At 34.7% G+C, this 72,089-nt stretch overlaps 2 protein-coding genes and 1 long non-coding RNA gene across 3 annotated transcripts; 1 reads left to right on the forward strand and 2 right to left on the reverse strand.

Annotated features, from left to right (window-relative positions):
* The first annotated feature begins 4,744 nt into the window (after window positions 1-4,744).
* Window positions 4,745-12,231, forward strand: LOC127844243 (uncharacterized). Its single transcript, XM_052374307.1, has 7 exons — window positions 4,745-4,786; window positions 5,176-5,262; window positions 5,759-5,872; window positions 6,253-6,321; window positions 8,087-8,212; window positions 8,905-9,105; window positions 9,903-12,231. Exons 1-6 carry the CDS (start codon window positions 4,751-4,753, stop codon window positions 8,956-8,958), a joined length of 486 nt encoding a protein of 161 aa, XP_052230267.1. The 5' UTR covers window positions 4,745-4,750; the 3' UTR covers window positions 8,959-9,105; window positions 9,903-12,231.
* A 350-nt stretch (window positions 12,232-12,581) lies between these two features.
* LOC127844244 (uncharacterized) lies at window positions 12,582-15,621 on the reverse strand. Its single transcript, XR_008032640.1, has 3 exons — window positions 15,433-15,621; window positions 14,401-14,496; window positions 12,582-13,761 (listed from the first exon to the last, which is right to left on the reverse strand). It is a non-coding gene; the product is annotated as an uncharacterized LOC127844244 (long non-coding RNA).
* Window positions 15,622-19,519: 3,898 nt separating this feature from the next.
* On the reverse strand, window positions 19,520-32,244 carry LOC127846029 (low-density lipoprotein receptor-related protein 4-like). The gene is made up of 14 exons (XM_052377207.1): window positions 31,785-32,244; window positions 31,138-31,390; window positions 30,777-30,936; window positions 30,301-30,411; window positions 29,657-29,812; window positions 29,388-29,498; window positions 26,137-26,256; window positions 25,581-25,811; window positions 24,188-24,380; window positions 23,017-23,144; window positions 22,178-22,334; window positions 20,774-20,892; window positions 20,189-20,314; window positions 19,520-19,794 (listed from the first exon to the last, which is right to left on the reverse strand). The coding sequence occupies exons 1-14, from the start codon at window positions 32,210-32,212 to the stop codon at window positions 19,520-19,522; spliced, it is 2,568 nt and encodes an 855-aa protein (XP_052233167.1). The 5' UTR covers window positions 32,213-32,244.
* Between the last annotated feature and the right edge of the window lie 39,845 nt (window positions 32,245-72,089).

Genomic DNA, 72,089 nt, shown 5'->3' on the forward strand with positions numbered 1-72,089 from the left:
CGCAGTGTTCATCAGCATTATCAACTACATTGTCAAAATCTGCCATTTTACTTATCAGTCCCTCGCGAAACGTATTTTTTTCTTCATCACTCCACTTTAAACGTTCAATTGTATAAGGATCTTCTTTAACAACATGCCTATTACAAACAATATCAAATGACAATGGGGCATGATCACTGAAGTTCATGAAGTCATTAACAGAGAAATTTTGAACAACCTTAAAACTAGTCTCACTAAGAATTAAGTAGTCGATCACGCTAGATCCATTCCTATTAAAACATGTATATTTACCTAGTCCGAAGTCTGATCCTAATCGGCCATTTGCAATCCTTAAACCGGTACCTTTACACATATTTAACAACTTATTCCCGTAAGAGTTATTACCGCTGTCCATCGAATATCTTTGTAATGGGGTGTCAATTATATAGTCTTCAGAATCAATATCAGGTATATATAAATCACAAATGATACCGTCTGATTTACAAGCAGTTCTAGCATTAAAATCTCCAGCTATCATGACTATGCCTAATGATTGATAATGGTTAATATCCTCTTCAAGAATCGTAAATAAGTCTGCATCAAACAAATTAGCAATAGGTGAATTGTCACTCCACATATAAACTGCAGAAAAATATATGTCGTTGTCATTATTAAAGAAGTGCTTATCCAACTTAAACCATATAATTGTGTCATGTGTATTTTTTACAATCGATATTCCGTCCTTGATGCTATCACGCACATAAATTACAATTCCACCACTGTTTCGTTTAGCATTCCTGTGTCTATATTTTCTATACAAATTATGACAGTGATATCCTGAAAGATCGATTTTGCTATTTTTACCAGTCCAAGCTTCAGTTAAAACTATTACATCATACTTTGTTATAAATGAAATAAAATGTGGGTCCTCTCTCTTGGAAGTACTTAAACCATTGCAATTCCAAACTAAACAATTTAGCCCATCCGGCCCGCCCTACGCGTCTTTTACTGGTCTACCCTCAACGTACAGAGTGTCGTAAGATGGTAGATGCAATATCATAGTGTAGCTATCAGATATGTTATATAAGTAAAAATATTTACTACATAGAAGCTGCTCTACTATTTAGTGTTTTTTTTTTCATTTTGTACTCGCGGTAAGATGCAATATAAAGCCTACATACAGAACCTTGCACAACATACTTCTTGGAGCCTATTGTAAAGTTAACTAATGAAGATGAACGTGAAAGCTTCGGTAGTTTAATTACAAAACATGCTATGGGTGTCCGTGACTTAAAGGCCCTTGTCCTAAAGCCAGGGTCGCATAGTCGCTAAAATCGTAATCGCATTTTCTTATCCGTCTAAAATGACATGTAACGACAATCGCAGTAATATTCTAACTAAAGGTCACAGTAAGTTTGCAACTAAAACACTCTTCACACGGCCGTTAAAGTCCCCGTAACATTGTCGCTAAAGTCCCAGTCACACTGTTGATAAGGTGCCAGTCACACTGTCGCTTACGTCCCAGTTATCTCGACAACATCCATGTGATGCTAAACATAGTAGTCATTTTTATTTACTTGATACTGAAACGCGGATAAAACAATATGACTGTGGTTAAACTATCAAACCATTATGATTCATTAAAATTAATACACAAGATAGTTTTGCGGTATACATTTGGTTTTGTGTTGAACCATGTCATTATTATGCGAAGAGCGAAAGTGAAAACTAATACCATAACCTTACATCCGATTGGTTGTAGTTATCAAGCCTCACCAATCAGTTGCACTCAGTGTACTGGAATGTTGTTTTTATTATAAAATACATGCTTCGGTAGTGCACTACCTTACACGATCTATGTCTATACACACAAATATGTAATTATGGGTACACAATCTGTTTCTTGTTCATGTACGCCATTACCCTATCATGTATTTCCATTTACGTGGATATACACCCCACAATTCTTATCAGTTGCACTCAGTGTCCTGAAATGTTGTTTATATTGTAAAATGCATTCTTAGGTAGTGCACTAGCTTACAAAACTAGTTTTGACAAAAAGAAAACGCCAAATGTAGTACAAAAAGGTCACATCTTTAACGCAATGCACGTAATCATTTATGATTGGGAGGCAGTGCATTTACAAAATAGTAATTACAGAGAGAGAAGCATATAAATGTCGGGTATTATTTAATACAGAACAGATTCTGTCGAAGATTTGGTTCGAACACGCACGTACAGAATGGAACGATTTGTGATGGTCTGTTTGTTAATCGCATGCCTTCACGGAATAATAGGCTTTACGAGTAAGTGATTTTGCGTATATAATGATGCAAATGTAATGCAAAACATCGACGACATTACAATCATAAATAGCATTGTACATTATGTAAGATAATTAAAGTAAGCATATTTCATTTGTATTTATTTACCTGTTGTAAATGTTTCCTTAAACACGATTGTGGTAGTTGGTTAGGTTCGATATTTCAGAACGCTCTACTAATTGATCGATTGATTATATGAAAATGCGACATGAACATATGAACAGAATTCTATCAAATATTTTCTTTCATTACTTTCAATTGTACATTTTATTCTACTGGTCGTTTAAGGCAAAATATGAAAGCATAATATAAAATGTTCATACCGGTACGATGATTTCCTACTTATTTTTAACTTATTTTTTTCCTATTAAAGATTCGCTCTGAAATTGTCATCAAATAATAACGACAGTGAATGATTGCCACATCTTCCCGAACTAAATACAAGCCAGATAATTCCCCAATCATATCATTCTGATTCATTTTATAGACAGATGCTGTTTTAATTCAAGTGACGGTTGCTATGGTATGGGATTTGAAAGGGCTTTAAATGTATCTGCATTGTCGTCTACATTTTGTTAAAAAATCAAGATCAATCCAAAACTACCCATGTATGTTTAGTGTACATTTTTTAGATCTTTACAAAACTTTCCTTGTATGAAAGATGTTATTTTGGAGGTCTTTTCGTAATGATCACACACAATAATATGAACTATTTTAAAATTAAAGCCCCGTACATATGTAAAATATTTGGTACAAAATTGACAACCATTTGTTTGTGTGTACATGTATACTGTATAGAATTCTAACATGTTTTTTTTCATTTACGATCGAAATACAAATATTTATTTATATTGTGTTTTTGAACGATGAAAAAAAGAAGAAAACAAAAGAAGAAAACAATTTATGGTTCTTTCATTTCCATGAGAAAGGCAAAAGGACCTATAACTCATCGAATCACTCATTTACTTTCTACAAGTTCATTACAAATAACTCCTCTAAATTGTTTTTAGAACATCAAAACATTTTATTAGACAGTTTTAATTATGTATATTAAAATGAAAACGAAAGGGCCGAAAACGCAATAATGTTTCATCTGATTTATCATTCTTAAACGTACACCTTTTTGTGAGCAAAATGAACTTTGCGCAAGGGTCTGTAGAAAATACTCTTTATAATGTCAGCGTGTAGTATTGTCTGCCACAAACGTTTGACCCAGTCCGCATAGCTCCTTCCATCAATACTGGAGCGTAAGTATCCGACAATGATATGAGGATATGCAAACCGAAATGACTTCCTCACTTAGTTCTTCTTTATGTTACCATGTTTAAGTCCAATTAATGTGTTTGTTTGATACATTTATGTTCTTGTGTAAATCTAGATATCAGGCCGATAAATGATGCGCTGGTCAACAATGATATTAGCAGCAATTCAGTGGACCTTAAGTATCTCGTTGAAAGGTTAGTGTTCCTTGACATGTACAACGTGTACTCGTGCCATGTATTGACAATAACTAGTGTATTGTTATAAAACGCCCGAAAATGTAGCAATTCGTTCGATGAAAAACATATTCGATGTAATAAAATACAAGTTTGAAACAGTTAAGTTTCAATATTTAAAACTCAACAGCGGAAGTCTGTTATAAGCAGATTAAGCATGCACGGCAACGCCATTTACTCGTGTAATATTTAATATGGTAATAGTATTGTTTTACCACGATAGAATCGCGTTCATTATAATTCATCGTAATAGCGTTTGCATTTTATAAATGCAAGATATTAGTCTGCTTCATTACAATAAATACCAATTGTTGTTTCATGTATGAAGTTCATAAATGAAACAAAAAGTTAGTGTTCGTAATACCCCATTAATTAAATCATGTAAAATTATGATGCTACTAATAAACGGATCTGTTTTTGTAAAACATAACACCATTAATACATCTATACAATTCTTACTTATATTTTGTTAAAGTATCGACGATATACCAACATCTAACAATTATTCTTTCGGTGTGTCAGTAACGGGTACCAGTGTGCACAATGATATTTGTATAATGCTTTTTTAGTGCCAGAACATTAAACAGATTGAAACGGCAGCTTACGCCATGTCCAACTGCATTTCCCAACTGCTGCATTTTCTGTGACACAAATGGGAAGCAAGAACACGACGGGAACGATAAAGAAGCTTAAATGGATTTCATTGTAATGTTGCTTCCATTAAAGGGACTGTCCAATGGATTAGTTTACTGAATTTAGAAGGCTATTATTTTGAGATTAATTAATAACATTCGTTAATGTGAACCATATCCAACTCAACCTTTTGCTTAAAACTACAAAACTAAAGAGCAACAGCCAAATTGTATTACGACGTTTGCGTCTACCTTGGGAAATCCCTTTCTATTTGTATTTCGCGCTTCGTGTCACGTGATTCAGACACAAACAAACAAAATGGCGGAGGCTTCGAAATCTACAACGAGCGAACCAGTAAGAAAATATTGTTTTATTGATTTAATAAAATATAATTTATTAAGATTCCGATCTGATTTTATTTAATTCAACAAGATGAGTTTATCTGCCGTTGAATGGTAGCGAATTGTTGGTCTTTACCTTGCAATTCGATGCTAAATGTCGCTGGTTTACAAATTAGACGATAGCAGACGACTCCAATGCATGAACATGAGAATCAATTTAACGTATTTTGATTTTATGATTTTCTCGTTTTGACTTTCGAATTTTGTGTAGTTTATTTTGCAATGTGCGTTTTTCATTAACTTTTAAATTTTGCTAATAGAAGCCAGTGGATTCTTCCACAGTAAATTCGTACCCAGATCCTAAATAAGTCAGTGTATTTGTGTTTATGTTTTTTTATTTAGGCCAAAACAGAGGGAGAGATGAGAAGAAGTAAACGCGTGAGTCAGCCATCTAAGAGAATGTTGTTGTATTTTCAGGACACAGATTCAGTAAGTTCATTTTAATGCTGTTGTGTGTACACATTTTAATTATATGCCAGCTATTTGATATATTCTCCCACCTGGTCAACCGGAGGGGTATAGTGAATTATGTATATCTATTTGTGACCAGCCGAACTAAGAAGAAATAATAATATCACCCTTGTCCGCTCTGTGTTGATAAATGCAGGTTTGACTATAACCCATTATGATTTACAAGTTAGAACTATTATTGTAAAGGCCTGAGAGTTGAACAGCAACCTTGGCTTAGTATAGTAGGACTTTTTGCTTTTCTTCACAATATTTAGGTCCGAAATCTGTGGATGTAGGCTGTGGTTGCAAATAACATGTAGTAAATCAAGAAATGCACTATAACTCATGTGGTTAGGTCATGACATTGACATCATGTTTTTGTCATTTTAGGGTTACTCTTTTTGCTCTTATTTATTAGATTTTCTGCATTACTTGGTTTTTATCAAATGCATGATGTTTTATTCGTTACACTCAGGATTCAAGTCTACAGAAGGGTAAAGGAAAACGTCCTGCCAGAAAGATCCAGAAAGTTGATACATTAGCAACAACAACTAAGGGGACACTCGAACACCATAGCACGTCTGACGATGTAAGACTTGCTTTTATTTGATGATTAAGTGCAGTTAGTGAGTTATATTTTATACTTCTTATTCTAACATTTAACCTCATCTTTTAAGTGATTCACCTGGAACTAAGTGGGTGCTTAGATCAATTTTTTGTTTATTTCAACATAACACTTTTATAAATGATCACAGCAGAATATTTGCACTAATTATACTTCATATCTTTATAAGGTTTTCTTGGAAATATAAACTTGTAACAAACTTTCACTACCTGATAAAGTTGGAAGTCCAAACCTCTACATCTTTTTCTGATGAGGTGTTATTTATTTATATCTGATTACTTACTATTACTATTTATATTTGTTGCATTGCAATATGTAACTCCTGGATGTTTATTTATATTTAGGAACCTGTACTGGCTTTTGTTCCTTCAAGTTCTGATGAGTCTGAAGGAGAACCACTCAGTGAGAGAGAGGTAACTTAAATTATTTGAATTACAATTATTTATAAAATCATAATTTTACTGTTTCCTCTCTGTGTTTTAGAGAGACATATATGCATAGTACTGAAAATGTTTCTTGTTGAATAATCAATAGAGTGGTATGGCTGTTTTAAATCCTAAAAAGTCAGTTCATGCATAATCATAAGTGTCAGTGCTGTTTAAAATGCATCTTTCATTTGCTTCGCTCCTTCGTTTGTCCGTTCATTCATTCACAGTATTATATGAAAACACATTCTATGCAGTCCATATGATATGAAGTTACTCGTAAAATAAACTTGAAACAACAACATACCTGAAACGCATACCTTACATCTTTGTATATGTTTGGACATGCTTATTATGCCCCCCTTCGAAGAAGAGGGGTATATTGCTTTGCTCATGTCGGTCGGTCGGTCGGTCCGTCCACCAGGTGGTTGTCGTATGATAACTCAAGAACGCATATGCCTAGGATCATGAAACTTCATAGGTAGATTGATCATGTAAATACTATGTTTATGGAAATGACGTGAGAATTCAACATTTAAAAAACCAATGTAATATGATATGTAATATTATATGGCAACAGGATAGTTGTGATTTGCTGGGTCAATTCTATTTAGCTTGACCATCCAAGCGGTTGATAGCTTTGACAAACTGGTGGTCTGAAACATTGAGAAAATGTCACGATTCACTGACAATAAATCAAACATGTAATTCTTGCTACGCAACTTGCATTTAATTTTGTCAATTCAAATTATACATAAAAATATAATTATATTTTAATACGCTTGTTAATTGAAAAACAGCAACACAGTTTGTATGTATAAAACAATGTTTATACATAAATAGGATCAAGCATATTAAAATATCAACTTAGATTTAGTTTCTTTACTGTGCAGGATTTGTAAAGTTATGTTAATATTTGTGTATTGAACAAAAATAACAACGGTGTAAAGAAAAGTTAATTTGGGGATGTTCTATCCAAACCCTGAGAGTTCAGATTTCCTCAAATGCCAAGTAAAGATTGTAAATTTCAACCCACTCCTCTGGTTAGTTTTCAGAGGCACATATAATTAACTTTTGAGCTTAGTGTCTCATTTGTACATGCATTACTGTATTAACTCCAAATCAACTAGTACAAGTGGTAAGCCAGTATTACATGGACTGGTGTTCACTGTTTACACAGTTTCACAACCCCATCTGATACTGGTCAGTATCTTGGCAAGTGGCCAAAGTTGGGAGTGGAATTAATGGTCTATTACATAACTGACTTCTGTGTGTGGTAAACACATGATACTGGTCATGTGGTCAAGTTGCACTTGTATACATTTGCCCAATACACAACACTAGCCTTGGCTATTTTTAATCAGATTGCATTGCTATCTATGGTTGTCATTGACTAGGGGAGTTAACTGCTATAAATAACATGTTTCATTACCATTAATAAATAAAACATTACAAATTGTGTGCACGTTTCACATATTGTCAAATAAGTCAAAATGTGTGAAAGGAATCCAAAAAATCAAAGACTCAATCATATAATGGATATAATTGATTAGTATAGGTCCTGATTGGTTTTTGCACTATTAATTGGATACATTTCACAGGCCATTGACATACAGTGACAAAAAACATATTCACACAATGGCTGTCACTACAACGGAGAGCCCATATAGGGGGCATGCATGTTTTACAAACAGCCCTTGTTGAAATTTAATCATGTATTTTTTTCAAACATGTCATGTTAAATCTTTTTTAGGATGATTTAAGAACCAAACGAAAGGGAAGGAAAAGAGGAAGTAAGAAAGTGAAAGGGCGCTGTTATGACCATGAAGAACAAGAAAGAATTCTTGAATATAGAAAAGAACAAGAACGAAAATCTAAGGTTTGTTTTTCGTGTTTGTTGAAAATATAGACAGAAGAATTCTATTTTAAAGCTTTTAACAGATTAATAAGCATGCATGTAGATTGGAATAATAACAATACATAATTAAACAATCAGTTGATCATTATGTCTCCCCCATTCTTGCCCTCAAGTAAGTGCTACTTTGATAATTTCAGTTCCAATAATGTTATATGCCTAATAGTTATTTGTTCACCATAAATTCTGCTCCTTACACCTAGTTTGTTTGAGACTCTAATAGAAAACTGGCCATTTTGCTCATGAAGAACTTTGTGAGGGAGACTTATTTTTTCACAAAAAAAACTGCAAGTTATTGTTGTGTTCAGTTCCCTAAAATTTTCTGTGGCAATGTAGATTTTTATTTAAACATTGTCAAAAACAAAGCTTTTTTGCACCGACTCACTAGAATTTGCTTAAATATCATTTAGTGCTGTTTTTTTTTATTTTGATATTAAGTCAATACTTAATTGAGGGTAAATTCTGAAATAATCATAAGTTTATTTCATGTGGTCATATTTTTGCCCTGAGGATTTTATAATTGAATTTCAGTGACAGTTATGCACTAGTTATAAATATCCAATCTCTCAAGATCAGTTAATGTTTAGAGTTAATTGATTACTTTTGTGTTATACTGATTCTTGAATTTGGTACTGAGTTTAACTGTGTAATTTCAGGAAATAATTGAAAGTCTTACAGTCACCGAAAGGAAAGAATTTAGATATTGCTAGAATTTTATCAAAAAGGAAAGAGAAAAAGGAACAAGATCTGTGTCCAGTCCGTAGTGGTGCTCTTGTCACAGATGCCCACAATACGAGAGAGTGGAAGATCGAGTTTGCTGTGGGATGGTCCCAGAATTATGCTCAAGTCAAAGATCTGTGAGTAAGATTCATGTATTATGAGTTTCTTTAACTGAATATCTGAAGTTTTGCAGCGTCATATTGATTTATAACAAGGGCTAAGTAATGGGTCAATAATGTTTCACCATGCAAACCTATTAAATATCCCATCTTAAAAATTAATCCTGCTATAAAGGCAATTTTGTCATGTGGGAAAATCATTTACTGAATCATTATTGGCTTATTAAAATGAATTTCAGGTAATGCCAACAAAGATGCTAAGTTCTAAGACATTGTGTAGTTGTTTCTCATCTTGCTATTTTATTCAATACAATTTATGTTTTTACATGAGTAAAGAAAGGAACTCTTTTTTTTGCTTAAAAAATGTTAAGTTTGCATACCATTTCAATATTTTGTACTCCATTGATTCATTGCATTGATACCATCAACACCTTTCCACCCCTTTATATGAGTCGCGTTCTTAGAAAACTGGGCATAATGCATGTGCGTAAAGTGTCGTCCCAGCTTAGCCTGTGCAGTCTGTACAGGCTAATCAGGGACGACACTTTCCGCCTAAATTGGATTTTTGCTAAGAAGAGACATTTTAACGAAAAATGTCATAAAAGTGGAATTTTAACGAAAAATGTCATAAAAGTGGAAGGTGTTGCCCCTGATGAGCCTGTGTGGACTGCACAGGCTACTCTGGGACGCTCATGCATTATGTCCAGTTTTCTCAGAACAAGGCTCATAAAGTCTAGTGTGCTGTCTCACTGACTGCTGATTGGAGTTACATTTGCAAGAAATTTATAGTAAAATCTGCAATAATTTCTTTGTAGGAGATGCTGGATAGGATGACCCTCTACAGTCAGCAGCAGTATCGACAAGATGTGTTTTCCTTTTCTGCAGAGACACTAGAAGATGTCAATAAATCTTTCAGACATGCTGCATACAGACAATTTACCATCTTAATGCATGGGAAACTGACTGCTGGAGACAGAAGAACTGTCTAAGCATGTTGTGTTAAATTAATAAGGGAGAAGTTTCCTAGTCTTTCAGGCCAGTATACAGGCTTCATACCAGGTGAAGGCCCAGTGTTCTAACAATTTTGCATATTTATGCCCCTTTCGAAGAAGAGGGGGTTTATTGTTTTGCACATGTCGGTCCGTCCACCAGATGGTTTCCAGATGATAACTTAGGAACGTTAAGACCTAGGATCATGAAACTTCATTGATCATTACTGGTGATCATGACTGGCAAATGACCCTTATTGATTTTCAGGTCACTAGGTCAAAGGTCAGTGACTAGAAACAGTAAAACGGTTTCCGGATGATTACTCAAGAATGCTTACGCCTAGGATCTTGAAACTTAATAAGTAAATTGATCATGACTGGCAGATGACCTCTTTAAATTTTCAGGTCACCAGGTCAAGGTCGCAGTGACTCGAAACAATAAAATGGTTTCCGGATGCTATCTCTAGAATGCTTACGCCTAGGATCATGCAACTTCATAGGTACATTGATAATGACTGTCAGATGACCCTTATTGATTTTCAGGTCACTAGGTCAAGCTCACAGTAACTCGAAACAGTAAAATGGTTTCCTGATGATAACTCAAGAATAATAAGGCCTAGGATCATGAAACTTCATGGGTACATTGATCATGACTGACAGATGAACCCTATCAATTTTCAGGTCACTATGTCAAAGGTCAAGGTCACAGTGACAAAAAACGTATTCACATAATGGCTGCAACTACAACTGACAGCCCATATAAGGGGCATGCATGTTTTACAAACAGCCTAGTTGCTATTCTTTTTCATTTATCAGACATAGAACTTTCTTAGTTTTGATTATTTTTTGTTCTGGCTCCTTTTTTGAAACATTTATATTTATGCAAATCATTTGAATTATGCTTAATCATTTGAATATTTCAGTTCTATGCATTTTGTTTTGAAATACCAATTTGTGTGAAATGTGCTAGTTTATTATTAAAACTTGCACAGCAGTTTTTACATTTGTATGCTTACTTTGGTGTCATTTGAATGAAATGCCATGAGTACTCTGGATTGTAAGATGAAAGAAATAAAAGAAGCAATGCCATATTTCTTAAGAATACTATGTAAATAAACTAATTGAATATCAAAATTCATTTCTTGTATACTTATTTTATTTTCTTGTTTGAACTTAATAGTTTGATTTTTACACTTTTTAGCTCACCTGAGCACAATGTGCTCATGGTGAGCGTTTGTGATCGCCTTTTGTCCATCGTGCAGCGTCTACATTTGCCTTGTTAAAACTCTACGGGCCTCATTTATTGTCCAATCTTCATGAAATTTGGTCAAAAGATTGGTCTCAATGATATTTTTGATGAGTTCGAAAATGGAAACGTTTGCTTGAAAAGACCGTCCATAAAAAACAGTCAATAGTGTATTACCTGTTTGTATTCTGATTTTTTATATCTTTTGCTTGTATTCAATTTTAAGTTTGCATTTTGATTTTTTTATTTTGCCCCCCTTCGAAGAAGAGGGGGTATGTTATTTTGCTTATGTTGGTCCGTCCGTCCACTGAATGGTTTCCGGATGATAACTCAAGAACGCTTACGCCTAGGATCATAAAACTTCATAGGTACATTAATCATGACTCGCAGATGACCCCTATTGATTTTCAGGTCACTTGGTCAAAGGTCAAGGTGACTAGAACCAGTAAAATGGTTTCCGATGATAACTCAAGAGCTTACGCCTAGGATCATGAAACTTCATAGGTACATTGATAATGACTGGCAGATGACCCCTATTGATATTCAGGTCACTAGGTCAAGGTCAGTGACAAAAAAAATATTCACACAATGGCTGCCACTACAACTGACAGCCCATATGGGGGGCATGCAAGTTTTACAAACAGCCCTTGTTTATTCTTATTTCGAGTCATTATGTTTCACACTTGATATTTTGTTAGATTAGGTTTCTTAAATAACATTTCAAACTATGACATATGCTAATGCATGATTAAACATTTCGAAATCAATAAAAAAGCAACATGTTGCTGTTGAAAATTTGAAAAATAGTATCTTATTATTGTTCAACCATGTTTTGTATCTTGTGTGCTTTCGTTATGTAGTAACCTGTGCAGACCGTCTACATTTTAGCTCGGCCGAGTCTTTCATATCTATTAAATTGATATACAATTGAGGTATTTTATTCAGTGTGATAAGAACTTGTTGGCCCATGCATGGAAGTTTGATTTTTTTTACAAATGTTGTATTATATTCATCTGGTGTCAGAAAATGGATCGAACTCAATACATACATATAGAAATGTGACAGGAGTTGGTTCGAGTGTATGATGCTGGCATTTAATTATTGAGGTGATTTGCCTTTCAAATGAGTATGGCCATTAAAAAGTATTAAATGTTAATGTGTAAATAGAACACTGAGGCATATCTGGATACACTATCATATTCATAGTATCGATAATTAAAGAAGAAACTACTCTCGAGGTCAATTATAAGAGGCTTAGAGACATTGACTACAATGGTTTATTAAATACGGGCTATAAAGAAGACAATGAAAAACACATTTCAATAATCAAATAAAAAATGAAACTTTTTGTAAGAAAAATTGTGTTCTTTATATGTGTAAAATTGTATAGATAAAAATCGCACAAAATATATTAAAAATAAACAAGATGTGTTTGTGAAACACAATGTCCCCCCTTTTATGACGTTTGACCTTGAAGGATGACCTTGACCTTTACCCTTCACCACTCAGAATGTGCATCTCCTTGAGATACACATGCATTTCAAATATAAAATTGCTAGCTTCGATATTGCAGAAGTGACATTACATGAGCAATTTTGACCCATATATTTTACCTTGAAGAATGACCTTGACCTTTCACCACTTAAAATGTGCAGCTCCATGAGATACACATGCATGCCAAATATCAAGTTGCTATCTTCAATATTGAAAAAGTATTAATAAAATAAGCGATTTGGGCCACAAATATTTGACCTCTGACCTTGAAGGATGACCTTGACCTTTCACCACTCAAAATGTGCAGCTTCATGAGATACACATGCATGCCAAATATGAAGTTGCTATCTTCAATATAGCAAAAGATATTGCAAAATGTTAAAGTTGGCGCAAACCAACCAACAGACCAACCAACCAACCAACAGACCAACCAACAGACATGGCAAAAACAATATGTCCCCCACTACTATAGTGGGGGACATAAAAAAACATTTTATGCTAAATTCAATATTAAATCTTCCGGAAAATGTCATTGCATTGTACAACCAAGAGCATTCATTATTTATACCATAATGTAAGATTGTACATTTTCAAAACACTTCTAAAATTATATTAACACTAAAGATGTGAAACTTAATAGTTATCTAACTTCAAATGAATATCAAACACGTCTTGTGCAACTATTCATTTTTTTCGCTTTTCTCAATCTAGAGACATGCTGATCACTAAGTATCGATGTAGGTGGAGGGGTGACAGGGGCTATAGTTGACCTAATTCTTTCGGGGTCTTCAGACAGCTGTTCACATTTGCCACTTATTCTTTTCTTGCCTATGGTGAATTCATTTGTAACTTCAGTGATCAAACCCGTTATGTATGTATACTCCTTGGGTTTTTTCATAGGTCTTGTGCTCCAATTACCAGCAGCTTGTGAGTGCACTCTTTCCCCTGAAAGATTGTTTTATAACTGACATGATATTTGGAAAAATGAAATGACAATTGCTCAATCAAAACCGAGAATTAAGATCTATAGACAATATATATGCCATAATATAAATTTACTGATTCAATGCATACTACAGTAGTTATTTTATGCCAGGAGCATTGTTTGCAAAATGTATACTTATTATTCATATCACATGAATGTATCAAATTTGAGCTTTAAACATCATGTTTGTAAATTCAGTTGAATTGTTAACTATAAAAACTTTCAATAAGTAAACATAAATCTGTAAATTGATCCTTACAATTCAAAATTTAATAAAAACAGGAAATGTGTTTCTGACAAAAACTATCTCCCCTACTGCGCCACTTTGATTTTTTTTATCATTTGACAGGTTCAGATGAGCTCTTTAAAGCTTATTACTTCTCTTAATTTTTTTTTTTACCTTTGACCTTGAAGGTTGATCTTGACCTTGACCTTTCACCACTCAAAATGTGCAGCTCCATGAGATACACATGCATGCCAAATATGAAGTTACTATCTTCAATATTGCAAAAGTTATGGCAAAATGTTAAAGTTTGACGCAAAAAAAACAAACAAACAAATAAACCAACATACAGGGCAAAAAACAATAATATAAATACCTCTAATTTCCTTCTTTGTCCAACAAAACAGGACGATTCAAGTGTTTTGAATAATCTATTGCTGCTAACTGACACCTGCATCTATAAACAGCATAGCTGAAAACAAATAATTTTAGAAATGAAACTCAGAAAATATCACGCAACTCGTGTGAAAATCTGCCTTTAGGACTTTGATGATGTTACACTAGATATGAATTAATTCAACACCAATGACTTGAAATATTAATAATCAGAATTCATTTCTTGATTTACTACTAGTTGTTTAAACATCCTGTGAACAAATACAAAAATCCTGTTCACAAATAATTTTACTATCACATGATGAAACAAGAGCACCGCATAATGGGTGCCATGCTCGGCTTTGAAAGCTTGTCAGATTTTTTTTTTCTTCGAAAGCTTGTCAGATTTTTTTTTTAGAGGCCACAGTAACATTAACCTAGTGACCCAAAAATGGGTGTGGCATGTAGAACTCATCAAGGTGCATCTACATATGAAGTTTCAAAGTTGTAAGTGGAAGCACTTTGATTGTAGAGCAAAATGTCAAAGTTTTAGCACTAAGTAGGCGGACGACACGACGACGACGAGCTGGCTATGACAATACCTCAGGTTTTCTCCGAAAACAGCCGAGCTAAAATAATTCATATTTTAGTCATTCAGGCAGTTTATTACGAGACTTGTCACAAAGGGTACATCATTTTTATTATTAAAATGTAAATTCTCAAAAAGAAAGAGCATAAATTCCTTTGTTCAATGAGCATGTGTTCATTAAATAAAAAAAGAAACACTTTAAACATAGAACTTTTTATTTACCTGAAAGCATTTCGCTTTGGAGCATACATCAAAAGATGATTGTTGAAGCTCTCTAGTTCAGAAGTAATTTAAAAGCATATTACATTTCTAAAACAAATCTTTTATACTTAAAGGGTTTGTGTGTGTGTTTAAGTCAAATCGTGTTCATTATGTGGCAAAATAATTACGGGAATTTATAGAAAAGTTGCTATGACACACAAACTGAAAATGAAGAAGACTTACGCATCGATCAATATTTCCATTATTTTCTCGTCCTTTTCAATCCCAGTAGCTTCTTTAACTCTTCTCCATCGATCACACTGAATACCAATGTCTAGTATCCTTTCCCTTTTATTACACCTGTACCTTGTATCTCTTGTTTTTTTAGTCTTTTCTTAGCGCAAGCACTTGTTTATGTCTGAACCATCTTGAATTCTAATCGCTTTCAGTTTTCGACCGCATATTCGTATTTGTGAAAAGTGATTTTCCAATAAAAATATTGATTTAAATATGAAGTATATTTTATTGGTTGATCAAAAATGTTCAATGAAAATTAATTATTTGCTCAACAAGCTAAATCTCTTTCTTTAGAAATAATGTAATTTCTATGCCAAAAATAAATGACGGTACCATGTACCACCTGACTTGTCAGCTGATTTTTCAGCTACATTTATTTTTAGGTCAAAAACGTCGAGCGGCGTTAGTGAAATATAATATGGAATTCCCAGCCGCTTGGGCTTATGTGTTGGTTTGTGTTATACTTTCTTTAGTCTGCTTTGAGCTTTTATATCCTTAAATCAAAGGCGATAATCGTTTTTAATATCTAAAACAATAATTTTATGTTTTGTTCAAACCATAATCCATTGGACAGTCCCTTTAAATTGTTATCTCCAACAATTATATTTTTGAAATTTTTATTTTACATTCTTATGAATATGCTTAAAATGGACAAAAGCTTATATTAATGAGTCAGTACCGAATTTCTGAGTCCTTGTATTTAATTTACTTACCGATAAACATTTGTGTATGTCTTTATATTGTTTGGGCGCAAGTATACAATTCCTTAACAGGAAATAAAACTTTATTTTATATTGCCGTGGTGTGTCTATGTTGTTTTAACCCTTAATATAACACCGAAATAACATTTTGAACAGGCGTATTCTGTAATACCATAACTCTGTAAAGGAATTTTATGCCAAATAATTGAGTTTGTTTCTTGTATTATTACCCAAATATCATTTAAATTCGTATTTCAGATTATTGAATGGTGATGATAACTAAAATACATATAGAAATCCGAGCACTCTTCAGCTACGACGGTTTGATGTCTTTTTTATCGATAGCCATTTTATACGAAATGTAAAAAATATTTTACATAAAAGCAAGCTGTGAATAAACGTATTATTATATAGCTTTATAATGTAATTATGTGTGTAGTAATCAATGATTACTTTGCAAAGGTGTCAGTGCACAACAATTTAATAGAATAAATTAATAAACAGAATTTCTCACCTGTATAAAACAATGATTTATTGAAAACCATACACATTAATTCAAGAAACATTATTTATCGAATTAAAGGTGACATAATATCGTTTACCTCTTCCAAATAAAGGATTCACATGTGATGTACTTATTAAAATAAGACTTTTTTGCTAACAATAAAACAAAACGAATAATGAATCATTTAGGAAACAAACATGAATATTTGATTTCATTTAAGCGAGAAATATTTAAAATTGCTAATAAAATGAAGAATCAGTTATCAGATTAAGAGCAAAATCGATCGATGAATGAATTAAAAGATAATAATGAATAAGAACATTTTCAAGCAATTTCATGAAAAATGACACATAATTATATTGCATGGTTATATAACGGTAGCATAAAATAAATGCTCATTTTAATTTTCTATTTTAAATTAAAGAATCATTTAAGCAATGCATCAATTGTGATTTCCGTCGACGAAAGTGTGTCTTGACAGAATTTTCTCATGTGCTCAAACTTAACTTAAATCCAGATAATATTTTCTCTAGTTTCAAACAAAATTTAAGCCTCAAGTAGGTTAAATATCAAAACGTAATACGGTATTAATACTTGTAAAAATGTATTTAAAATTCGTATATATATATATTTAGATGATTTCTAACATGTGTGTGCCATTGATCATTCTAGTTTCTCTATGCCCTATTGATAACTCCCTATATTTCTATAAAGGAAATAACATCTGTCAAAATTTGAGAAGATATAAATAAAATGGCAACATATATAACACAATGTTAAGGCATGTATACAGACTATTTTGCCGGTCAGAAAACAAACATAATTTCCGAGATATATATCATATTTTATATATTACTGCTGTAAACTATAAGTGTATGCAATTTATAGACTAAATATTAATACACCATAAATCATAATTTAAACATACAAATTGAACATATACGATAAGTACTCATAGTGATATACGATAAAGTACTTTTATATTTATTGCAAAGTATAATAATTTGAATGTTAGGATACATGAACTCACATTTGAGGCTAATTGTCGTAATTTTAAATGTGCATTTCTGTGCTGAATACATATCATAAATATGTGCAGTAAGTGTCATTCATCTATAAAAAAAGACCATGAAAAGTCTAATATATTAAATAAGGAAACGTTTAATAGTCCACTATGTAGATTTCTTTGTCATCGATGAAACGGTAAATATTCAGACCTATACATCAACGGGACGTCTACAACATGTTTATTAAATTGTTGTAATAAATTCATTGATTTGTAATGTCGATTGTTTAAATGTTAATATCTCTTTATTAATTATAATATATCAATGTTAACAACATGTTCATATATTGATTATATGAAAAATATGTTCGTTTCATCAGAAACAAAAAAACATAAATATGTTCAACGAATCCTTATTAACGGTTCAAATAGGGTACGTCGAAAACAAAGTCCTATACTTTGTGTATCATGTATATAAAACGAGTGTTCGTTATCTATGTAATAATTTGCCAATAACACAAACTTCTAAGACTTCATATTAAGTTGAAAAACATACACAAATAGTGTTTTAATTTACAAATTATAACTAAAATAAAGTTTAAAGATATTTTTTAATTAATTTGATTTGTCTTGTTTTTGTTTAATAAACAATTATTTAAATATTTGATTATCTTATGGTCTCAAACTACGGTTGTTAAGTACAGGTAGCACAAAAATTATTTTTGCAAAAAATGAATGAACATGGCGTCCATTTCAACAACTTAAATAGATGTAAATTCAAGCCTTGACCGTCTTAAGTACCAACTCTGCCAGTTAAAATGCCACTGTCGAATTCATAACTGATCTTCTTTCCTTGTATGGCGTTAAATACACACCAGAGAGCTCGTTGCTTCGAGGCATGTGTCTTTAATCAGACGATGGAGAAGGTGCATCAGTGGTTGGGCAGTCACTTATACGATTGATCGTGTCGTATGCGTGCATGTTTGTTACATCCTGCAGTGTACTGTTTGTGTTTTCATTCCACTGAAAACAACGATAATACTCTTTAGTCATACGCAACCTTCATGGCAATAAATAGAACACGCAAGAGAACTCACATGGAAAAATGTGTGTGTTCAAAGTTTTCTGACGAACAGTTAATATAAATGAAAAGGCTAAACGTTGAAATATTTCATAAATCCATTCATTATGTATTTTCCAACCAAACACATTTTGTATTTACCGAGTAATGAGATACGCCTCCGAGATTACCCAGCACTGAGTATGGATGTTCGCCTTGCGTTCGGAAGGTCACAGCTCCATCCCCATACTCGGCAGTATGCTCGAACCCGTCGTTGGCGAGGCCACTTTGTGGATTATGTTCGTACCGTGCACCAGTGTGTGCCTTTCTTCCGCATCTTAACCATAAATCATACATTTAAGAAGAAGTGCGAAACTGACTTTTCAGTAAACAAATGTGCATTTTAACGTACAATTTTAAAAGTGTTTCTTAGAGAAACAAATGTGAGCCTGTATGTCATTAAAGAAAATAAAAGTTAAAATATGATCACACAAATATATCGAAGCTGACTGTATGGAGCTATATGTCAGCTGTTCAATGTACTTCGCATTCCCATTATACCCTCGAGATTTAGCCCACTGACAAACAAATAAGATTTTAGGGTTAACTGGTTGGTATTGGCACATATATAACATGAAAGAAAATCGTTGCGTTGTATATGTTTGTTTACAACCATTTAAATGTTAATTTTGTTATTTTAGCTAACACGTAACACACATACTATGAACTGTTATACGATACCATTTCAATATACGGTAACCCTACTTTATTAATACGATGACGATAACGACGACAATAATGACGATAGCTACAGTTCCACCAGCTCCTGCTCCGATGTACATGATTTGGGAGGCAGAAGCTTTGCCATCGTTGCTTTTATCGTCACCAATTTTAGGAGATGTCGTACTGAAAGTCGTGGAAGTTGGCATAAAAGAACTTGATGTTGTCTTTGTTGTTGCAGTTGTTGTTGTTAGAAATGACGTGGATGATGTGGTTGTTGTTGTTGTTGATGTAGATGATGAGGTTGTTGTTATATCTGCAACACAAATAAAATACATCTTACCATTAAACATAATATTGTTAAATAAATCAATACGGGGTGATTGAATTTCTAGACATTTTATAGAATTTTAACTGATGATAAAAATCTCACACTTTTTACCAGTTCATTATACTAAAACTTTCACACTTTTCTGAGTGTCCATGACGTACAATTGTTTCAAAAAGGGTAATGATCTGGTAGGAAGTCTTGTCGTAAAAGGAAAACTATAAAACATATGGAAATGCAATTAACTATATCACTATCCTATTATTGCTAAATACGTGCATAAACTAAGCTAAACAAGAGGGTTATGTGTGTTTTGCCGTTTTGTGTTTATAAAACTTCGAAATATCGATAATGTATCATACACGTAACATTTACGTCTTACCACTCGTGCACGTTTTTCCATCCGGAAGCAATTGCTCTCCGTCAGGGCATCCACACGTGAAGCTGTTCGGTGTTGGGTGACAGAACGTGCTGCAGCTTTTATTGTTACTACTGCATTGTGACTGGACTATAATATTCATTAATGATATGATATTATCCGAAATTGTTTATGTTTGTAGATATTAACTGTCTTAGTTATTATGTGACAATGTGCCAATTTCGTTCCGCTCGTGGTCACTGTTTATCAGAAAATTGAATAGAGCCCATATCCATACATTTGAACGGAATGGTTAACAAATCAGCATAATCGCTAATTTGTTTAAAAAAATTATACATGGTAAACTAGGTTGTACAATGAAGACACACACAAATTATATTCGTCATTTATGTGTATGAATGAAAATATTTATAAAACGTAACTGATTATGATACTGACAAAAACCAAAAAATATCGACTCCGCTATTTGTAAATTAGTTGATCGTAGGTGAATAAATACAATGAACTGTACACAAATTTCTTTAATTTAGTTTACAAAGCAAATTACTGCCGTTTTGTATGTTAAACAAATATTTTAGACAAGCTTACCATTTGTTGGGAGAAAGTTTGAAGAGTACAAAGAAATGGCATCCAATCTGCCGAGTTCTGCATTGTTTGCAAATTTAGCGGTGTCGTTCGAGTTTGTTTTGTGCAATCTAGTTATGTACCTGAAAGCAGACGATTGCAATACATTTTTGCAAGAAAAGTTTCATTTAAAAATCATTTCAATAAACGAGTATAGTGACAAAAGTAATTTACATCAATTAGTTTCGTGTACAATAACATATTGATATATCCAATGAAATTAAATGTGAAGATTTGTATTGCTTTCATTTTGCTAAGACTCACTCAATAAAATATATATAATTGTAAGAAGCATGTATATACGTAGTATCGGCCCTCTTAATGAATACATACGATTTGTGCAAGTGAGCAAATACAAAAACACGCATGCGTTATTCGTCAATCTATAGTTAAATGGATATTCTCGGACATAACTCGAACCCTGCATTCAAATCGGCATTGTTTTGACAAAATACTGGCTAGATTAAGCTCCCAGTGGTAATATGTATCATGTTCAGTGGTTATCATAATATCCTAATTGGTTGCTAAGATTTGTTACTATGTGCAAGTGTTTGTTCTAAAAATAGTATCTTAAAGGGACCGTCAACCAGATTGAAGAAAATAACAAAAGTTTTTAAATACCGTATTATTTCACAATTATTAGTTAATATTGATAAAAATATCACGACTGGTAAATTATATCACTTGAAAAAAGTTAATATTTTCAGTATATTTGGTAATAAAATTTCGCGTTGTGAAATCGAAAGTACATCGCGAAAATAGATGAAATAACGATATACACACTATAAATAACGCAATTAGATTGATCATTTTATATATAAAATATATACAATTCACTTCGCATGCACAATTTGCATTCCTGGGTTTACCACGTGACGATGATGATCAATTTACTTGCGTTATTTATAGTTACCTGGTACACATACCCAGTAAAATTTTAACCGAATATACTGAACATATTAAAACGTAATAACTTCTTTCAGTAATGTTATATACCAGTCTTGATATTTTTATCAATTTAAACTAATATTGTAAAAAATACGGTATTTTAAAACTTTTCATTTTTTCGTCAATCTGGTTGACGGTCCTTTTAATAGAAAAACGAAACTTTTTCTCATGATGTTCTAAGAATATTTTAATATTTTATTAAAAAATATTAACTATTTGATAAAGCTACTTTTGATCCATAAACACACTAACATAATTGTGTGTTACATTAACTTTCCAGCACTTTTCGTTCAAGTTATGAAACTATGAGGAAGGCCGATACTATGAGAATAAGGAACGTGACAATTAATATAAAACGTCGTGCGATGTAGTATGTCATAAAATGTTCCATATAATATTGCATGAGCAAAATAATCTTACACTTTATTCCAAGCAGTGTAATAGAGATAGTTGCCGAGAAGTTTAATGTCCATGAGTTGAGAGCCAGGGTCACTAAAGTACTGAACACACGTGTTCGCCTCATACCCACAGCGGTAGATTATGTTCTTTTTGCCATCGGTAACGTATAATACGCTTGCTGAAAAGGTCATTTAATTTTAAACAAAACATACTCTCTCTGAAAACAATTTTCTTCTATTTTATTTATCTGTTTACTACAGAGACCTTTCAGTATCAGAAATTAACCTAAACAGATGTTCGACCCATAAATTACAAATTGCGAAAAATGTACGCCATGAATATACGCTGATGATAAAAAGTGGATTAGATGCGTATTTATTTCAAAATAAGTATGTGTTTCTCAATTCATTACCAATTTACGATATATTTTGTCGTGTAAAAAAGCACAAGGCATATGCTTTACAATATTGTCATATATATTAGCATATAATCGATTGGTACTTTTCTTCTATCTCTGATGCCTATTAAAATAGAGATACTGTGGGCTTTTGGTACCGTGTAATATAAATGTTAACTAAGATTGGGGAGAACTTTTATGTCTGACCAGTAGTAATTGTCCCTATCTTTGCATACATTTGCCATTAGCGGCATATATTCCATTTATACAAATTTAACGAGAACAGCAAAATTAAACGTAGCAAGAAAGGAACTATTCAGATACGTGTTTTTCAGCATCCTAAAAGTAAATGTGTGTACATGCACTTTAATCTAAAAAAATATTATAGCAACATCATTATATAACTTAAACTTCAAATCACACATCAAGTGTGAAGAATAAAAAGAAAACGTAAATGTGATACCCGATCTGTCAATGGCAATCCCGTTAGGCCATACCATTGATGTATACAGTGCTACAATGTTGGTGCCGTCTGTATGGGCGCGTTTTAATACTGCAGGTGTTGTACCAAAGTCGGTCCAAAACAGATATCTAAATGGGATTGGGTTAAACGATTGGTTAACAGAAATGTCAAGTATTAATACAAATAAAACCATTTGCATACAAAACACAAACATTTATTGCAGCATCAATAGAACAAATGTTTTATAGCCAAAAGAAGCAAACACTCAACCGGAAATCATACATAAAAACTGAATCATAATTAAAATGTAGTTGTGAAAATAGTTTTGTTTGATGTTTATAATTTAATATGTTTCTCTGGCAGGACTGTTATTTAAAGACTACTTACGAATATGACGACAAAACCAAAATTGTTTCTTTATTATTGGAAAGAAAAGAAACATAACATGTAAAACATTTAGTTTAAGATATAGCCTATTATTTCACCGACAACATGTACAAATATAGTTTTTTGTGAAATTGTATGTCAAGATGTAGTATGATTTATCAATATAATGCAAATTCATCACAGCTGCTTTATCGTATATTTTATTCATGGATTTCTTAAGATCAGTTACATTAATCTGGTAATATCAATAAACGATGCTAATATCCGAAATATTTAAAGCAGATATACATTTTTTCTGACACTTACTTCATTTAATCATGTCAAAGGGAGTTGCAATTGTGTTGCTCATGTTAATATCAAACCAAGCGAAACATTGAATGTTAATTTAATTAGTATGCTTGCTTTGCAGTAAATGTTTCTTTACCTTTACAACTGTGTGGTTTTCGATAATTTGTGGATTAAATGTAAGGTTTGGTATGGCTTTCTTCCGATTTAACCCTCTTTTGGTTGTATTGACTGTTTTAAGGCGCCGATACCATTTTTAGGTCATATATCTTTTGATATATTTACATTTTATCTCTTTTTGTATGTATCAAACCTTTTATGAAGCGAATTATTCACTTGCCTTAACTAAATGACAAGCTTAAGTAAGAGGTTTTCTTCTGATGATGTTCTTGGAGTTTAATAAGGCCTATATATTTTAAAAGGAACTTCTTAATTGGTGTTATGTATTAATCATTACTTCTGTCTTGTTTTCGATACATGTTTGCATATGTCTACCCACCCTTTGCTAGGGTCAATTTCAATTGCCCTTGGATGAACACCTTCCAAGATCAATTTTCTATGGAAACCATTAGGAGACACAACTCCGATTCCGGTGAAACCTGTTTGCAACTGACTTGATGCCACAGCAGTGTAGTAAATGTTTCCCGTGCTGTAGTCAAGAGCCAGCCGGTCGGGGTGTGCGCGATACGCTCCTGTGGAGAAAGTGATATGCAAATAATTGTTATGAACTGGGAAATATTAAATCAAAATTAATGATTAATTCAAGTGTTGCAAAACACAACCTTTGGTTGAAATAACAGCGACAAGTTTTATATAAATCAGCTACAATAACCATGGGTCAAACTTAGGCTTTATAAGCTGAATTATTATCATGATAAATAGTTAAAAAGTGCCGTAAATAGCTAAACAGTTGCTATTCATTCTTCAATTAAAAAAGATCAGATGCAATATAAAAATCAATAATTGAGTTGGCAAAATATATTTAATGTATACATGCCAAATATCTGCAGAGGGTTTCAAAATCAAATCAAGTAATTTTAAAACCTTTAAAAATTATAATAGAAAGAGAAAGCTTAAGGGACATATGTTTCCGCAACTAGTAAACAGTATGTAGAGTGATATATATAGGATCTATCACGAGTTGTCATATCATACCGTATTTTATTAAACGAGTTCAGGAAAGTCGCTTACTAACGAATTTCCTGAACGAGTTTAATAAAATATGGTATGATATGACAACGTGTGTCAGATTTTTTTATCACATCTTTTTAAATGAGCAAATTAAATAAAAATGTACGCAAAAATAATGATAAATCCCGAATGATGTTTACATTTCGTGACGTCATTTGACGTTGCAACGTCATTTCAGCAAAATAACCAAATGCGATTGGTCAATAGACGAAAACTAAGCCAATGAACACGCTTAAAAGGTATATCACACATGTGTAAGTGGAAAATATATGTAATGGTTATATAACTTGGGAAACAGGGTATCGCATGTGATAAAAATAAATATTATTTTGTTTTGTTTTTATATTGCGATACCATTCGTTAGGTCTGGTTTTATACCTGTACATGGTTGTAAACCGCATTAAATTACATTTTCCGTTCCAATGTGATATTCCTTATTAAGATTCTTTGAGTTTAGGGGGGGTGTAAATGAGATTATTAGGAAACTTTTGCGCAGTTACACTATTTCAACTGTCTGTAACAGATATGAAACTGGAAATAATGACGTGCACTGATATACCATATAAGCGCAGATTCCAGAAAGGCATATTAGATCTTAAGTCGGGTCGAATCCTGGCAAACACCATAAATTCTAAAAACGCTTGTGCAGGAAAAACAGCCATGCAAACGCAAATTATCTAAAACCAAAGAGCAATACTTACCAACATCAAATAACACTGAATATCCAGTACCGTTGACATGTGCAGACTGAATATATTTCGATGTGGAATCACCCCAATATATTCTGTTCGTAATTGAATTGTAGAGTACTCCAGTAGGTGAATCGACGGTCGAACTATCAAGGGCGTTTACAGCGTTATTTATTAATGAAACTTGATATACTTTATCATGGGTCCAATCCGAAACATACATAACATTGTCCGACAGTGGTTCTGCAATACCAAAGTTTCTTTTAAACACATGTTTTTACATGAGCGTAGAAATCTAATAAAAACTATTTCATGTTGAAATTTAATTTTTGTATACACAACCTTATCAGCAGAGGTTTACGAAATCATTTATTTATAGAAATGCATGGCAGTTTGACTCGACTTTTTCCCCAAAGCATAACATTTGTTTTGTAATGATTTATAAAGATATCGGGCTTGTTAAATTCTCTTACTAGTGAGAATATCACATAAAATTTGATGTTTTCTTTCTTGTAGCGCCATAACTGACTGGGAAGCAAATTGTAGGATATCTGATATAGGCAAGTACCTGATGAACACGTTTTCTTGTTGCTTTCAAGAATGTAACCATAGCTACACTGACATATTCTGTTTCGACCAAGTGGAATACAGATGTGCTCACAGTCTCCATTATCAGCATCGCAAGGACCTTTTAAAAAGAAAACGTATGTAGATATGTCAAGATGTTTTTATATCGGATGCTATATGCTTAAACATTTTGTTACGCAATAAGTTAACTCTAATATTTCTGCGAAAAATGGAAAAGGTTTTTGAAGCTTTTAACCAACAAATGATGCTTTATACTTTTTGGGCGGATAAAGATAATGCAATAAACGCAAACATCATTTACCGGTCTCTTCTTGTTGTTCGGTTATATCAACAACGCCTATATCAGTAACTGCTACAAGAGTTGTAAGACTGTGAGTTGTGCTTCCTGAATTTGTAAAAGAAAGAACATCCAGCTTGTTGCCTGTGTCAGCCACAATAAGGTGATTCTGGAATTCAAAACTTGTGATGAGATACAGTCTGACAGTTTTTCATTGTATACCCAACTTCGCCGATTAACAAAAAACTTCGCCGAGAAACAATGTATTTGCAAACAACGTGGATATCGTCGTATAAATAAGTAAACATAGCAGTGTGTGACTAGTTTTATATTAATAATACAGAACTCTACTCTGTTGTCATATTTTGCTTTTGGTTTAATGAAGTTAAAATCGTCCTTTTTAAAATTGTGGCATGAATAGTATTTATCATATTTATATATTGTGGAAATTAGGGCACTCGTACGATACAATATAGACACGCAAATTCACCTTGTATGAATGAAGTTTTAGAGGCAAAATAGAGTTAGCAACCCCAACGTCTACTGATGTCAGTTTAGTTCCATCTAACTGCACTGATTTTAAAGTGTTTCCGTCAATGAAATACATACTGAAAATATACGTATACAAATATTATTACGACAAAGTGCTTGACAAATGATCGAGTTAAAATGAATGATTTTAACAACAAATGAGTGAATAATCAGTCTATGATAGAGTATATATACGATGATAAAAAATAACAATGAATTGCACAACTATTGTTGTTTGATAATTAGTTATTTTAGAAATACGCCAGTTTTCGTTTTCAAGACAACCATGATATTTTATGATTTTTAAAATTACAGTTTTCTGCCTTCGCAATGTGTTTTGCAATTTTCAAACGCATTTGTGGGTGGTCATTGAACACGCATTTATTAGAATGCATATTATGGGTATAAAGAAAACAGCTCATTCACAAACCTTTGGGAAGCTGCATCAATAGTCAGGTCTCGAGGTTCGGACAAGTACGTCCCGCTTATAATCGTCTGAATATCGGTTCCATGGACATGAGCCTTCTTGATCTGATAGTCTCCTAATCTCCCATTTATCCATACCATTGTACTAAAACAGGTACCAACTTCCATAAATATCAAAAGCAGAATTTTCTAAGTGTTTGTGTTTTCTAAGAAGTTGAATTCGCAGTTTGTTTGTACTACAGAAATGTCGTTTCATAAGTATGCATTTTTTTAAGTATGTATGCCTAGTTTAGTTGGATTTGCTTTCCGAAGAATCGTTTCGATACTTTTGTATGTCATTGTTTGCGTGTTTTTTTACGTTCTTACCTTTGCAACGGAAGGATGTTCAATGCCTTTGGATTATCCAACCCACTTGAAATAAGCATATGTAGGTTCCTCGTTGTTTGAGAGAAAACATGTATTTTCCCATTTCCAGATTGTTGTCCTTGGCACCAATAAACGTTCTTGTCACCCCAATCTATTGCTAGTCCTGATTGCAAATGTACATGTATGTATTATTTTAATGTCTAAATAGCTTGAAAGTATAGAAAGAAATAGTAGAGTATTTATTAAGACCTATTGACAGGTTACGATGTTTGCAGCGTACGGTAAAATTACAGTTAGAAGCCCGGGGATGATTTAAAATGTATTTTACGCTGATTTTTACAGTATAATTCATCGTAAGCTGCTCGGAACTCTTAAAGAAAAAACAGTGCAACACGAAATTTTTGACATATAAGTGACACACAACCTCAATATTAGACGACATTCGATGGCTTATATGTATGGCGTGTCAAACGTTGCAAAATTTAATGTTTCCATACGTATGTGGTATATTTGAATATATATTTTCTATATAAGCCCGTTAAAATATTTCCCAGGATGCAAATTATAGGACATATATATGAAAATTTTACAACAAACATATGAAATCATTGCACACACATATGAAAGTTTAGAACACACAAATATTTTGAAAATTATTCCACACAAATATCAGAATTATACCACATATATATCAAAATATTGCATACATATATGGACTGTTCGAACATATATATGAAAATATCGAACATAAATATGAAATTATACAACATATATTTGTTTTGCAATACATATATCGGATTTTACCATATATATGAATTAATATAACATATATATGCAACTTTACCACACTCAAATGGAAATATACAATAAATATATACAAATATACCACATACATATGAAAACATTGAATTATGCAACGTTTGACACGCCGTATATATGGGCCACTTATATGTAGTTTTGCTAATCTCTTACTTTGATTTCTGCTGTTTGCAACTGATCTTCAGTAAAATCTTGATTTACAAAATGAAGCTATTCCTGGGTTAGGGGGTTCACTTTTACTGAGAGTACATACGTATGATAGTACCTGCCATATTTCAATCAGCGGTAGAGTGGGAATGGTTGTAGAAATGATGTCATGACCAATACAACCAATTTGTTTCTATGTTTCTACCAACTGCTCTAGTCGATCCATTCATTTTGTGTTTTCTAAAGAATGTTCTTATTATAGTTGTATCGTGCAGGACATACATGTTATTACTTTATTCGTTCATATGTTTGAGCTACCAGTCTTTTGACTCGTCTGTTAACGATCTCTAAAGCTGTTGAGATTTTCAATGCAATATTTATATATTGAGGTTGTGTGTCACTTATATGTCAATTGCCAAAATAGACAGTCACTGTTTTGGCTGTGTAACACACTTTTATTTTATGCTTTCCGGTAATTTATAGAGAAATATCAGTGAATTAAAACTGATTCACTGTTTCAAACAGTGAATCAGTGGCAACACAAATGGCAACACGATATATTAATTTTAGTACATGTGCATCACTTTTCTAAACATGACACAGTGTAGTACTAAATTAACATTTGTAAGTGTGTGTATTTTTAAATTTTATATTGCTAACGATACCAGTCACGTTCTCTGTTGCTGATGTAACAAGCTGCTTTGTGTGAACGCCATCTAATGTCATGGCATAGATGTCATTGCCGTCCGCAAATATAATCGTCCGATCGTGGGAATCTACATAAAAAAGTAACTTTGAAGATGCATTGCAGTTTCAATCGTTTTACAATGATATTGGTATTCCACAAATAACCATTTTGTTAAGCCATCTTAACTAATAACTTGAGTTGTAAAATAAACGCACTTAACTTTTCTAACGCCGTTTAGTCACTTACCGACTGTTAGCCAATTAATATTCGCGCCAGCGTTAGAGAAACATGTTTTATTCGTCTGTATGTATTCTCCTTCGTCATGGATCCCTCTTATATCAGCAGCACATATTGTGTCAGATGTAGCCCAGACTAAGGCACGATGCAGAGATCCTGTAGATTCTGCAAACCCATAAAGATATCCACACATGCACGAATTGTATAATATGTATCTTACCACTTTCTAAAAAAAACATCGTTAATTGTATTATTAACAGGTTCATACTAAAAATAATAGTGTAGTTAATAGTGTAAAATTGAATATTTTACGACGAGTGTCACTAAAGTTTACCATACTTTGACTGCATGGTAATTTGGCATTGTCGGAAGACAGTAAACACTGTTTTCGTTAGATTAATTTAATGTGTTTCAAAATAAATGTATCTCAAAAGACGGAGTTATTTATTTTTTATTCTAAATTACAATCATCTTAAATAATTTTCCAATATGCGAATACTCATGCAATACAAGTGAATATAACAATTTACAGTTGTTTTGACCTTACGATTAGTTGTGTTCCGAATAAAATTTATTTTACGTCTGCGAAACGGACGCCATTTTGATGTTCATGTAGTTAGAAAGTATTGTTTTGAAAACAAGTCAAACCGTACCAACACACGTGCGTCCATCCGAACTCAAGACAAAGCCCTCCTGACATAGACACGTGGGTCCTGTCGATTCGCTCACGCAAATGCTTTTACATGGATTGCTTGAACAGTGATCTACATCGGGAAGTGGCAATGATAGCATAGACACAATATTTGAAATGTTATTCATTTAAAATGGTGCCGTTTGAAAGAATAGTTCTAGTACAACATACTTAGATTTGTTCTGCAGCAGGATTTAACTAAAATCATTACAAATTTACATTAGAAGGAAACTAACAGTGTGCTGATGAAATAAATGCGGTGTGACACTGAATATTAATGGTTTACTATATAAAACATTACTGTTAAGAACTTTATATGGAGTCAGGAAAGGGCATACAGGAAATAATGTGCTGAAAACGGAGTGATCACATAATCACACTGTCTTAAAAACTATCAAATTGAATAAACCAAGTCATGCCATGAAATTATTTTTTTACCTGTTATCGTAGGCTGTGGTGCATAAAATGCTACACAAAATATATGCGAATTGGTAGATCGAATGAGCGGCACGTTTTTGTCGTCTACGCCAGTATTCTTGTTAAAAAGACGCACTATTCCTCCCAAGCTTGGATCAAAATCTGTTACAAATACAACGTCCTGAAATATCGCACACCACACATGTAACAGAATGAGATTAAAACGACAAGAGAATGACAATAGAACAATTCGACCTGTCCTTATATGTTAATTGTATATTGCTGCCTTGTGAAATGTGTTACAGTCCTTATAATCATTTAAGTTGATATTTATTGTAAGTGAACGAAATGATATTGCAAATTAAACGTTAATGATACGTACGGTAAAAACTGTTATATCAAAAAATGTAGTGTGCGACAATCTTTTAATAATGGCGCGTTCGGTCCCATCTAACTTTGATCTTTCCACTGTGTCGCGTATGGAGTCAACCCAGTAAAGCATTGATGATGCAATGTCGACGTCTAAAGCTATTGGATAAGCTATGCCCTGAGACAAAATGGCTTTACGACTGTTTCCAGAAAGGGTGGAACGCTCAATCTTTGGTAACGATCCAACATCGCTCCAAAACAAATATCTACATTGGAAAGATTCACTTAATGTTCGAACTATGTTCGAAAGAGTAGGAACACAGTTTTTACAAAGGGTAAACAAGGCTTATTCAATATTTTAATATAAAAACGGGGATATCATTTTGGGGTATACTGTAATTCACAGGTCATTTTTTGTAGTGTGGTTTCCAATTTGTTTGATTCAATTGTTCTTTAAGAAGAAATATTTTGGCTTATGCATCATATTCAATAACATAAAATGATGTTCCTAATTTTTAATCTGTTAAAACGAAAATATATCTCTGGAGTTTACAGGGTTAATTCGTGTATGATTTACAGTCAAACATAATAAAACACATATGATATCTTTAAAATTTCATTACGATAATGTAATAAACAACTAGCCAAAAGTCAACTTACTTGTGAATGGGATCAACAGCAATTCCAGTTGGTTGTTCTAAATTATCGTAAACTAAGATTTTGTAATTACTACTGTTTTGAATAGACTGAATTACGAGCCATCTAAACGTTGGGTCTGTCCAGTAAAGATTTTTGGAATTCCAATCTACAGCTATCTTTACTTGTCCTCTAGAAAGTCCGGAATGTAGAAGCGTTAATGTCAAATTTGGATATCCGGCCTCAGGATTAAAATTGAGCATTTCGAGACTCGCTGTGTTGCGGTTATAAATGTACAGTTGTTTCCTTGTGTAATCAACGTCAAGGCTCATCGGTTGATCCAGGAGGTTTTCGTAATTAATTTTCTGTACACTATTTACGTGAATGGTGGTGTTACCAGCATCTGTCTCAATCGGTATTGAGAAAAAGTGAGTCCCTTCATCACCACCCATAATGGATCCAAGAACCAAAATTCCTTCTGACAAAGCATCTGCAAAAATGTTACACAAACATTTAAAAAAGCAATTAATGAGAACTCAACAAATTGTCATGTTGCTATTAAAGCAATTCTTTCCTTTCCGGTGTCATCACGACTTATTTATGCTCGTCTCACATGCCAAATGCAGTAATTGTATTTTCGGTTTGAGCCTTACTCCCTGCACAAATTTGTAATTTTAATATTTTTTAAAGTCGTTCTATATTGTGTTCGTCTGACAGTAAATAATTTATCATTTGAGTATAACTACTGTTAACCTATATTATGTAATCCAAATAACATCGAGGATGAATTTCACTTATATCTTAAATGTCCGTATTATAATAAGGTTAGGAATGCATTAATTTCAAAATATTATAGAATACAAATTATACAAGTTCATTTTCAAGAAAATAAGGTCATATTATGTAAATAATGATTCACTTGTAAAACTGTACGCACAGCATTGCGTGATCACTCTGTATTAACTCCATCCTTGTGACATTCTTACGAAATATGTTCACGAAATTTGTTTATTTCCTGTTTATTTAGATTAACTGTTCTTTAAAAGTGTGCGTGCTTAATGTGTACTTCAACGCATGCCTTCATTTTATGTGTGTTTACGATGATGAGATTCACATGCTTAGGTCGAAAATAAACTAGTCTGTTCTGCTCTGTTTTGATGTTCTGTTCTGTTTACTATAACCACTCATTGCATAACATACGGTGAAGACATGACAGAATATATACTCATTATTTTAATTTCGAGGTTTCAACTACATTTTAGAAAAATACACTATTGGAAGTAATATTGCATGCGATACATTAAGAAACGTGTGTAATAATTGATAGCATACGTCGTTTTCTATAAACAGTACATAATCGAATCATTATTTAGTGTTTTTGAAAAGTTCATTTGCTTTGTTAATACATGCCATTTTGCCATATTGTAGCATCACATTTTCGTTCTTGAACATATAATGATCAATCCATTATTATTAAGGGTATTTATGAATCACATAAACGGAAATAATGTTCAAAATATTATTGAAGCCTAAACTATATTTACCTGTGTTAACATTACACGCATACTCATGCCTATATAAGTCTGCTTGTGTTAACATTACACACATAGTCATGCCTGTATAAGTCCGCGTGTGTTAACATTACACACATAGTCATGCCTGTATAAGTCCGCGCTTATAGTGTGAATGCTTTATACACACATACTCATGCCTGTATAAGTCCGCGCTTATAGTGTGAATGCTTTAAAATTTATTTATTCTCATTAGACCATCGTTTGTTTCCACAAGGAAAAATATTTTTTGCCCGGCCTTCTGAGATCGTCAGAATACACACAGTCACACGGAAAGCGCTTTTGAAAGTTTAAATTGTTCCATTCTATTTGGAAGAATGTTTTACGAACGTTTATGAATTATTCATAACGTTTTACTCTTAACAAATACATTCGTTTTGCGAAATACATGAGATATTTGCATAAAGAGCAATATTAAAATATATAAGTTTACCCTTTCATAAAGCATTAAGGCGGTTTGAAGTACGTTTTTGCTTGGAAACAATAAACATTGCGCAACAGTCGTTTTATGACGTTGTAAAGGTCAACCCGTCTTCTCGTGTCGTTGTTCGGCATCAAAATATGTGATCATATCACTTTGCATATGGTAACTCATCTTTTTTTTCCTCCAAAGTTTATTCGCAAAAGGTAAGTGTGAAATACTTTTTCTGTGCTGATCTGATTTGATGGAAACGTTGCTTTTTTTTATCCCGTTGGGCTTATTTTGGTACATACACAATATTCTACGCATCAACTATGAAATTGCGATTAAGTTTTATTGCACTTAAATTGATGTGGCGAGTCACATCTTTGAAATAAAAATTACTTCTGACATGGTTGTTGTCTCTAACTGTAAAACGATTTTAGCAAATAGTATACTTAGACATATAAAACATATATTATTAACAAACAATAATGAACTTAGCAATTTAATTTACGTGCGTATTAAAGTCAAGACTACTACTTGTATCTAAGCTCTTGTAAGTGTTATAGCACTTTCATAATTTGCAAATCGTTATCATGTGTGGTGTGAATCTATAACCAACTTAAATAATTGAATTCTGTACAAGTTTTATTGATATAAATTTTAACGAGCACGTACTTAGTATAAAATCTTTGTGAATAGAAAAAGGTTGTACATAAAATGTGAACATTGCATCGGATGAAAATATGCGAAATGATTAAATAAAGACGCATGATGTGAATTTTCGCTTAAAAAATATACCACTGTTAACAAAAAGTTCAAATCAATAAAAAACTAACAATAACAAACATTTAAGATAAACTTACAAGTTGAAAAAAAAGTGGAATATTTTTGTTTTCGTATTCCAAACAGGAATACTCCATTCTTTTTCTTTAAACAATTAGCATTGAAAATAATAAAATCTTACATTTTATACGTGTCAAGTAGGATGAACGCTTAGAATTCAAACCATATTGACCAGTTGAGTGTTATTATTAACATTTGGGATTTTCCGCGCACGCGTACTTACTGTTTCGCAAAAGCATTGGTTACATATGGATTTAGGCTTGTGTCTAGTCAAGAAATCGATTAAAAAAATTAAAATAAACATAATATAACCTAAATAATATTTATAAGATATCAAATTTAGTACCAATATTGTATATTGATAAATTTAATTGCACCCAATATTGTATATTGATAAATTTAATTGCACGTTATAAAAAGACAGGTTAATAATTAGCATCAGAGTAAAGGTGGTCTGAAGACTAGACACCGACAATTCCACAAAACAAAGCTATACATTAAAAGTATCAATAATGATAAATTACTCAACCAAATGGCTGCTAAATACTTCTACCAAGATAAAACATGTAGGTATTATAAAAAAAAATTATTGACCAGTGTTTCGTGCCATCTAAGGTTTATGACCCTATTTTGTTGGTTAGTCTGAGCAATATCGGATAAAAACATGGACCTATTCTGTTTGTGTAGGGACCTGATAAGAACGAGACAGTCGCTTTGTGCCGAAAACAAGACTCACGTAAACACCGGAATACAAATGCTCAAACGAGTTTAGGATCGATCCAAACTATCAAATCGAAGTAGTTAACTTACTCACGAAAAATAATTAAATGTGTTAGAGTGTTTGTTTTCTCAGAAAAATATCATAACAGTCAGTTATTATATGTTCTGTGCACGGAATTGATATTTTTCATTCGTTTTTGTTTTTAGTACATTAACTTAAGTTTATTCTGAAAGTTGTTCGATTTTTTAGTTTGTTTTCATATAGAAAAATTATCTCTAATATGTTTTGATGTGTGGTCGCGAAGATGTATGGATTTTTAAGTAACTACATAATACCGAGAACGAACAGCGTTGTTCAGTACGTATTTCAATCTAAGTAAAACCAATTTAAAACAACAGCATACTCGTTTTAAATGCGTTTTCTCTTACCCTAATGTTTTATGCAGACATCAATGTGTAAAATAAGTTTTAATGTATTAAATTATTGTGCACACACACTATGATGATGTTAGCTATTTCTATATGCGGTTATATGAACACAACGCTTTTTTGCAGGTTCGCGTGTCGTTACTCGTCAACTGGTCTAGGTAAACACAGAACATCAATTTGCAACAAAATTAAAGTATCGTGTGCTATTTTGGCGTAAATATGAATTTAAGAGCTGTTTGCAAACATTCAATAACACCAAGATATTGAAAATTGCTATTAACTATACACAAAAAATCACAACTGGCTAAAACACCACAATTGGTAGCTTAAGTGTGTTTTTAATCATTGTTCTGAATTAGTCCTCATAAAAACATATTGTGGTTTAATTGACGACAATATTTAAGAAGATTCTTATAAAACTATAAAAAAAATCTGTAAAGTTTTAAGTCATTTATTATTCGTTTTTAGTATAATTAGTGTTAGCGATAGTATAATTAGTGTTAGCGATAATTATCAATTGAGCATTACTGTTATCCTAATATAATGACATGATGAAGTGTCCGTAAGTATAACTTTAAAAACAAAATGCAAATATTCACTACTACTAACCCATCATACAGCTCAAAATGACCTAATCAACATAACCATGCAGTAAAAAATCTGTGTTTGGCTTGAGTCTACAATTCAAATTCCTACGGTTGTTCTTATCCTAACCTTCGACTACAAAATTAGAACACATTGACAATAATGCGATACGTCCACATTTCAATTAAAGCATTGTTTGTAATATCGATATACAGTCGTGAATGTATGGCTGCACGTCTCAATACGGACGTTTAAAAACACGACAATCGATAAGCAAAGCACTGTGACTCGGTAAACAATTGGTGAATAGAACTTGATATCCAGCGGGTTGATATTAAGCTGTAACGGTGCCAGAAAGTTACTAATCATATGTTTTTAACAAATGTATTCTGTTATTTTTGAAAGACATTACGATTTTCAAAAATATTCAAACATGCGTTAAAATTATTGTTAGCTAATAAGATCTTCCGGAAATATTGGGTTGTATTAACATCACATGTCAAAACATTGTCACACAATATTAAATATTAAATATTTGAAAGGTTGAATATATATTCGTAAAGGCTTTCAAGTAATATTACCATAACGAATTAACGAGAACAATTAAAAAAAACATTCCCTTGTGGTAATAGCATAATGTCAGGCAAAATTTTATATTATCGCCTATTTACTCTAATAATGGCATTATTTTGATCCTATTTAGCCATAACTAGCATGATGACTATTTGTATACAAAATTAAGATCCTTGCTGAATATTGCATGATAAATGCACTCTCAAATGTTCAGTGAGTTTTTATGTCCCTAAAAGACATTGGCAATGTGATTAAAAAAAAATGACTGATGATGTAACATATATATATATATATATATATATATATATATATATATATATATATATATATATATATATATATATATATATATATATATATGTATATATATATATATATATATATATATATATATATGCGACACAAACATAATTGGATAGTTTGAATACTACATTCAGTTCGAACAATTGATTTAATAAAGAGTGTTGTTAGTTTAATTTTTTGTATTACTAAAAAATTCTGGGTTAAATAAAATATGAGGCTTCACAAAAAACAGGCCTTGGAAAGTGGACAAACATTCTCGTACCAAGACCACAAGCAAAGCTTTAAATATTTAATACATTTAGTTTTTAGCATGCTGTTACTAATTCTTTATTAAGTTTTAATAAATACGTAAAGTTATCGAGGCTTAAAAAACATGAATCACACGGTATTGGAAATCATTCTGTTATAATTCTTATTAATAGACCGGTAGCTTTATTTGCCACTTTTTCTACATCATTACGACCCTTTTTTTGCAACCAAACCTTTACAGCGATGTTTTAATAAATATATAATTTGAACAAAAAGGTACTTACCCGAAACACAGACTTTATAAATAGTAAAAACAGTCATAATACTTCGGAGAGTCCACATTTCAGTCACGAGTTGATCGTTCGATCGACATGCAGTCAAGTAATTTTCGGCAACTTCTCAATACGGAAGTTTTGCAACTGTGTAGTTTAAATCCGCAGTTCCGTGCCTAGGTATTGTTTTTCGATAGCTGTAATAGATTTAAACATATTGCATTCATCTGCACCAATCTATTTTAAATTAAGATCTATTCAGCAGAGGTATAGGGTTTTATTAAGTTTAAATCTTAAAATATTTACGCCCGATGGCTGGTGACGATTGTTTGACACGAAACAAATATTAAAATATCCGTTTTTTATTAAATTCGATCAAAGAGTCTAATAACTTATATTTATTAAATACACTCTTATACACGAATTAATGTTAAGTGAAACAATCCGTCAAATTAAAACATTGATTTTAATTTGACATGCACTGACTTTTTATTTGGACGAAAGCTTAACTACCAACGTGAGAACTACATTTACGTTCAAATGGCCTCTTGCACCATACTTCAATACTTTATACTTCAATTTCACCCTTGAAACGTTGAAAAGTTGATCAGTATAAATGTTGTTTCGGTAAAAAATATCAACTTACCGAAGTATATTTAACAAGGAGTACACCATATACTGAAACAACTAACTGAAGCTGAAGCACATGCAAATTCTAGAAAAATCAAGAAATAAAAAAACTTCCAGATACAATCAGAAATCATAAATTTCCTGTATTATGTGACAACCTTCAAGCATTACCTCTTCCAAAGTTAAATCAATATTCTCTGTATTATTGTAGAAAACTAAATAAAAGCACCTAATAAAGTGAATTCAATAATCTTGCAGTCTTACAATTGTGCAGGAAATAAGATAAATCGGTATATTTTTGCCTTAGTTTAGGAGAATTTACACAAGTTAAGATTTGAACAATGTAGCTCTTGTAAAGTGGTCATATGGAATGTATCAATTTTATGAATATTAAAAGACATTTTTACAGTACATTGTATATGCTGTTACTAAAAAAATGCACTAAACTTACCTCTCAGCGCATTGGAATGTTAATGAAGGAAAGGTGACTCTTCAGGGCTTAAAACGGAGATATTTTAAGGATAGGATTTGAACAGTTACTTCCCTTCAATCTGATATAGAGCAAGTGTCTACATTATGATAACTGATTGTAAGTTTATAATAGGTTAGAAGTATATATTATCACCAATAATCATCTTATCATGGTATGCCATGATGGTTGAATATTCTTTCTAGTTGGTTAACTGTTTGTGCAATAATGTCTCAATTCACAATGTTGGATAATACCCGAAACGGCACCGGATCATATCAGAAATATATTGACTGTTTTGAGGTAACTGTGTTCTTTTATTTCAATATTCTCTTTTTTACGTTAACATTTTTCACCATACCAATATTCCACGGAACAACTAACACATTCATTCAGTTAATTGTAGACTCGTGTTCAGTAACAAAAACGTCGTGGGAACCTATATTGTCCAACAGTTTATGCACAAAACATGAGGAAACGGAAGTAAAATGCAGCTATTGGTCCATATTAACAATAAATTTCAAATTTCGGAGCTAGTTTCCTGATGAAAACGGCAACATAATTATTGTTAAATCATTGCCATGATGAGACGATTTAGTTTGTAAAAAAAACCATCTATTTTATGTGTCGATTGTTGGCACTGGATAATGCATGAAGTAGGAACCGGATAATAACCGAGACTAATGAATTTAAGTACATGTAAAGCACGTTTAAAGAATGTATTGGATTCTGCTGATATGGTCATCATTTTAAGAATTTCTTGATTTTATATTGTTAAATGAAATGGGTCTGTTACTTCTCGTCCTTAAGCCCTGACCACTGTCTTAACGCATGAAAGATGTCTTGACCCTACACTGAAAAAGATTATAAAAACTAGGCATTTAAGGTTACACATGGTATTGGTTCTTAACAAATCTGATGTAGCACGCGTTCTATTGTTGAACGACCGATTCAGCAATAATATTTATAAGATACAAGAACCCGTTGGTTGTTTAAATATAAAATGTATATACACGAATCGATAACAATTTGAAGAAAGTTTAAAGACCAATTCAGCACTGTTCATTGAAAAATATGATTGTTGTATAATTAGTCTTTTTTTTAACCATTTTTGTTTACTTTTGTGTGATAATAATTATGATTGATTATTATATTTAATATTACGGGAAATAAGTTTTGTGTTACCTACGGTTTAGATTTAGAGATATTTCCCCAATCGTGATAGCTCCCTTGTTTACAACTCTTCAAGTGCACGTAAAGTTAGGTATTTGTCGTATTTGGATTAATTCATTATCAACATTTATAGCTAGTATCTCTTTTATTTGTACACGATGTATGTTTAACATAAAAAAGTTTTCATGTCATAATGCACTCATTACTGCATTATTTTTGTTTCAGACTTCAGTGCCCTACCATCTGACTTTGAAGTTCGAGATAGAATATGGTAAGTATAGTCTCAGTTGATAAGTTAATTAAATGGACTTATGTCTAGTGTTCGATATTTCTTGGATTGGATATAGCAGTTAACTGAGTAATTGTACAATTTCTGAGTATCATTAACTTTAAACTTTATTGGAACAATTTATCCTGCTTTGATTAACTACTATGCCCATGGCATGTGTAAAGTAACCACGGAGGAAAAGTGTGCCAGCTGATAGGCTCAAACCCATGACGTCGGAACACTAGCACATGTCAATTGCTATAATTATGATAATTTATTTCAGAATGCCACGACCGACCGATGTTTTTTTCGGGTTTGAAACTGCAGTGACTGAAGAGGAGCAGGAGCGTTGTGTGTTTTTATCAGTAACTGTTCCCCCTAGTAATGAAGACAGATACAATGTTGAGTCTGGAGTGGATAATTTATTTTTTAAGGTCGACTACAACAATCATGAAGATAAAAAAGCTACCAAGCAACCATTAGATAGCTTTTTACATGTAGAATGTTCATTTAAAAATGTTGTCGACAATAATAATTATATGAGTGCAAAATATGTGACAACAAATATAGGACAAAACTGGCTACAAACGATACTTAGAAAGCCACATATTTGGAAGGTATTTGTTTTAGCTTGTAATAACATTTTTTTGCATCAAATTTTTAGGTTTGTTGTAGATACCAAAAAACATAATTATAATTTTTGTTGTGTATTGTTATTGTTTATAGATTTTGTTGAAGTCTGTCAAGGCCAATGGTACTGAAATTATAGAGATTTAACTGTAGTTCAATAATGTTTGGAAATATGTAATTGATTATGTGCATGTGGGTAGACCGAATCATTTATCACTCTTATGAAAATAGTGAAGCTGTGCCGACATTGGTATAAAGTGTACTACTTATTGGAATCCTGTATTTGTCGAGTTCCATTATTATTTTCTTAATACTGTTAGTAGACAGTGTTTATATCAATAAAAAATATATCAACATAAATAGATGATATCCCGTATCTTGTCATGTTTACAATGTACAAAATTGTTAACATTTCAGACATCTTTTAATGTTATGTAATACAATTAAAATCACAATCTTATGAAATATTTTAATATCTAAATTTTCATTTTTACTTATTTAATAATTTTAATTAATCCTAATTTATTAAGTTTTAATTAATTTCAATTAACAAAATTTTAAAATAACTATTGCATATTGTTTAAAATAACTATTGCATATTGTTAGAAATGCTTAATTTAATGTAAGGAATTGTGCAGTCCATATTACGCATTAAGCCCCGATATTAAACAACACTACATAGGTATATTTTTGTGCTAGGTGAGCTACAAATTCTTACATGTTGAAAACTACCTTGATGTACTATAAAAAACAGCTTAGTCAGCTAAGAGAGCAAGTAGCACATTCCAATCTAAATATTGTTCCTAAATTTGGAACATTAAAGTGAACACTCGAAGCTTCGAGAAAGTTCCATGACTAAGGGTTAACAGTTTTGACCCGAACAAATATAAAAAAAGTAGGTGAATAAGCGTATCACGTGAGACCACGTGAGATCACGTGGAAACGTATTTGGAAAAGTCTGATCAAATTTCAAAAAATTACCACTGAAAGAATATTTAAGAGAATACTGTGCGCGATTCAAGCACTGTATTTTCTGGAATCTTTCAGGTGAGATGTTACTACTTATTTAATTTCAAACCTAAATTATTGATTGCTGCAAATAAATATATTCATACTCTTAAGTTATTGTTTGCTACTTTAATTTGTTTCAGTTACATTCAATGTAGGGTATTTAGGAAAGTTGTTTGGCTGCACAATATCCGAATAAATATATATTGTGTATTTATGATAATTGCTGTGTTATAAGTACCATATTAGTAAAACTAATAGTACTGTTTTCTCATAAATAAATAATTTCTTTATTTAGTGATTTGATAAAACAATGTTAATGCCTGAAAACTGTTAGTGAAATTGAATAATATAATGTGTGATTTATTCATATATAACAAGAATCAATATCGTAACATATGTACGTATAAATCATAAATAATGTTTGTGCATGCACAAATATATTTTGTTTTAATAAATAAGCACTGTGTTTTCTGGATATCTTTCAGAGAATAAAATGGGCTGTTTACACTACCGACTTATTTATTTATTTACACTTATCATAAATCAAAGAATGCTAGCGCTTAACGCTCATTCTCAGAAGTCAAAGAATGGTAGCATTTAATACTAATTGAAATTGAAATATGGCAGAAACAATATTCGTTAAGACCATAAATCGAAGAATGAATGGAACTATTAATTACTTAGAACTAAATAATGTATCGTACGTAAATGAAGATCCAGTTACCCATTATATTAAAAACAAATGATGAAAACCTCAATGAACATAAAATTTTAAGAAAAGCACGTACGATAGTTAAATGACATAATTTTAAAATTAATGTTATGAACTCTCAAATATTTTAATAAACGCGTATTCATTTCTCTATATATTTAATTAATTTTAGAAAATATTTGAAACAAAGATTTGATTTAATTTAAAAAAAGAGTTTCACTACTTGGCAAAAGCCTATGATTTGAGGTAAAGTTTAACATTATGGAATTTGATTTGTACAAAATATGTTGAAATTTTGTAGTTATACGTTTAAAACGTGTCTGTCTATTACTTTAATAAAAGACACATTCTTGAAGTGTTTGTAAAGTAATGAACTTTTGGTGTAAACCAATTACCATGCAAGCATGAATGAACCAAAACCATTGTACTGAATACAATTGTTTATTACAGTGTCAAACATAGTTCGTTCTATTTCGTGTTGAACAGTTTGGTCTCCTAATGTGGTAGTTGCAGGTTCGAACACTGAATCAACCTAATTAAGTTAGCTTCAATGTCTCTTTTTAGGTTGACAGAATAAAATTGACACTATCCTATTGTCCTGCAATGTTATGCCTATACGAGTGGTTGGCGGCAGAATCTTCGATTCATTACATTTGTGATGGCAGCGTATTGGCAAACAGTCCCTTGCGACTTCATTCGGTTTACTTATATCGGAACATTTAGATTATCGTTTCCGCTTTCCGCGCTTTGATGGTGAATCAAATGCATGATTTCTGTAAACAAAGAAATACACACCCAAACTAATTACATTAATGGCAATTTAATGCAGCCATCTCCTAAAAATCAAAGTAAAATGTAAATAAATCTAGCGTTTAATTGGAATTTAAATATACGACAGGTGGTACTAGTGAAATGATATTTCATGGGTGCTTTAATTTCTATTGCGCATTACCTGGAAGTTAAGATCATAAGCTTTTCTTACAAAAAATTATACGCGTAACATATATCTGCGTTTAATGATTACGGTACGATTTTTGTCTCCCGCAATCAAGAAACCTATATACGTATGTCGTTATGAATATATTTCAGTTACAAGCACATGGCTTGAAATTGCAGCTATACCGGTAATTCAAAATCTGTCACCAACTTCAAGTACTGTATTAAACGTTGAACATACGAAGTGAACATGTTGTTTATAAAACATGCTGAAAATCATGTAATAATCTGCACATGTATCAATCGATTTCGTGTATTATACAGTGTTGTGTTTCCGGACTTTATCCGGTGTCAGTATTTTTTGGTTTCGTGTGTTGTCCGGTGCCCGTGAAATCAATATACGATCCTTCTAAAACGCAAATACTCACGTTTTTGAAGTTGCCAGTAATTTCCTACAATTTCATTATAATTCTGAATGATTATAACAACAATGTAAAGTAGAAGTATTTTATGTTTTTTCTCTCCAGTTACAAAAAAGCAAGTATTTTAAACTATTTCATGACTATGAGGTTGGTATTGTTCATTAGTTTTCGTTCATTTTGATAAAATGTTTTATTTACATAACGTATTTTGAAGTAAACCATTAGCTGAAATACCATAATGTTCCGTGAGCAATAGTATTTGGCATTTAAACGCGGTTTTGTGGCCAATTTTGCATCCAATACTAGGCGCATCCTGCATTTTACCTTGTTTATTTCCCGATATGATCCGTTGCCGTTTCGCGTATTGTCCGGAATAGTACAAACGTTTCCAGTACTATCTGTATTGGTTAGGCACCGTGATATACGGCAACAAATTTGTATGACAATGGGTAAGATTCGTGGGGACAATATAGCTTTTAACATGTATATTGATTTTCATGTAAAGTACATTGATACACAGAATAAGTCTCTTATAATTCATTGTATGAATGGCTAATGTTTTATATTATTGTTTTATATGTGCAAAATTGTGAAAATTGTAAATATTGGATGAGACTATAATTATAAACCTATATATATTTCAAATTGATTTTTTTAAACACGTGTGCACCGGAATATGTGAATAACATATTGTACATATCCAAACAAAGCAGTTGCGCAGACAATTTTAAATGCCATGAACAACACATTTCAAAGATGTGAAAGACCAAAACAAACGAACGTACAACATAATGACCTGATGCAGTTATTCTCAAAGAAAATCATACCTGTGCGAAAACCGTCGCCCATATTAGCCTGTGCACAGGCTAAACAGGGACGACGCTTTCTGCTCGGACTTCAGTTTCGTTAAAGAGAAAAAACAAACAAAGTTAAACCACCGGAAAGTATCGTCGCGGAAATTTGCATAAATAAAGGATTAAGCTTTATCCTTTCATCACTTTCAGATGTTTACCCGGCTTGGTGGTCATATCCTATGTATGTTTACTTATATTCCGTATCCCAATGTTTTCGCACATACGGAACACGGAAACGGATTGATAGACAGAGAAAAAGGTTAGCAAATATGTACACCAAGCTCATTGATCATGTCTTCTGAAGGTTTTCAGTTATTATGGTATTATATTGGAACTTTTTTAAAGTTATACACATAAAACAAAACTTCACCTGCAGGAAAATAAAACGTCTATGCGACCCTTTATCTATGACTAGGAGCTAATTGCCAAACAGTGAGACACAACATAAATGCACTTCATACAATCACACACCTACGTAACAAACACAGAAACAGGAACAAAACTTGGGCAGCTGCCATGGGACGGTCAATTTAATAGCTCTTGAGTTTTTTTTTTAAAGATTTTAAGGGGCCTAACACCTCACACAATGCCAAAAATAAGTTTTTAAACATAAAAATGTACATACAAATTCAAATAAAAGCGCTGCATCAGAACATTCAGTAAAATTAAAGTATCATATAACTACTAAATGGTTATATGCAGACCAGAGCACTAGAACCTTACTTTTATGAGGAATGATGGAAAACAAAAACAAGTTTCAACTACCTCTCCTCTTAATGTATTAAACGGCATGTCGGCTTTTTTTTAAAAGCTTAAGAGATATATTATCATACATTTTTAACAATAAGATCATCGTCATGCAATTCAGTGAGAAGCTGCAATGAGGTTCTAAAATGCCAACTGCTAAGTTGTCTATCATAAAATGCATAAGCCCATCAAATAGGACACGTTAAAAAGTTTCAAATACGTAACATTGTTTCAAATACCCACACTATTTACAGTCAATAAAAATAAAAATAGTATAATTAAACATAAACCGAGATTATAATCTCAAATGCATAGAAGCCACTAACATTTTCTTTAAAAGATGTGTACGTGTCAGTAATAGTTAAAAACTATTCAGTGACGTAATCCGCGCTAAACTGTATATCTGATGACTTCATCATTTTGAACATGATGCACTTTAAAGCAAAATGAACCAATAAAAAGGTTGTAAAATTATGCTTTAAGTCAGTCATTAAATATTTGTTGTAATATTTAATTTATTTAATAAATATCTCGGTTTTATATGAATGGGATTATACAATGTGTTAATCGTGATAATTATGTTATCATAAATATGAATTTAAGTCATGGAAATAGTCTTTTTGCAATCGCGCACGGCTCGTTGTAGTTGACTTAGTTCTGTCAAACAGTCTTCAGTGCTTTGTGAAAATTTGCAGGATTTCATCATATGATAATTATATAATTTTGTTGTTTGTTTTTCGGGTTTTAAGTACGGACATACAGAAAGATGGGTGAACATACAATGATATTAAAAGATTAACACTAACAACTTGTATATATTAGGCCATTATCAAACCACCAATATGTAAGATGTAGCGGACGGCTGAACAACATACGGACGAACAGAAGAATAGTTTGACATACATATTTACTGAAAAACTACAGCTAAATATGTCAATCAATTTTCATGATAATATCATATGTATTTTAATCACTACTGTTTATAGCTTTTTTGTATTTAAGAAACAGCGACCTGATCTTCGATCTTTGGTAAAAAGTAAATATCGCGTCTAATTAGCATTTTGCCCTACACCAAGTATTTTCGGGATCAAGTTGTGCGAAAAGTATAGCTGACGACCGGACAAACTGACGGATTAAAATATGATCAGGCAGACATGAAGGTAAGAGGTATACTGATGGCTCCACGTTCCCCAAGTGAAAATGAAAATTCGCGTAATGAAACTGACTGAAACATGTTGCTTGTTGTCGTTGCTATTGTTTTTCAACACCATAATCGACATGACTACACGCATGAATTATTTTTATATTTGTCATTTAATTATCTAAGCAATCATTGTTGAATTCAATTTAAATTGCCCCAATTGTCTTTGATAACAAAGGATACAATCAAAATGATCAATTACAGGCAAGTCAGCTTTTTAATTGTTCACAAATACACAGCGTACCGTTGGGCCAATATGTAATGGGTACACCAAGGACAGAATTTCATGACACCCAACACACCAATATCGCCTAACCAAGCCATTTTGTCCTCGATATTAGACAGATTAAATTCAATGGACAATAAATAGTCACAACTGGATAAATTCAATCATGTGTTTCGGTAATAACTTCGAGAGTAAACAAACTGGACAAGAGGATTAACGATATTGAGGTAAAAATCAAGAACATTGAAAAGTCATGTGATTTCAGTGGCGCCGCTATTGGTGACATTACAAAACAACAACAGCAGTTGGACTTGATCTTGAAGAAATTCAACGAATTGAAAACATCAGAAGAGGGTCATAAATCCAAAGAATAACGACTTCAAGCAGAAATAACAGACATTAAATGTAGAAGAATGCGGGACAATTTACTATTCTTCCGCATTATCCGCATTCCCGAAAAAAGGGGAGAAAACTGTGAAAACACTATCTTGGAATTTATCGAAAATAAACTAAAGCTAAAAAATAAAGACAAAAAATATAAAAATCCAAAAGGCCCATAGGATCGGCACATATCGACCCGAAAAAGTGAGCCAATCGTCGTCAAAAATTCGCCTTCTACTCGGACAAATAAAGAGTCCAAAAAAGATTCCAAGGACCTTAAAGGGACCAGCTATGGAGTGGCAGAACAATACTTACCGGAAGTCATGGAAAAAAGAAGAAAACTCGTTCCGATCATGAAAGCGGCATGCGAGGAAGGAAAAGAAGCCTTCATTGTACAACAACAAAACGTTGTATAGTGAATAGGCCAATAGTGGAAGTGCTATACACGTCGTGTCATGGAATATTGAGGGATTAACTATCTCAAAACGGAGTGATTTGAAATTCACTTCATTCCTGTGCCAACATGATATCATTTGTCTAACGGAAACATTGACAAACAAGAATTCTATTATTAACCTCAATGGTTATAGTAGACCAATACACTCATAAAGACGCTACTAACATCGCAGAGCGAAACGTTCCAGCGGCGGGATTATAATATACATAAAAGACACTACGAAAAGGAGTTTCAGTAGTAAGAAATGATTTAGATTGTATAGTATGGCTTAAACTAGATAAAACGTATTTTAAAAATGATTCCGATATATATTTAGGAGTTATATATATTCCACCAGAAAATTCAGCTGTTCATGATATGTATGAGGAAGATATATTCTAAAAAATAGAATCAGATGTTACCCTTTTCAATAATAGAGGCAAAGTATTTATTACTGGCGATGCTATGGTCGAATGGTACTTAATTGGGCCACTTTTTACCACCGTATAGGGGACTTACGAACTGTTATAAGGGCTGGGAAGAGCTGGAAAATCTCTGCAGCAAACATTGCGTCCTGCTTACCTCACTAATGCAGATCGAATGTGCTCTTCCCACGAGAAACCGCGGGAAAACGCGCCGTAGCCAAAAGTAGAATTTACTGCCCACAAGAAACTCGTCCAGGCTGGTTCCCACTTCCCAGAGCCTGGTCCCCGATGCTGAAAAAGCGAATGCTACACCCCCACTTTATCTTGTAAGGCGGTAATATACTTTCAAACAAAAAATGAGTAAAACATAATTATTTAAAACTAATATACAAAACATATGTGCACAGTCTGGTGGACCGCCTCCTGGATAATCTCATCATCATGAAGTACATGCAATATATCCCCAAATGTAATTAATCATGTGATCATGTCCACCATTACTATTTCAACACCGCCTCATTCTCCACATGAAGTACATGTGGGATTCCTCCTGCGACCTGTCTCCCTTTCCTAGCCTAGCCCCAGTAGAGCTGCTGGGCATTTTCTGCAGTCTGACGCAAGACATCCATCCAACTGCACCCTCTGATCTTGGCCACCTCCCGCGCCGTCGCTCCGATACATGAGGGCGATGACAACTCCTGGTTGGCTGCCGGGAAGTTTGGAGCATCAGTCTCCAACAGAAGCCGATCTCCATCTATTCGCCTCAAAGCCGTTATACTCTCCACCTGAAAGTCCCTACGAGTCACCATTAAACTATACATGAAGTATGTGCTTGGGAAATACCCCAACCACAAACTGACATCATCCAGCGTGCCGTTGAAGCAATGGAGATAGATCCGCTGCTCAGGAGAAAGTATGCCCTTGCAACTGTAAAACAATTCATAATAGGCGCTCGTGATGTTATCTCTCTGGCCCGGACGACAGTGCAATAGCAGTACCTGATGTGGACAAGTCTTCAACAGGACAAGGGCCTCGTCTAACGTCCTCCGCTGGAGTTCTGGATCTTCTTTGGTGCCGTCTAGCCCGACTTCACCTTAACCTACTACCTCGTACGTAAGTAGCATAGTAGCCAGCCTTTCCACGTCTCCCTCTATCACCTTGCTAGGGTGAATCCCGATGACTGACACCACCCTCCTCTTCCTCAATTTCGAAACCTGGCGCTTCGTGGGGTACGTCGAGGGGTCACACCACACTGCGACCGCGCCGTCCGGCTTTAAGTACTCCTTCGACCTTGACCTCACACGCCGTAAAGCCTCAGCGTAATTAACTGGGCGTACCCCTAGCCTGGAACACAACCGATCTAAATGGAAGTGAGAGTCAACGCTCTCAAACCTGAAAGGTGCCACCGGTGCAAAATGAACTCTCCGCGGTGCTTCCATCACAGCAGGCTTCTCAGTGACCTCATCCACCACCTCCATTTCACTGAGGTTCATACTCTCCTCCGGGCTGCGTCCTGGAAGCCAAGGTCTTCGTGGCGTCGACGTAGACGACTCGATCAGCACCGAATCACCACTTAATGGGAATCAACAGAGTACTGCTGACCCCGTCCTCTTCCTGGATTGGCGTGTCGACAGCAATACTGCCGACCCCTTCTTCCACCTCCAGACCTCTATCAGCAGGGATGCTGCTTACGTCAGCCTCAATCTCGTCCTGGACTCCGATGGCGACATCGCTCCCTCCATCATTATCAATCGTCACTACATCTGGATCAGGCTCAGGCCACTGCTCAGATGAAAATGCATGGAGAAAATCCCCATGTTCGTGCCGCGTCAACAGGCCCATTACCTCCATCATTATCTTGTACTGGAAGATCACTCCCGGCGAGTTTAGAGGCACACTCGTGAAAGTATCAGGTACCGGCAGCTCCAATTCCTCCGCCACTTCGATCGCCACCCGCCTGGTCCACTCAGCACACTTCTCGCCCCATCAGGCGTCCGTTGTTGAGGTAATTGACCAAATCCTCGATAGTTTCCCTCGGGCCCACCAGAGTCATTGCCAAGTAGCGCAACGCAATAACTCGGGCTCGGACTATTCTATCATGGCGATCCTCACTCCCGGGATTATCCTCCCTGGCCAAGGCTGTTGGGTAATGGCACCCAAAGATGTGCCCCTTCTTGTAAAAGAAGTTATCCCGGCACCATGAGATTGGACATCTCCTTAACTTTTGCCCTTTTGTCCAGCTGCCTCCTTCTCTTCACCCTCCTGCCAGCCTACGTTCAGCCGCAGGTTCAGCGCGACTACTACGAGAAGTACTCGCAGAAGTCGGCTTCTCCACCAACCGTGATGCTTGAGCATGCACATGAACCCTTGGCCCTTGGTCTGAGATAGGCGCAGGAACGTCCGCAGGTGTATTGCTTGTAACATGGGATGCCGTCAAAGGCCTGTTGCGAGAAGTACTCACAACGACCAATTTCGGGGAAACCTGCCTTTTCTCCGGGCAATAATTTTTTGCTCATGCCCATGCTCCTTACACCTATGACAAAGCCACTTGTTTTTACACTCACGGCTCCAATGCCCCTTTTCACCACACTTAAAACATCCGCGGTCGATAACGACCTTGATCTCATCCCACAAAATTGGCGAAAATCTCCTCTCCCTCTTTGGTGACTGCAACTCACTCCATTCCTCCTCCTCCTCATTCTTCGAGGTCCGAGAATTACTCGGAACCGTCCATTCCTCCTCATCCTTCGAGGTCCGAGAATTACTCAGAACCTCGTCGGACACATGTCCGCACGCACCTCCGCGACTATCATATCGTTGCCGATCTCTACAGGGTGGTCTTCCTGAAGATGACCTCGCCCATTCTGGAATGGCCGAGATATGCCGCTCTATCCACGCCTCGCCACAACACGCGAGGCCTTCCCTGTAGACAAAGCCCGCTAGATCAGACAACCAATCTTCTAAACTCCTGTGTTGGGCTAAGCCCACTTGCCCAAAAGGGCCTGCCTCTGCTCGTTCTCATGCTCGCCGCATGTCATGAGCGAACGGACCAGCGCTTCCGGGTCCAGGGTCCTCCCCTCCTCCGTCGCCTCCCACACAATCTGAATGCGCTCCCTCATAATTGTAAGTATGAAGATCACCGAACTGTAAATCACCTGAAACAGACAAAAGAACTCGGTTACACACATAAGTAATGCGGCACCAGTTCATATGGACACGCCAAGAGCTCACGCAGCACAACTCCATCAGTAACGCATGTCCCTACAATTATTGAGACAGCGCTCCGGGAGTCCCGCCACGTAAGTAACGTGACGCCTCCATCTCATCATAATGCAAAGTCATGATGTCTGACCGGGCCCCCTCCTTGCATTTTGCACATTTGTATTTGTCAAAACTTAACGACTCGGTCGGAAAAATGTTCACGTATGCGCCGTGAAACCACTCGTCGCAGTAGTCACATGTTATCATGAATCGTCCGTTCCAGGGCTTACGACAATAGCAGAACACCTCTTCTGGATCACCTGTATTTACCCCCCCCCCCCCCCCTGGGTCAACTTTCTACTCCTCGATCCACTTTGGAATTGTGCTGTCTCTACATGGTTTTAACCTGTCATGATTAGTCACGAACACAGAGTTCCCCATCCTGACCCTGTAGATATAAGCGGATATCTTTTTCTCAATCACTCCTGGGCCTTTCCACGGTCCAGTTAACTTTTCGCATTGGCCCTTTAAGGTTGCAGTATCCAGGACATACACTGCATCTCTCTCTTCATACGCCTTGGTCATAATCCGCAAATCATAATGTCTCTTCATTTTTTTGAGAGAGGTCTTCAGTTTAGTTCGGGCCACCTTATGGGCACGACTTATTTCTTGCTCAAGGTTGGTTAGATACTCATCCACTGTCTCACTTTTCTTCCCCTGTACCACTGGGAACATAAGCTTTGCGGGTGTTTTGACCTCCCGACCCAACATCAACTTGTTGGCCGTAAAACCAGTGCTTCGATAAACCGATGCACAAAGGGCTCCTGCTATTTGTGGCAGATGAAGATCCCAATTTTTCTGTTGTTCCGCGATATAGCATCTGACGGCATCCATAAGTGTACGATTATATCGCTCAACTTGCCAATTGAATGCGGGACGATATGGCGTGGTTCTCGTGGTATGTATATCGAGAGCTGTACGAATTGCGGTAAAGACTTTGCTCTCAAAATTTCGACCTTGATCCGCATGAATCTGAAAGGGACATCAAAAACGGGAAAAGAACGCATTTACAGCCGCTCATGCTGTTACCTCCGCCGACTGGGATGGCAATGGTATGCACTCAACCCATTTGGTGAACTGATCCACCATCATTAAGATATGTTCGTTCCCTCTTGGTGTCTTCGGCAACGGGCCCATGAAGTCTATGTGCACTCGCTCTATTGGGACACCCGCCTAAAACTCTGTAAGTGGGCACTTGCCGTACCGATCTGCCTTCTTATTCCTGTTACAAGTTTTACAGGATCTCACAAAATTCTTCACATCTGCCGACAAAGTATGCCAGTGAAATCGCTCTTTCATTCGAGCCTTTGTACGCTCAATACATTGATGAGCCGCCAATTGTATATCATGGTTTAATGATAACGCCTGCTCTCGGAGACTAGCTGGAAGTACCAACTTTTTGTCACTGTCCTCAATTACATACATCTATTCAAATGCCTCTCTGATTATTCAGTATGCTTTAGATGCATTACTTTCCGGATACAAATCCTTTTGTGAAGGTTCTTCTTGAGTCATCATCCATTTCAGAAGTATCTCCAGATCACGATCTTTGTCCTGAGCCACCACCAGATCTTAAATTGAAAACTCCCAACTACTTGGTCCACCTGTATCATCCGCATCCACGCCTAAGATCCCATACTCCTCCCCTGCCATTACTGGTTCAAAATGTTCTTCAATTGCATCCTCCTCCTCCAACAGTACATCTTTAGCCACCTCCTGCAATTCTGGATCGCCTGATGGATTTATTTTGTTAGTTTTGTACCACCCGAAGTCACGCGCAGCGACTCCAATATTTGAAATTTCGGGTCCACTTTCTCCAGACCCTGAAATACCACCGCCATCAGATATCTGCACCGGTGAGTCTCTAATCAAGTTTTTGGCGCCTTCTTGATTAGAAGTTGAACTCACATTGGATGTTTCCGATCCACATGTGGATCCTTCCGGAACACCCTTTAAGACCACCCGAGATACGTCCTCAGACGAACAACTATTTATATCCACCCTGGTGCAATCCTCCATACCCCAATTAATTTTGGTGCTACCTCCTCCCGCGATCCTCCACCTTTGCATACCAACTCCCAACGGTACTGCTTCATCCACCTCCTCCGTGAATCTTGCCCAGTTTTCGTGGGCCTTCACACAATAATAGCATTTGACTTTGAAACATGGCAAATCTTCAAGTTTTTCTCCCATCACGTAATGGCTGCATACCACGGCCTCCACTGGTTTACCATTTAATTCAATTGGTGTTTTGTACTTGGATACCGATGACAGTTGGTTAACTTCAATAATTTTCTCTTCCAACTCAGCATGCGGTTGGATTAAGACTTCTCCCTTAACAGTATTTGATTTTTCTGGGGCAACTTGGAACAATCTCCTTTGCCCCACTCCCGCTATCTGATGACCTGTCATCTGTTTGTGTTTCCGCATTACTCCCGCTCTCTGATTTCCTGTCATATGTTTGTGTTTCCGCATTCACGAAACGCACGTCACTTCCTCCCTACAAATCTACTCCCACGAGATCCTGATGCCGTCTGTCCTAAAGATATATTTCGCCCTCCACCTCTATCAAACGTTTTCAAAGACGAAGTATTCCCCCCTTTTCCATATCTATCGACATTTTCCTCATTCCCTATCTTTGAATCGCCACGCCTAGAGGAAGAAACTCTTCCCCCCTCTTTTCTGATAGTTTGTGGGCCAACATTTACGAGTCGGGAGTGGCCCCATTGCCCGACCCTCCACTTTGCAATCTGATCGTATATGGTCAGTCTCCCCACAAAAGAAACAATCATTTATTCCTGGCTGTCTCTCACCAGTTCCTTTTTGAACTCCCCAACCAGTATTTCTCTCACCTCTTCCTGTTGAACGACCTGCACCACCTCGACATCTATAACTACCACCTCTGGTAAAACCGGCTTGATTTCGGTTACTGTTCCATGGTTGAAAAACCTCCACTGCGACCATATCCACCCCTATTTGGCTTATTGTCCATCTGGTTGAACCCACTGGTACCACGCCCATAACCACCATTAGCTCTACCATCAGCACCTTCACTCCTGTTGAATGCCATGTGTTTGTCAAATTGGCTTTGCATCTGTTTTAACCTCTCATCAAGCTGTGCTTGCATCCTGTTGATGCTTTTTTCGAAAACATTAACCACCTCCTCTGGATCTCGCTGCAAAGTAGGCCTCTAGCTCTTTGGCTTTACGTTTGTACTATTGATGTGCAAATAGTAATGTACGTAATCTGTAGCTCCGTCCATGGTCTTGAAACGCTTAAGACAGGCGGCTTAAGATTCTTCTCTGTTTTCTTGTCCTAAACAAAAACAGTTGACTGCCTGCGAAGCAGCATATTTTTAAGATACTTTTCTGAATTATCTTAGGGATAGCATCTGCACTCTATCAGCCAACACCTCAAGAGATTCGTTCGACTCTTGACACGCTTGGTTGAATCGGGCTTGCGCTGTCTCCACTAACTCCTTTCCTCCGAACCTTGTCTCTAACTTCTTCATGAGTTACCTGTAAGTGAGAGGACCAGTACTGGAAGATACCAAAGTATGATATTTCGCGGCATCACTTTGTAAGCTCCAACACAAGCAATACCTGCAATCATCCTCTGTCCAATTGAAAGCTTTTGCATAACTCTTACACTTCAATTTGAAAGAGTCAAAATCATCCCCTTTTCCGTCAATGGAACCAGCAAACCGCAAATGTCTATCAAACCCTTTTGGCACCTTCCGAAAAAAGACATCTTCGTCCGAAGAGTCTGATGTTTCGGTATCAGATGTATCTGACATTTCCACATGTACTGATTTTCTCTTGGATTTTCTTTTAATTTTATTCTTTGTACTTTCTTTTTCTTTGACATTCACCGATTTCTTGCTTTTATATTTGGCTTTTGGCTTGACTTCAATTTCATCTTCTGAATCTTCTGTTGTGTTGTTATTCTTATGCCTCCTCTTGTGTGAAACCCTTCTTTTAGCAACAGCTGCAGTTGCACTACCCTCCTCTGACTCAGTTTCTTCCTCTGTCTCTTCCTCCACTTCATCCACATGGGCTTTTCCTCCAGGCTTTTGTTTAACAGCTTTAAGCTCATCTTCAGCATCTGACCCCGAACTAAAGTCATCTTCCAACTTCTTTGACCTAAGCTTTGGAAACCAAAGATCTGGACTTCTATCAATTAACATATCATTTATTTCAAAATCAATCTGACTAAGCATGGCCGCTGTCATTTTCCCTCCAAATTCCTCCTTCAACTTTGTCGCATTCAAATTTCCTTGAGACAGACGTAACATGTGCATACGCTTTGAGAGTTTATCTCCTATGCCTACAATCTCTTGCAGTTATTGCACCGGGACAAAATTTACTTTCAGCTTGCCGCCATCCAAAACGCCACTTGCTGCGGTAGCAGAAATACTGCCACTTTTGCCAGAGGTAGACGTTTCACAACTGAAGTAGAGGTAGTCATCGCACCACCTGATACTCCCTTTGCTGCAGCTGCATCAGTTTGTGATCTCTTCAACTTCATCATAAAATTTGTCAACCTGGGTTCAGATGTATAACTATCTTGATTAAATTGAAATTTCCTTACTGTATAATTGTCACAATATGAAAATAACACTAACACTATAACAATAAAGTGTCACACTAAAATATTCAAACTGCACTTTTCATAAATGTCTATTTCTTTTAATTTTCACTAAATTTGCACTTAATAAGTGTCTATTTATTCAAACAAATCACACAATTGATGTTGCACTAAAATAAGTGTCACTACTATTCACAAATCACACAAATACTGTTGCACTAGAATAAGTGTAAATGATATCCACATATATTCACTTTTCATTAAAGTGTCGCTGCAGTGTACAATTTATATATTCAACTCAATGTGCATGAAAAACCACTACAAAATATATCAAACAATGTACATTCAATGATTATATGGCCTCAAACAATTTATCTCATGATTTATGAATCAACAACATAAAGATTAACACTTTTAATGTCAATAAATGCCAGCTTATGCTTATTGACCCTTAAGTTTCCCCTTTACTACTTTTATTAAAAAAAATCTTTTAATGTGATGGAAAATCACCTAAATGTATTGCCTATTTATTTACTGCATGCAAACACTTCCAATTTTTGCCAAAAATAATTTCTAATTTTTATCCGAAATTTCACTTATCCAGAAATATGACACTTTATTTTCTGGTAAGCTGCTTATCTGTGTATAATACAGAGAAAATATCACTGTATTTTTCTAATGTTTGCAGTTATTGATTGCTATTTTAGCCATTTATATATTTTGCAGACTGTATTCAAAGAAAAACTTGGATTTTCCAAGAAAAAGATTATTTGTTTTTGTTGTTTTTCCTCCACTCGCAAAGTATTGCACCAAATAAATGCAATAATGTAGTTTCTGCTATTTATTTGTTATTACACAAATATGTACACAGCAGAGTTATTCTCCTAATCAACACATATATGTACAAAGCACAGTGGTGTACATAAATTTGATGTCAATCAACCCAATTAAACACCAATTAAATGAAAAAATCTATAAGTAATTCCGCACGGACCTTGTTATTTACAATATAGGGTTTTCCTCCAAGTGCAGTAAAACAAGACAATGTTTCAAATATAAAATGTTATATGCAATTGGAAATATTCTGGCCATTTATTTACAATCATGATTTTCTAATCTTTCCGGAGAAAAATCGCTTTGCAAGGGGAATTACGCCCGGTCAGATTTGTAAAAATACAAACTCATGACTAAAAGGTAATAATAAAAACTAAATTTCAGCTGTTTCTGTTTGTAAAGACAGCTTGAAAAATTATTCCAAGTTTTCCACCCTCAAATTCACTCAACCTCGACTCTTAACAGCTCTAAAGTCGCCCGGACTGATGAAATACACCAGTGATAGAATTTTCATAGAATATACCTCCGACTTATACCATTACACCAACCACCCTCCGCTCAGGCAAGTACCACCTTTCTTCTTTGTGCAGATTTCATTTTAAATCGACCGGGGCACCATCCCCATTTTTCCACCGTGAATTCTGCAACAATTAAAACCAAAGTGTTCGCAGCGCCATTATGGTAGAATGGTACTTAATTGGGCCACCTTTTACCACCGTATAGGGGACTTACGAACTGTTATAAGGGCTGGGAAGAGCTGGAAAAACTCTGCAGCAAACATTGCGTCCTGCTTAGTGCTTACCTCACTAACGCAGATCGAATGTGCTCTTCCCACGAGAAACAGCGGGAAAACGCGCCGTAGCCAAAAGTAGAATTTACTGCCACCAGGAAACTCGTCCAGTCCGGTTCCCACTTCCCAGAGCCTGGTCCCCGATGCTGAAATAGCGAATGCTACAATGCAAACGCCAGGTCCGGGCATAAGGCCGATTTTATTGTCAATGATCGAAATCTTGGTGCTATTGATTTTTTATAAATAGACACTCCACTCCAACGATCAGCCTGTGACCGAGGCTCAAACAGATTCAGTGACTAGCTAATTAGACTTATGTAAATCTACTAAAATCAGAATAGTAAATGGTAGACTTTTAAAGATAAAGGCATTGGAAAATTAACTTGCTATACAAATAATGGGGAAAGTACAGTCGACTAACTCATAACATCATACAAGCATTTTAAAGTTATAACCGACTTTTACGTCCACGATTTTAACGAATTTTCCAACCATGCCCCACTGGCATTTGCTCTGAACGCGAACAATTTGAGTAATAACGGTGTAGATAATCCGCGTATACATTTCGCGAGGAACTCGGAGTTTAAAGACCAGTTTTTACAAGATACAGCTGGTGGGGTTCAAGATTTAGAGTATAGTTTGCAATCAGGCGTTAACTCAAACTGCGACCCAGATTTATTGGTATCGATATTCACTAATTTTCTCAATACACGTGGTGAACCGTATTTTAAACGAGTACATAATAAACAAAATCATTGTTTCTCTTCAGATGAAAAGATCAAACAACGCTGGTTTAATGATGAATGCAAACAAAAGCAGGCGGAATATTTACGAAGATTGTATGAATATAATTTACATAAAAATGAAAATTCGAGCGCTACAATGTTTGTTTCGAAGAAGAATTATAAGTATTTTTGTAGAAAAACAAAGTCAATGTATAAACGTGCACAAGGCAGACAAATGAATGACTTAAGTCGTAAAGCGCCACGCGAATTTTGGAAATTATTAAAGCAGAAATCACCATCTACGAACGCGGAAAATGTCTCGATTAATGAATTTTACGAATACTTTAGCACTTAATCTTCTGACACTGATGTCAATTCTAACAGTAATGAATATGACGATTTCCTACATGAATTCGATCGTATTGAAAATCAGACCAGCTCCTATCCGGAACTTGATAAACCTTTTTCATTAGAATAAATTAAAACAGGGATAAAGCGTCTTAATTATAATAAAGCGGCCTCACATGACAATATTATTTACGAATATTTCAAATAAACAACCGATGTTATAGACAGACCTTTAAAAAATATTATTTAACTACATTTTAGATACTAAACTGTTCCCAAAAAGCTGGTCGTCCGGAACGATTCTACCAATTTATAAACGCGGAGATGTTTCCGACCCTAACAATTACAGGGGCATCACACTGATTAGCTGCTTTGCTAAACGTTTTACCGGGATTATAAATGAACGTCTAAAATCTTGGGCAGAATCATATGATATCACAACGGATGCACAATTTGGTTTTAAACCGAATTGTAGCACAGTTGACGCAATTTTTATCCTAAATGCTTAAATCGAGAAACGGCTACAAGTTAAAAATAAGCTCCTCTGTTGCTACGTCGATTACCGGAAGGCATATGACGTCATAAATAAGGGGCAGCTCTGGTACAAAATGATTCGATCAGGAGTTGATGGCAAGTTTATGGCTATAATTCGTTCGATGTACACAATGAGGTGAAACTCCAAGTTAAACACATGAGTTCCCTTTCTGACCTATTTAGTAGCAACGTTGGCTTATTGCAAGGTAAAAAATCATCGCCGATCATGTTCTCACTTTTCGTGAATGAAATAGAATTCAGTCTTCAAAACGGATTAAACGCTGGTATAACACTTGATCAATTATCTGTTTATCTACTCCTTTTTGCGGACGATGCAGTTATCTTCTCCGAAACCATAGAAGGCTTACAGGAATCTCTAAACAACCTTAAAATATATTGTAATAAGTGGAACTTAACTGTCAATATTGATAAAACAAAGATAATGGTTTTTCGAAATGTTGGTGTCATGAACAAAAGTTATAAATGGACATTCAAAGGCAATGAAATTGAAAAAGTCAGTTACTGTAATTATTTAGGTATCGTCTTGTCTAGTGGCGGATCATACATACCAGCCACAAATACCTTGTATGGTAAAGCGACAAGAGCAATGAATAGATTGTTCTCTATACCAAAAGATATGGAAGTCCCAATAAACATCATGTTCAAGTTATTCGATTCATATGTTGTGTAAAGATATCAACTAGTGCATTGTCATTGTATGCGGAAGTTGGTCGTTTCCCTTTAATCCTTGGACGTTATTAAAGAATTGTTAAATATTTTCTAAAATTATATCAAACAAAGCAAAGTAACTGTATTCTACACACTGTTATAAATATGCAAAGATCAGAAATTGTTAAACGAAATAATACAGTGAATTGGTCATCAAAAGTTCGCCATATACTTAACAATTCAGGATTTGGAGATGTATGGTTATTCCCTGAATCCATTAATATCGACAAATTCATCCCTTTATTAAAAATGAGATTGCGAGGTCACTTTATTTTCTGGTAAGTTGCTTATCTGTGTATAATACAGAGAAAATATCACTGTATTTTTCTAATGTTTGCAGTTATTGATTGCTATTTTAGCCTTTTATATATTTTGCAGACTGTATTCCAAGAAATACTTGGATTTTCCAAGAAAAAGATGATTTGTTTTTGTTGTTTTTCCTCCACTCTCAAAGTATTGCACCAAATAAATGCAACAATGTAGTTTCTGCTATTTATTTGTTATTACACAAATATGTACACAGCAGAGTAATTCTCCTAATAAACACATATATGTACAAAGCACAGTGGTGTACATAAATTTGATGTCTACCAACCCGGTTAAACACCAATTAAATGAAATATCGACAAATTCATCCCCCTATTAAAAATAAGATTGTGAGATCAGTATGTAGCTGAATGGAGGAATGGAGGACTAACATTCGTCACCATCTTTATATATGTATAAAGAATTAAAACCAACATTCGAAATGTCACCGTATTTAGATTTAATTGAAAACAAAAAACATACAAGGATTATTGCCGAAATGCGCCTCTCATCCCATAAATTGTTAATTGAAACGGGTAGACATTATAATATTGACAGGAACGAAAGAATATGCCCCATGTGTAACTGTAACGATATCGAAGATGTGTACCATTTCATACTAATATGTCCGCAATACCTAGAAGAAAGAATCAAATATATTCCAGAATTCTATTACAAGCGACCTAGTATGTTCAAATTTATTAAACTCTTAAATAGTAATTAGGAAACGACACTTAAAAGTTAGCAATCTATTGCATAACGTGTTTCAAAAAAAGAGAAAACAATTTGTTTATTATCAAATGATTTGTTAATAAGTACTATAGCTTATACTAACAATTGAGTGTACTTTGCCCGTTACATGCTGTTATTAACCATGTATGTAACATGTAACCTTGTTGTTGTTGTTGTTGTTGTTGTTGATGTATTCCATGTCACATTGTAACTTACAGCACTCTCACTCTCCAGTGATAAGTGATGTATTAATTGATGTATGTAATTTGAACATTATTATTATTATTATTTATATCCAGCACGCATGTCTGTAAAATTTTCATGTATTTGTATATGACAATAAGCTTGTTATGCTTAAGTCAAAATAAATATTCCGTTCCGTTCTGTTCTGATAACAGATAAAAGTATTTGTAAGGGATTTTAATGGGCATCATTTCAACATAAAATTACTATCGGAACGTTAAACTCAGTATGCCTTTTCCCTTCCTCCCAAGACTCGACGGTTGTACGAAAAAGTGCGTTTAAAAAACCGATTAACAAAACACCAATCTACCGACAGACAACTAACCATCCTACCGACCCACAACAAACCAACCAACCGACCCACAACAAAACAACCTTCTTACTTTAAGTAAGAAGACATATGGGTCAAAATTGTGTGGCTATAGTTCGACCAACTCAATTTGGTCGGCCTATAAATAGTGATTGCAATTACACATTCACATGTCCTGCATATCGGTTGGTTGTGGACAACTTCTCTCTCCCACAGTGTTATGATCAGGCGATGTTAGAACTGTGGAAGCGTCTCAGTCCGTATGAAAGAACCGTGCAAACGTCTACGCCAAAAGATTGCAAATAATAATTATTTTTTTTTAACAATGCGGACACTAGATCGAATCCTACCATATTACGTGTTTAATTTGTCATGCGGTATTTTTCTAATAACTCGTATCAAAACTTTTCTTGAGAAAAACGTTCTGTCGGTTAATTAACGCGTTTTTTGTTGGCACAAAAAATATAGTTGAAGGGTCAAACCAAAAAAAAAGACAAAACACCAAAAACTCAAATTGCAAAAGTTCAAATACTGAAAAAAAGTATTCCGCTGTTCAATACAACAAAAACAAAAAGACCATACATGGGACGTGTTATAATGCGGAATTCTTTTGAACAACGTGGAAATGAAAGTTCCTACATTGGCTCAAGCTCGGTGCAGCAATGATTCCGATTCAGTTTTCAAACCAATGGCGCCACAAATGGCTTCTTAGCACCATATCTTAATGGGACTTGTTTCCATCGACAATTAAGCAAACACGTGTAATACCAAGTTAGGGTATAAAGTTCAAATACATCACACGTTCCAACAGCCTGCGTGGTAAATTGGTAATGAGTTTGCTTTTGCTTCCAGAGGACTTTGGTTCGATTTTCAAGGCAGTTATACTTTTTATTGAATCTTCTTTCCCTGTCATTATAATTATTTAAAACTATCGCAAATATTAGAAGTCCCTTTAATTACATAATACATATGGAATGTAAATTAACCCAACCGGTAATGTGACATGTCTATGATGTGTTGCTATCAGCCAATTTAACGGCCAGCCAATTTAACTTTGTCGATCTTTCAAAAGGGAACACTCGTTATCGATATATCTACAACAGGAAATTAAAGGTTATCTCTCTTGTTGTGGATGTGACTGTACTAGTCTTTTTGCACTCACCTTCGTTCAGAGTTATAATTTACAAATATATATATAGACAGAAAAGCTGAATGTGCATTTTAACGCAGGTATTTGGGAATCCGGTTTATGTATTCCTAAAAATAAATATCCGCTTTGACTCACTTTTCTGTGTGTAATCAGTATATACGTTTGTTCGAGCGAATATTTCACCCAGTTATTTTGAGTCAGACATCTATTACACACTTCGTCAATTAGAAGTTGTTCCAAACTATGAATACCCTTATTTAAATTATAATATAAGATTAAACATGGCATTCATTGATAACATTTATTGAAGCTGTCGAACATCATATAGAATATACCAGCTACCTATATATTTTGAACCAAACCATGCCAATTAGCTGTTTATCAATACCCCTGATAATAACTGCAGCCAATACAAAGCAGTTCATTAAACACGGGTCGACCCGGGGGTCTCCTTGAGAACTCTGAACGGTGAAACGGCATTTCCGGGCAACTGGAAATGACGGGTTACCAAAAACCTTACAAATGTCATCAAAATACATACAATATTTACATGTTAAATGATTCCACACATATATGTCGTTACTTAAATACCGATAGAAAATCGGATTCTGGTACGTTGGTGATATGAGGTGCGTCAACCATAACAGCTTATGAGCCAAGCACTTTCTTTCATATTCTCAGCCTTTTTAGGATCTGGTTTTATTGTTAAGATGGACAAAGGAACAGTTTTGCCAATGATTGGTTTCTAGTGATTCATTATTATATATATTTAAATAATAACACGATAAGTGATTGGCCAGATACGCGATGTCTGCTAGTATGAGAGAGACATAGAGAGAGTGAGGAGATGTGGAGAGGGAGAAGGAGAGGGGGGAAGAGGGAGAAGGAGAGGGGGGAAGAGGGAGAAGGAGAGGGAGAGAGGAGGGAGAGGGAGATAATATATCGCTAGGTAAGTACCAATTAAACTATACGTGTCATTTTACAAGTCATGTCGTTGTATCCATAGGTAAAATTATAGAATTGCACAGAGAAAGATCAGAAGTTATGATTGAGAATCCTGACTAAAGATCACAGTAAAACATGGCTGTAAACAATTTTAATACGTTATTTTCTTTTTTAGCTGAACTATTTGCCGAATAGTCCGAGCTATTCTACTCGCCCAAATGTCGGCGTCTGTGTAAAGGTAAAGATAAACGTGCAACATATAACTGATGAAAAGTCTTTTAATTCCTTTGTATTTCCCTAATACCATTAACAGCGATAATAGTATTGCAACATCAACATATAAATCACATAACCCAACAGCTGCTTAAATAATGGACTTTCCCTTATTGTTATTTCTTGTCTAAGTTTACCATAGGGAAAAGGAACTTAAAGTTAAGTATTAAAAAACGTTCCAAATCTAATTGCTATACCACCAAATACCAACAAAAATTTATATAAACTTAAACAACCATGGTCATTCATGTAATGTAAAGACATTAAACTAAACAAAAAATACAATAATAAAATATCGGATTTATACACCGTGTATTAGCCACCGGTTGTTGTTATCCATATCAGCTCAATACACGGGCTCCTAGCTACAGTACCAGGGTGCAGAATCAACGGGGTTTTCAGGGATTTACACACAGGTTGGACAGAATATAAACACACCGTTAAGAACGTTATTTTTTCAAATATCTCAAGTTATTAAAAGTCGTTTGCAAAAATCTTTAGTGCATAAAAAACGTTTTTTCTTGCAGTTTGTGTCGATATCTTAATGTATAAGAATAAATCATTGAATACGTATGAAATCGGTGAAAAAATTCACGTTGCGTGAAGCATAACCATATAAATGAATGCAGTAAACATAGAATTTTCGAACAGGTACACATGCTTATTAAATGAAGTTATTCTTATGTATTTCACATTGCCATAAGCAGCATAAAAATATAATATCTCTTTTATGCATTATTTAAAATTCTAAAGAAAGATTGCTTTAAAATTTTTTATAAAAAAGCACCAATTGCCGGTGTGTTAACCATCATTAACGTTTAATTGGGAAACCCACAAAATTGCGTGATCCTGCACCCTGGTACTGAGGACATTATATTACTGCAAAAATAACTGATTGCATTTATTGCTAAAGTATTGCATTCATTTAAAATGATCAACATGTTACAGAATTATGTATATTCAGTAATAACACTATATTTTTGGCGTGTCTGTCTAACCCAGATTTTTACCTCTGTTGACCTTTATCAACAGCAAATACAATGTTGGACACATATTCCGCAAATAGACCCCAAAAAATACTATTCTATTACTTCATTGGTCAAATTGAAAATCATAAGGTTGCAGCATTCCGATTTGAAACGATGCGAGACGAATTTTGAGCTTTGATATATCTCATACAGTTCAGACATCTGCACACACGTAATAACACGATATGACATCCATTTTTTATTGTATTGCATCTTAGTTAGATTTTGCATTTAGAAAACGCAATGAGCAATATATGTGCTTAAAATGTCTAAAATAGCAAACTGCGCCTTAATTAAATATTGGTTGTAGATGTACTTTTAAGTTCACTTTGTCTATTCATACAACACACAAACACTAAAACTGTACAAGAACTCTTGGTGGCCCACTGTGAGCACATTGCAAGCGAAAGGTTTCGAAATGTGAACACTTTTGATTTTTGGCATACAACAATAATTATGATGAAATTAAATTAAAAGTGTGTATATTTATATTAACATATACATCCAAACTATGTAATCGGGCTTTCTTACACTATGCATTGCGGTTTCTACAAAACATAAACTACCGTGATCTGAGGTTTGTACTATATGCTAATTTCTCAAGTCTTGTACATAGGAAGAAATTTAGTTAATATCTGTATATACTTCACAAGATGGTGCTTCAGAAAGTTGTAAATATTCTAATCTTCTAATTTGCATGAAACCATTATGAAATTAAATTGCAAATAAATGAATTTTAATTCGCTACGATTGCATTTAAATTCGAATAACAATGCTGTGAGGGTCAATTTTATTAACGCGTGTGTGTTCGTGATAAATTCTTGCTGCGAGTTTCGGCGCGTCATTCAACCGCTTTATTTAAATACCCCACATCCTTTGTATTTACCGTTCCAATGCGATGGTCACAGCTTTTATTCATTTTGACGTTTTATATCTTGATATAAATTGTCTTGTAGTGTATTTGAAATCGGGCCGTCGCTCAAATACAAGACTATCGGGTTTTAACTTTTTAAGTGCTGGAACCAAATTTTGAAGTCCTTTGCAAACAGTTTGGATCCAGATGAGACGCCACAGAACTTGGTGTCTCATCAGGATCAAAACTGTTTGCTATTCTGATAGTATTCTTTAAAAAAATCGAAGAAAATGCTAATTCTAGAAATTCAGCAGACAACATTTTAGCAAACGACAAATTTCCCAGCATGCAAAGGGTTAATGAGAATTTCTCTCCATATTATGTTCCTTGAGTTTCAGTATTTCTCTGTAATAATATTTATAGGTAAATACAAAATACTGTGTCAAAAATGCACTCGCTGAACAGATCTGCAATTATCATTGGGCCGAAAATTGAATTAAGGATATAATATTTGCGAAGAAAGTTCCACTTTGAAAAGTGTGCATAATATAGTTTTCTTAACCATCGTGACGAAACAACAAGATCTATATTATTCCACTTGGATAGTATAATGTTCATCCGGACGTTGGTCTTGTGCTTTATTAAGGCGGTGCGGAGCAGTCTTCGAAGACCTGAACATATTCGGGCTGAAATGTAGCCCAATACTTATCTTATACCGTTGCCTTAAAGCAGAAACACTCGTGTAAGATCCATTCGAGTCACCGCCTAGTGCCACGCAGGAGCGTTTGATAGCCGTTAGTAAAGATAAGAAGTGTCATAAAGATTATTTTAGTGCATTCGTTATTCCAATGCCCAAAAATAAAACATCTCAATTTCCATTTTCCATCAGTAATAAAATAAATAACAGTATTTAGACAACGATATTACACATTAAGTTTAAATACCGCTTCTGTAATATTATTTAATTGAAAAGAACCTTAATGATGTTACCGTCTTCAAACTTTAAATTAGCAATGTATGACTTTCAATTTCTAACACAAGGTTTTTTTTAAATCAGCGTTGAACTGCAAATAAAATATAGGAGTCACTTACTTAAAGTCAACAAATTTAATTTAATTCAGTGTCTTAACAATCTTGGATCATTAGCTGTTTCGTTGTCAAACAACGACCAGCTATTAAACAAGTGTCGACCCGGGGGTCGACTTGCGACCTCTGGACGGTGATACGTCTTTTCCGGGCAACTGGAAATGGCGAATCACCAAAAACTAAACATCATGTTAAAAAGACATTGTTGTGAAACTCGCGAACTTGGAACAAACTTATGATCGTGTCGATTCTACTCGCGCGTAATTGGATTGTGGAAAGGGCGGGGGGGGGGGGTGCGCTCAATATTTTGTGAATGAAATTATAAAATAGTTTTGTTTTCCATTTAAGAAAACACACACAAATTAAAAGCGATTGGTCCTTTCGGTTGTTGTAATATTTATTATGATTGAAGATTATGATAAATATATCGTTTGTGAAGCTTTTACTTCAAAAAGAATTTGAAGCCGGAATTTTCAACGAAAAATTTCGCCTCAAAGATAAGCGAAAGCCCGACGGGCAGCGGGGCAGCGGGGCAGGTGGCGCGCAGACCGTCAGGTTTGTGTTGCTTTTATGTACTATTTGTGTCCAATTTTTGTATTTCTGACATCTGCATTTCATTTATTGGAAAATCATCATTAACATGTACGCATATATTCAAAGGATGTGTCGCTACCTTACGCGTAAATCCGCTTTATTGGACAATACGGCCACCTTAGCTTAAACTAGAAATATGTCTATAGTGAACTTTAAACAGATGAACAACGCGACCTTGCGGTTCAATTAATGACTATAGAAAGCGTCTGTTTCTATATATTGCATGGTCGGGCAATTTACTCACCTATAATATAATATATAGATATTTGGTCCTTGACCCTAGGAGAGAACACCTGACAGCAAAAAGGGAGAAGAGGAAGAAGATGGAAGAGACCAAGGTGAAGTTGAGAAACAATTTATCAGCATTGTCAAAGAGTTGACCACAGACAACAGTAAGCAGGCCTACAGCATCCCCAAGACCATCACAAAGACAAGAGTTATAGCAGACGCTGATAGGACCCTCCTTACCGAGAGTGCCACAATCTTGAACAGGTGACCTGACTACAGCAGCGACAACTATTACTACCCGCTTCAACAATACCCCAGTTTGTTTTTCAGAACGACCCCAGACCAAAAGCGGACGACGAAAGTCCGTCCATACTTAAGGAAGAGGTGGAAATGGCAGTGAGCAGTATGAAGGCAAACAAATCTTCAGGAATGGACAATGTCCTTTCTGTGCTAATTAAGCAAGGAGGAGAGGAGAGGCAACGACTACGGCAATGACGGCATAATGTCATAAGATCTAGGAGAAGAAGTGGCCTATCGAGTGGACCCCTACCTTAAAGGGGCAACCTTAATATGTGCGATAATTACCGCACCATCAGTCGTCCCAGCAAAATTATACTAACCATCAAAATCAACCGACTGAAAACTAAGGCTGCGAAACTGCTGGCGGAAGAGCAGGCTGGATTCCGAGCCGGGCGAAGAACAGCGGAGCTGATCTTCAACTGCAGAGTCATCATGGAAAAACACATGCAACACCAACGTGAGCTCTCCTACAGCTTCATCGACTTAAAAAAGCTTTCGACTTCGTGTGGCATAATTGTTTGTGTCATATTCTAAGAGAATTCAATATTGACAAAGGGCTCGTGCAAGTCATGCAAGAACTCTACGGAAACGCAAGCAGCGTAAACTTCTCAATGGACAGAAGGGTTTATATTTCAGAACATCAGTAGATTTCCGTCAGGAAAGTCTGTTCTCCGCCGTCCTGTTTAACATTTTTCTTTGAGAAGATAATGCAGGATACCCTCCAAGACAACTACACCTCTATCTCCGTTGGTGACAGACCCATTTCCAACATGTTCACTGATGACATTGACCGCATTCGTCAAACCAGAAGCGATCTCAAACACCTCACCAATAGAGTCTATGAAAGAGCAGAAGCATTCAGGATTGAGGTTATAATGTATCGAACACCTATTGGTGTATTTCACAGGTGGTTAGCGTGTGGCTATGATATTAATTAGTGAAAACATCATTTTGAATGATAAATAATCATATTATAACGAAAAATTAACTTTTCTGAAAAAAAAAATATTTCACTATCAAATATATAAATTACAAGGTATGCAACTCAAAATCACCCCAAAACGGGGTGCATCGCTTTGAACAGCCATATCTTCATAAATTTTGCAGCGATTTTCACGATCTCGGTCTTATTCAACGCAGAAATGAATTTCCTTTCTGGAAATGTATATGTCTTGCAATATTTTTACAAATGCTGGGTCAACTTTTAAGAAATAACACGATACACAACACGCATGACCCAGTTGACAGTGATCATGCTGTCTTTAAGACTGAAATCTTCACGGAGTAAAGGGCAACTTCCCTACAAAGTTCATGTAGTTCGATACCATAATTCAATAAAACGTATGAAAAAAACATTATTACCGTTCTTGTCGTTACATTCTGCATCAAGACTAACTGTCCAGCGCCGTTTGAAACCTTTGTTTACATACATTTCAACTAACTGACATTTTAAACATACGAGTGATTTCATTGGTCCAATGCGGAGGTGTGTCTTTACAACTGGAGATTTCATTCATAAAGAATACATGATCACTGTCAACTGGGTCATGCGTGTTGTGTATCGTGTTATTTCTTAAAAGTTGACCCAGCATTTGTAAAAATATTGCAAGACATATACATTTCCAGAAAGGAAATTCATTTCTGCGTTGAATAAGACCGAGATCGTGAAAATCGCTGCACAATTGATGAAGATATGGCTGTTCAAAGCGATGCACCCCGTTTTGGGGTGATTTTGAGTTGCATACCTTGTTATATATATATTTGATAGTGAAATTTTTTTTTTCAGAAAAGTTAATTTTTCGTTATAATATGATTATTTATCATTCAAAATGATGTTTTCACTAATTAATATCATAGCCACACGCTAACCACCTGTGGTGTATTTATATAGGCAACTTGCACTTTTTAACCCCGGATGTTGTGATCCTATTGGACATGCACTCTTACATATTTTACGTGTCTCGCACATTTTAAGCTACAACGGCTACAAGACTCCTGAACGCAGCACAAGCCCAAGGATTTCCTGTTACCATAGGAACTACTCTTAATACGACTGTCGTTTGAAGAATTCATTACAACTATGGCTCAAATTTATATAAACTGCTTTTGGCATTAAATCAAATATTTGCATTGAATATTGCGAATGTATTGGTAATAGCCGCAGGTATTTCTAAACTGAATGAGTTAGTAAAGGAGTAAGTAATCAAATTGTTAAATATTGTGTTATGTTAATTTACGTTAGAAATAATGCCGATTCTGTATCAATAAGTGATAACACGGTCACATGGGCCTTAAAGTCACTAAACGTAAGAAAACAAACATCAATAACATACGCGCGAAACAAATAACGAAGGAAAATTCGAAAACTATGTCGTCTGTTCTGATATGAACATTGCAATGTTTCGTCTAAAGCGCTCAGTTACCTGTTCACATAGAACGCTTTCGCAATAGAAATGAGCCGTGCTGTGTGAAAAAAGGGGATTAATGCATGTGCGTAAAGTGTCGTCTCAGATGAGCCTATGCTGTCCGCACAGGTTAATCAGGGACGACACTTTCCGCCTAAACTTTTTTCCTAAGAAGAGACTTTCTTGAAACTCAAAATATCATTACAGCGGAAAGTGTCGTTCCTAATTAGCCTGTGTGAACTGCACAGACTTATCTGGGACGGCAATTTACGCGCATGCATTAAAGCCCTTTTTTTCACAGAGCACGGCCCAAAGGCATTTGCGTGGCAGAATTCTGATAAAACATATAATATTATACGTTTCAAATACAATGTAAAGACTACCGTCAAACAAAATCGTTTTTCGTCTACAACTGACTTAGAATCGCAAAAAAAAAAAACGTATTTCGTTCATAAGCTCACCAACAAAACGATATATTTCAATTAGCAGGGGCAGAAAGTCACACCTTATCGTTCTATCGTCGCTTATAGTAGTACGTCTATTCCACAGTCTTAACACCAACCGACAACGCCTTAACAAATTCTGAGTCCAACCAGTGTCTCCGACCTTCACTGGATTCAAGTAAACCTATGAACATCTCAGAAGTACCGTATAACCTTGTGCTGCATATTGCCAATATGTGCAATTGGTATCCAGATAAACGAAAAATAGTCCATAATTGGTTTAACATTCGGTTAAAAGAGTTTGTCGAACGATTTGTATCTGAAATCTTGTAAAAGAGTGGATCTTAATGATAATGGAACCGAATGCACATCCTAATTCGTTTTCCATAATGTCTCCTAACATCATCCTTGGATACGTATTGGTACACCATCTCCTATGGTTACGTCCGATACTTAATGCGTCCTGTGTGCATTGAGCTAACTCCTTCCGTGAAAGCACACGTTACGATTGTGTTGGCGTTAAAAATCCCCCGCCATAATTTGCACCAACAATACACTTTGCCTTTGCTTAAAGATCCTCTTCGGTCTCTGTCATAAGAACCATGACATCAGCGAAGAGGAGCATGGGCAGCCTCTGGGTACCTATATGAGCCTTGATCTGAGAAAACTGAGCTTAAAGCATGTGCGTAAAGTGTCATCCCAGATTAGCCTGTGCAATCCGCACAGGCTAGTCAGGGACGACACTTTCCGCCTAAACTTGATTTTCGGTAAGGAGGGACTTCCTTGAAACTAAAAATACCATAAAAGTGGAAATTGTCGTCCCTGATTAGACTGTGTGGACTTCTCACTTTACGCACATGCATTATGCCCAATTTTCTCAGAACGCGGCTCATATTAAGCCCAAGTCCAAAGTCATTGACTTCTTTGTCAAGGTCGTTCGCGAAAACCGCAACCAGCGCCGGAGATCAATTTCAGACGTATTTGACGGAAGTGAAATAGCTAAACCAGTCCATGTTTCGTGCATACGGGCAGTTAACGTTATGCTTGCGTATGTTCTTGCAATCATTACATATATAATATCAAAATGTATTTATAATAAAATTACCATAGAAAATCGTTATCTTGTTGAGTAGAAAACGTAACAATTATATGA

This window comes from Dreissena polymorpha, chromosome 9 (genome assembly GCF_020536995.1).
Source record: "Dreissena polymorpha isolate Duluth1 chromosome 9, UMN_Dpol_1.0, whole genome shotgun sequence".
In the NCBI taxonomy this organism is placed as follows: domain Eukaryota; kingdom Metazoa; phylum Mollusca; class Bivalvia; order Myida; family Dreissenidae; genus Dreissena; species Dreissena polymorpha.

Bases quoted from the DNA above. Each gene is read 5' to 3' on its own strand.
- LOC127844243 (XM_052374307.1), top strand. From the start codon at position 4,751: ATGGCGGAGGCTTCGAAATCTACAACGAGCGAACCA. The intron at 4,787-5,175 runs GTAAGAAAATAT...TTTTTTATTTAG, and splicing joins AATCTACAACGAGCGAACCA to GCCAAAACAGAGGGAGAGAT. The intron at 5,873-6,252 runs GTAAGACTTGCT...ATTTATATTTAG, and splicing joins ACCATAGCACGTCTGACGAT to GAACCTGTACTGGCTTTTGT.
- LOC127846029 (XM_052377207.1), bottom strand. From the start codon at position 32,212: ATGGGTGGTGATGAAGGGACTCACTTTTTCTCAATACCGATTGAGACA. The intron at 29,813-30,300 runs GTACGGTTTGAC...ATGGGTTTGCAG, and splicing joins GGATGGACGCACGTGTGTTG to AATCTACAGGATCTCTGCAT. The intron at 19,795-20,188 runs GTAAGACGTAAA...TTTGTGTTGCAG, and splicing joins TGGAAAAACGTGCACGAGTG to ATATAACAACAACCTCATCA.